The sequence below is a fragment of the Malaclemys terrapin genome, chromosome 3 (assembly GCF_027887155.1).
Source record: "Malaclemys terrapin pileata isolate rMalTer1 chromosome 3, rMalTer1.hap1, whole genome shotgun sequence".
NCBI classification, from domain to species: domain Eukaryota; kingdom Metazoa; phylum Chordata; order Testudines; family Emydidae; genus Malaclemys; species Malaclemys terrapin.
In genome coordinates, this window is record NC_071507.1 from 18,679,988 (window position 1) to 18,751,877 (window position 71,890).

The following is a 71,890-nucleotide window of genomic DNA, read 5'->3' on the forward strand; positions in this document are numbered from 1 at the left end:
CCCTAGACCCATAATGTTCTGCTCTCCTGTAGCCAGGCCCCTGGACTACCTGCCACTTGGCCCTGCCTAGAAGGCCAGGGCCTTAGAGACAACTAATCCCCTGATAATCCTTGCATAGAGAGGGACCTGAGAGTTAGGGAGCATTGCCTCCCTCCAAGATTGATAGGAAGGGATGACCACAAATTCCTACACTCCTCGTATGGAAGCAGGTCCATATTCCTAATCATTTTCATTACCCTTCTCTGCTCTCCCTCCATTTCTAATATATCTTTTTTGAGATGTGGTGACCAGAACTCCATGCAATATGCAAGATGTGTGCGTACCATGGATTTATATAGTGGCATTATGATATTTTCTTGTTTTATTATCTATCACTTTCCTAATGGTTCGTAACATTTTGTTAGCTTTATTGACTGATGCTGCACATTGAGCAGAGGTTTTCAGATAACTATCCAGGATGACACCAAGATTTTTCTTAAGTGGTAACAGTTAATTTCAACCCCATCATTTTATAGGTATAAATGAGATTTTTTCGCAATATGAATTATTTTGCACTTATCAACATTGAATTTCATCTGCCATTTTGTTACCCAGTCACCCAGTTTTATGAGTTCCCTTTATAACTCTTCACAGTCAGCTTTGGATTTAACTATCTTGAGTAACTTAGTATTGGCTGCAAACTCTGCCACCCTATAGTTCACCCCCTTTTCCAGATCACTTATGAATGTTGAACAGCACAGATCTTTGGGGCACCCTGCTGTTTACCCCTCTCCATTGTGAAAACTGACTGTTTATTCCTACCCTTTGTTTCTTATCTTTTAACCAGTTACTAGCCCATGAAAGGACCTTACTACTTATTCCATGAGTTTACTTTACTTAAGAGCCTTTGGTAATGGAGCTTGTCAAAGGCTTTCTGAAAGTCCAAGTGTATTATACCTACTGGATCACCCTTTTCCATAGGCTTGTTGACTCCCTCAAAGAATTCTAATAGACTGGTGAGGTGTGATTTCCCTTTACAGAAGTCATGTTGACTCTTCCCCAACATAACGTGTTTATCTGTGTGTCTGATAATTCTGTTCTACACTATGGTTTCAACCAATTTGCCTGGTACTGAAATAAAATTTACGAACCTGTAATTGCTGGGATTGCCTCCAGAGTTTTTTTATTTTTTTAAATCAGCATTTAGTTAGCTACCCTCCAGTCATCTGGTACAGAGGCTGATTTAAGTGACAGGTTAATGCCACAGTTAGTAGTTCTGCAATTTCATATTTTAGTTCCTTCAGAACTCTTGGGTGAATCTCATCTGGTCCCATTTAATTTATCAATTTGATCCAAAATCTCTTCTACTGACACCTCAGTGTGGGACAGCTCCTCAGTTTTGTTACCTAAAAAGAGTGGCCCATATGTGTGGATCTCCCCCATATCCTCTGCAGTGAAGACTGACACAAAAATGAATGTAGAGTCCCCATAATGGCCTTGTCTTCCTTGAGTGCTTCTTTAGCACCATGATCACCCAGTGGCCCCACCAACTTTTTACAGGCTTCCTACTTCTGATTTACTTTTAAAAAATTGTCAGTTTGGTGGGCCTTATCTAGTTGCTCTTCAAAATCTTTCTTGGCCTGCCTTATTATACTTTTACACTTGACTTCCCAGAGCTTATGGTCCTTTCTATTTTCCTCAGTAGGATTTAAATTTCGATTTTTAAAAGATGCTTTTTTGCCTCTAATTGCTTCCTTTACTCTGCTGTTTAACCACTTTTTTCCCTCTTACTGTTTTTTTTTTTAATTTGGGGTATACATTTAGTTTGAGCCTGTTATGGTGTTTGACAATAGTCTCCATGCAGTTTGCAGGCATTTCATGCTTTTGACTGTTCATTTTATTTTCCATCTAACTAGCTTCCTCATTTTCGTGTAGTTCCCTTTTTTGAAGTTACATGCTACCTTGGTGGGTTTCTTTTGCATTTCCCCCTCACCCCGATGTTAAATTTAATTACATTATAGTCACTATTACTGAGTGGTTCAGCTATATTAACCTTTTGGACCAGATCTGGTGCTCCAATCAGGACTAAATCAAGAGTTGCGTCTCCCCTGGTGGGTTCCAGGACAAGTTGCTCCAAGAAGCAGTCATAGGAGCAGCCATGCTAAATCCTTGACTTGCTTTCTGATGGCTGCATTCTTACTAAGACCAGGACTGATAACATACTTGAACATTTGGAAACAATCAGGCCTGTAGGGCCTGTCCTTCTAGGCCCTGTTGTATTAATTTAGATGAACTGTATGGGCCCAAAAGGTCAAAGGTGTTAACATGACTCTGTCACTGTCCAACATTAACCAGTGTTAAACAATGCTTGGGGCTTGATATACAGAGACCCTCAGCCTGCTTAGTACCATGGCAAACACTGGTCAAAAGCATATTAACCAGCACCTTCCTTCCTGCCTTCTCATCCAGGCTCAGAAGCAGCAGGGGCCAGGAAGAAACTGACATGGAGCCCATAGTCGTTCTTTGCTGAGCCATGAAGCATGAGGTGCTCTGCTGACTGGGGGGCAGGTTTCTCTCCTGCAGCTTGCAGCTGGGTTATTATGGGCTCAGGGAGGTGCGGGTGGACTCTACTTCTAGCAATGGCAGGGAGATGAAGGTTACTGAAGCAAGGCGGGAGTAAGCCTTGTGGTCGGAGTGTGTGTCTGAGGGAGGGGATCAGGAGGCATATTCTTGGGTATCTCAAGCTGCCAAGGCCCGAATGTGGGATGCCGTGCGTGACAAAGACTCAGAATGAACACAATAATATTCTTCATGAAGAAGGGATATTATTCATGCAGAATGAATTATTCATGCATGCTGTGGGATTCATCTCTTTAGCATCAGTAACTCTTTCTATAACCCCAGTTTCACGATTCTTCATATCTGAGGTGACTGATTTTCAGCATTAGAAGGGGCCCCAAGTTTGGGTGGGGTGTAGAAGACCTTGGGTCTGAAAAAGAAGGGTGTCCCTCAAAATGAAAAGACATTTAACAGGCGTGATCTCAGTGCAGAATGCTGATCTTTTGTGGCCTAAGGGTTAATTCTCTACTATAAGCAGCAGTTTTCTCTACAGGGACTACATTAATTTTCTTCTTTCCAGATCAGAAATAGAGGCAGGCATACAGAGTGTGTATGTGTGTGTAAGCTGAAATGTATTGCTGCCTGGTGGCTATTTATCCTGTACAAAATGAATTGGTGGTTTTTGTGATGAAGACTAGGGATATGTCTACACTACAATTAAAAACCCATACCAGCTGACTCAGGCTCAGGGGTGAGGGGCTGAGCTAAGGGGCTGTTTAATTGTGGTGTAGGCATTCAGGCTTGGGCTACAGGTGGAGGGGTCCCAAAGCTGAGGCTCCAGTTTTAAATAGACCCTTAGCCCGAGTCAGCTGGCACGGGCCAGCCAGGGGTATCTAATTACAATGTAGACATACCCACCCAGAACTCTAGAAACTGGACAGAAACCTCCAAAACACTCTGCCCCCCATCTACTGGTGTCCCTAGGACCAGACCCTGATGAGTTGGCCATTGACCTGGGACTTCTGAGGTTAATTCACAGTCAGGCTTCAGAGGTATCTCCTGCTGACACTCCCATCTGGGAACTGAACTTATTTAAGTTCCACACTTTAAAGAGGAGTGGATAAGTCCTTGCAGATGAAGAGGGAAGGGATGGTGCTGTCTGGCTGCCAACATAGAGAGTGTTGGGAGATTTAGTTGCTGCCCTGTTTGAGTGGCATTTTGTCTTTTGAGTAGAAACTGCATGGAAGGAACCCAGATCTTTCACAAGCTGTTCTTGCTGATGCATGCTGGGCAGTCTCTTGTAACAGAGACACTGTCTTTGAAAGTAGGTCTAATACTTAGATCTAAGTATTAGTGATTTCAGCTCTGTAGTGTGTAAAACTCTCAATTGAGTCTAAATTGTCTCTTTTATAATACCTTTGAGAGAAGAAGGGTCAAATAGTGTCTAGGACCCTTAAACAGGGACAGGGTCACACCACCCAAGTACTTGACCCCACACTCTCTCTCTACTCATTGGGCTGTGGAACCCATGTCCCCTGCCTAGCGAGTGCCGTTCAGTTGAGGGTGAGTCCCTCCATTGGGGTATGCCAGGTACAGTTCTGCTGCCCTAGGTTCACACAACAAGGATAACAACTCTTTATTACTCCTGCCTCAATAACAAGGAGATCCGGGATCCAACACCAGCCACAAGTGATCATTTGGGCAAGCAATCACATCATGCTGAACACCTAGGCAGGTTGGGTGTGTCCATGCAAACGAGATCAGCTCCTGAAGTCCTTTTCCACAGCTCACCACTAGATGTCAGGGGAGAGCTTATTCAGACTCTGTTTACACATATTTTCTAGACTTTTAATTATTTTTGTTGCTCTTTTGTGGATTTTCTCCAATTTGTCCACATCTTTTCCAAAGTGTGATAACTGGAATTGGATACAATACCTCATTTGATGCCTTATCTGTGCTGAGTAGAGTGGAAGAACTACTTCTCGTGGCTTCCTTACAACACTCCTCATAATATATCCCAGAATGATGTTTGCTTTTTTTGCAACAGTGTTACTTTTCTTCCTCATAGTTCGTTTGTGAGCCACTATAACCCCCAGTTCCTTTTCTGCAGTACTTCCTAGGTAGTGATTTCCCATTTTGTATTTGTGCAGCTGATTATTCCTTCTTAAGTGTAGTACTTGGCATTTGTCCTTATTGAATTTCATCTTATTTATTTCAGACCATTTCTCCAGTTTAAGATAATTTTGGATTCTAATCCTGTCCTCTAAAGCACTTGCAACCCCTCCCAGCTTGCTATCGTCCACAAACTTTGTAAGTGTACTCTCTGTCATTTATGAAGATATTGAATAGAACTGGACCCAGGACAGATCCGTGTAGGACCCCACTTGTTATGGCCTTCCAGCTTGGCCGTGAACCATTGATAACTACTCTGCTACAGTTTTCCAACCAGTTGTGCACCCATCTTGTAGTAGATTCGCCTAGGCTATATTTCCCTAGTTTGTTTATGAGAAGGTCATGTGAGACAGTATCAAAAGCATTTATAAAGTCAAGATATACCACATCTACTGCTTCCCCTATCCACAAGGCTTGTTACCCTGTCAGAGAAGGATATTAGATTGGTTTGACATGATTATTATTAATCGTTATTCATAATTGTCATTAATTATTGTCTCGTCCCCTCTCTCAATTTCCCACAACTGTGAAAATGTAAACTGATAAATATAAAAAAAATGCTTAAAAATAAACAATATGATCTGTTGAATATATATAGGTTTCAGAGTAGCAGCCGTGTTAGTCTGTATCCGCAAAAAGAAGAACAGGAGTACTTGTGGCACCTTAGAGACTAACAAATTTATTAGAGCATAAGCTTTCGTGGACTACAGCCCACTTCTTCGGATGCATATAGAATGGAACATATATTGAGGAGATATATATACACACATACAGAGAGCATAAACAGGTGGGAGTTGTAGGTGTCTTGTAGGAGGTGACTTCTGGGTACTCGTCTGGCTCTGTCAATCTGTTTTTTCACTTCAGCAGGTGGGTATTGTAGTTTTAAGAATGCTTGATAGAGATCTTGTAGGTGCTTGTCTCTATCCAAGGGATTGGAGCAAATGCGGTTATATCTAGAGTACCCAGAAGTCACCTCCTACAAGACAGGCCCAACAAAGAAAATAACAGAACACCACTAGCTGTCACCTTCAGCCCCCAACTAAAACCTCTCCAGCGCGTCATCAGAGATCTACAACCTATCCTGAAAGATGATCCTTTACTCTCACAGATCTTGGGAGACAGACCTGTCCTTGCTTACAGACAACCCCCCAACCTAAAGCAAATACTCACCAGCAACCACACATCACTGAACAAAACCACTAACCCAGGAACCTATCCTTGTAACAAACCCCGATGCCAACTCTGTCCACATATCTATTCAAGTGACATCATCATAGGACCTAATCACATCAGCCATACCATCAGGGGCTCGTTCACCTGCACATCTACCAATGTGATATATGCCATCATGTGCCAGCAATGCCCCTCTGCCATGTACATTGGCCAAACCGGACAGTCTCTACGCAAAAGAATTAATGGACACAAATCTGACATCAGGAATCAAAATACTCAAAAACCAGTGGGAGAACACTTTAACCTGTCTGGTCATTCAGTGACAGACCTGTGGGTGGCTATATTACAACAGAAAAACTTCAAAAACAGACTCCAACGAGAGACTGCTGAGCTAGAATTGATATGCAAACTAGACACAATCAACTCCGGTTTGAATAAGGACTGGGAATGGCTGAGCCATTACAAACATTGATTTTATCTCCCCTTGTAAGTATGCTCACACTTCTTATCAAACTGTCTGTACTGGGCTATCTTGATTATCACTTCAAAAGGTTTTTTTTTTTTCTCTTAATTAATTGGCCTCTCAGAGTTGGTAAGACAACTCCCACCTGTTTATGCTCTCTGTATGTGTGTATATATATCTCCTCAATATATGTTCCATTCTATATACATCCGAAGAAGTGGGCTGTAGTCCACGAAAGCTTATGCTCTAATAAATTTGTTAGTCTCTAAGGTGCCACAAGTACTCCTGTTCTTCTTTTTGTGAATATATATAAAAATTGAATTCTACTGAGCCTCCTTAGAATTTAGCCAAATTTTGTTGGATTCTCATAGGGACAGCAAAACACACATCTGTAACACAAAGGCTGCCTCCTCCCAGATTTCAAAACCCTGCTCCAAAGCATGGGGGCAGTGGATTATGTCAAAGAAAAGGTTACCAGAATTTTTTAATATGGCTAAAACAATGTATTTCCTCCCATCCATATTATTGGAAATGACTCAACTGTTTTGGCTGACGTTTTCATAAAAGCCTAAGCAAACTCAACCTGAGGCAGACAGCCACTATGGGAAATTTCAACCCAAACTGTTAAAATTTGGCAAGTTTTAAACAACTGTAAACAGGCTCTTGTAATGGGATCACATTATTCAGGTGATGCTGCCAGCCCCACCTATAAATACAATATTGTTACATAGACTTTTGCCAGAGGGCAAGTTTCAGGAGAGGCTTGTTGGATCTGTTTGATTGGGGGTGTTGCTGGTATATTTTAAAATTAGGGCTGTCAATTCATTGCAGTTAACTCAGGCGATTAACAAAACAAATTAACTTGTTTAAAAAAAATAATTGTGATTAATTGCAGTTTTCATTGCACTTTAATTGTAGAATACCAATTGAAAATTATTATAAATATTTTGGATGTTTTTCAACATTTTCAAAGATACTGATTTCAATTGCAACACAGAATACAAAATGTACAGTGCTCACTTTACATTATTATTATTTTTCATTACAAATCTTTGCACTGTAAAAAAGAAAAAAGAAATAGTATTTTTCAATTCATCTCATAGACGTACTGTAGTGCAATCTCTTTATCGTGACAGTGCAATTTACAAACATAGGGTTTTTTGTTACATAACTGCACTCAAAAACAAAACAATGTAAAACTTTAGAACCTACAAATCCACTCATTCCTAATTCTTGTTCAGCTAATCCCTAAGAGAAACAAGTTTGTTTACATGTATGGGAAATAATGCTGCCAGCTTAACTACAATATAGCCCCCAAAAACTGAGAATGTGACACTTTTGTGGTTGGTGTTGCCAGGTATTTATGTGCCAGATATGCTAAACATTTGTATGCCCCTTCGTGCTTCGGCCACCATTCCAGAGGACATGCTTCCACGTTGATGATGCTCGTTAAAAAAAAATGTGTTAATTAAATTTGTGACTGAACTTCTTGGGAGAATTGAATGTCTCCTGTTCTGTAGTTTTACCCGCATTCTGCCATACATTTCATTGGATGACCCAGCAGATATTGTGCAATTTAAGAACACTTTCATTGCAGATTTGACAAAATGTAAAGATTACCAATGTGAGATTTCTAAAGTTAGCTACAGCACTCAACCCAAGGTTTAAGAATTTGAAGTGCCTTCCAAAACCTGAGAGGGAAGAGGTGTGGAATATGCTGTCAGAAGTTTTAAAAGAGCAACACTCCGATGCAGAAACTACAGAACCCGAATAAGCAAAAAAGAAAATCAACCTTCTGTTGGTGGCATCTGACTCAGATGATAAAAATGAACATGCGTCAGTCTGCACTGCTTTGGATCATTAGCGAGCAGAATCTGTCGCCCTCAAGGAAGTGTGTTCTCTAGAATGGTGATCGAAGCAAATGCTATTTCGTTTGTTTATCTTTTTTACAGAGAACACATTTGTAATAAAAATAATAGAAAGTGAGCACTGTACACATTGTATTCTGTGTTGTAACTGAAATAAATATATTTGAAAATGTAGAAAACATCCAATAATATTTAAATAAATGGTATTCTATTATTGTTTAACAGCCTCAATGGTAGGTGCTGAGCACTCTTTGAAAATTTGGCCCTTAATGTTTTCAAAGTCCTCTACCTACCAAGGTGCAGAGTCTGGACTGAATTCACTCAATTAATGGAATTATCCACTTAGCCTATTAATGGAACAGCACGTACATCCTCCATATAAGCAGGTATAAATGGTCATAGCACCATTGACTTCAAGTTAAAACTTTAAAGTCTATGGAGCTATGACAATTTATACTAGCTAAGGATCTATCCCTGTGAGTAGTCCCATTGACTTTAAGTTCAGCAAATCATTTCAAACCGACCTAATTTCCTTCTTTGACAGGGTTACTGACCTAGAGTTTGGGGGGAAGCTATAGAAATGATATATCTTGATTTTAGTAAGGCTATTGACGTAGTCCCCCCTAAAGCAACCAGGGAAATGTGGTCTAGATGAAATGATAGAAGGGTTAGAAAACCTGAATTTGAAGAAAGGTTACAACAACTGGGCAGATTTTAATCTTGAGAAAAGAAGACTGAGGGGGAACCTGATAAGTTTTCAAATATTTTAAGGGTTGTTACAAAGAAGAGGGTGATCAGTTGTTCTTCATGTCCACTGAAGATAGGAAAAGAAGTAATCAGCTTAATCTGCAGCAAAGGAGATTTAGGTTAAATATTAAGAAAACCTTTCTAACTATAAGGATGATGATGATGATGGGCAATCACTCATTACTGAGTATGATTATCTTCCATGGGAGTTATGGGTCTTCAGGTGGCTAATAAGGCCAATCCTTGAACCACAAGTTCTGTTCCAATGAGGGCAGATGTTTTCAGGCTCAGCAGGAGGCTGTTGACCATGTCTAGAGACCAGTCTGTCCTTCCTCCTGCACCTCTTGTCCTCTTCGGCTTGTCGGCAAGCAGGTTCAAAATGCAGGGGACCAGCACGTAGGACTTCTCTGCATTTTAAGCGATCCTGGGCAAGTGTCTCCCAAGTATCAATGTCAATATTACATTTTTTGTAGGTTGTCCTTCAGCAAGTCCTTATAACGCTTCCGTTGTCCACCCATGTTACAGTAAGGATAGTTAAATACTGAAATAGGTTACCAAGGGAGATTGTGGAATCCCCATCATTGGAGACTTTTAAGGGAACAGATTAAACAAACACCTGTTAAGGAAGGTGTAAGCCCAGTCTCAGTGTGGGAGGATGGAATAGATGACCTCTTGAGGTCCCTTTCAGCCCTACATTTCTATGATTCTATGTGCATAAGTGTCCACAAGATCAGGGCCAAGATAGGATTCTAAAAACTGTCATGCTCATTGAAAGCCTCAGTGGGAGACATGAGCATTTACAGCACTAACGTTCTTCCCTAATTACAGTTTTACAGAGATTCTAGAAGATCAAAATCACTTAGCTTTGAATTGCATACCGTAGCGGCATTTCAACGTACTCCACAACAAGTCACTCAAATGCCGCTAACCAAATGCAACAAGCCTCTTCATGCATGTAAAAAATTGAGCCTCTTGTGCACAGATAACATTTTAGTTACAATAAGGATATAGTGATGCCTCATTTATATTCATGACATTGTCTTTCAGGGGAGCAGTCTTTGTTAGAAAGTTGTCTTTCTGCCATTTTGTGGGGTTCCAGAATCACTCAGCTTCACTTTGCATCCTGTCATTTTAAAGATGTATGACTATACGTACCTCAGCTGGTAAATCAGATTAGCTGCTTTGAAGTCAAAGAAATCAGGCTAATTTATACTAGCTGGGGGGTGGAGACTTTACAACTGTTGCTTCTTCTTCTGATATCTGTGTCGCTCCTTTGCCGAGTGGTAAGAGAAGTCCAGGGCCCTGCATGTTGGCTTCCCACTGAAAGAAAAATCACTCACATGTTTATACATATGCTCCAGTCCTGAATTGTGATGGTCAAGCAGTATGCAGGTAAATCCCTTCCTCTGGGACTTTCAGCTCAACACTAAAGCTTGGCTCCGTGGGAGCAACTCTGCCTCTAGAATTGACTCTAATCAGATCCCATGGCAAAGAACAAACTCTCCCATTGTGTATGTAGCTCCCTTGCTCCTGAAGATCCTTTTACACAACCATGCATGAACCTTGCAAAACCAACACCACAGCATGTCTTCCTGCACCCAAAAACCTGCACCCATGAAAAATCAAGACCACATAACTAATGAACAGTACTTTGCATTTCTGTAGTTACGTTCCATCCACCAAAGTCAAAGTGCTTAGTAGTATGATCAGGACTAGTGATAAGTCAGTGTGTTACCTGGAGTTATCTGAACCCAAAGCTATGGTAACTATTTTCCAGGTGGTGTCAGGAAATAAATCAGTGGGGGACACAGCACCTCCATCTTATAAATGATTGGTATACATACGAGTGCTTCCACCCAAAAAGTCCTTGTTTTTATTGAGTAGGATGCATACACCTAAAATAGTAATAGTCTTAGAGCAAAAATAGTTACCCAAAGTTTGAGGAGATGTTGAGGGATTCAGCAGCAGGATTCTGGTGGCCAGCCTTTCTCCTAGTTGCTGGGGAGTTTGATGCCAGTCTCCTAGCTTGCAGAAAATCCAAACTTCTTCAAAGTACACTCTCTAATCTTTTTATAGTTAACTTAAAACAAAGCATAACTCAAAGTAACTGCTAAGAGGCTGGGATTTCCCTAGCAACAGAAAAGAACTCATAATTTTTATTTATCAGCAAAGCAGCTTCCAGCAAGAAACTTACAAAACACAGATACTCAGACCAAGGTCAGTTTTCCACCCCTCGCCCTTCTCATGAATCTGTGCTTGTTAGTAACACGATTCAGCTGTTTTTTTTCTGTCTGCCTAAGCCAAGGCCAGATTTTTCCTGATTCTGTGGTGTCCTTGCTTCCAGTCAATGATGACTAAGTGCATTAGATAGCTGTGGGTTATGTCGCATAAGTAACAGTCAGCATAAGTAACAGTCAGCTTGGATTTGTCAAGAACAAATCATGTCAAACCAACCTAATAGCTTTCTTTGACAGGGAAACAAGCCTTATGGATAGGTGCCAGGGGGAAGCAGTAGATGTGGTCTATCTTGACTTTAGTAAGGCTTTTGATACTATCTCACCTGACCTTCTCATAAACAAACTAGGGAAATACAACCCAGGTGAACCTACTATAAGGTGGGTGCATAACTGGTTGGAAAAGCGTTCCTAGAGAGTAGTTATTAGTGGTTCACAGTCAAGCTGGAAGGACATATTGAGTGGGATCCCACAGGGATCAGGTCTGGATTTGGTTCTGTTCAATATCTTCATCAATGATTTAGATGATGGCATAGAGCAGTGGTTCTCAAACTAGGGCCGCTGCTTGTTCAGGGAAAGCCCCTGGCAGGCCGGGCCGCTTTGTGAACCTGCCGTGTTTGGCTGATTGCAGCTCCCAGTGGTCACGGTTTGCCACTCCAGGCCAATGGGGGCTGCGGGATGCGGCGGCGGCCAGTATGTTCCTCGGCCCGCACCGCTTCCTACAGCTCCCATTGGCCTGGAGTGGTGAACCGCCGCCACTGGGAACTGCGATTGGCCGAACCTGCAGATGCAGCAGGTAAACAAACCGGCTCAGCCCACCAGGGGCTTTCCCTGAACAAGCGGCAGCCCTAGTTTGAGAACCACTGGCATAGAGAGTACACTTATAAGGTTTGAGGACAATATAAAGCTGGGAGTGGTTGCAAGTGCTTTAGAGAATAGGATAAAAATTCAAAATGATCTGGACAAACCAGAGAAATGGTCTGAAGTAAAAAGGATGAAATTCAATAAGGACAAATACTAAGTACTCCATTTAGGAAGGAACAATCAATTGCATACATACAAAATGGGAAATGACTGCCTAGGAAGGAGTACAGCAGTCAGGAGGGCAGGGGTCATAGTGGATCACAAGCTAAATATGAGTGAATAGTGTAACACTTGCAAAAAAAGCAAATATTCTGGGATGTATTAACAGGGGTGTTGTAAGCAAGACTCAAGAAGTATTTATTCCACTCTACTCAGTGCTGACTAGGCTGCAAGTGGAGTATTGTGTCCAGTTCTGGGTGCCACATTTCAGGAAAGATGTGGACAAACTGGAGAAAGTCCAGAAAGGAGCAATAAAAATGATTAAAGGTCTAAAAAGCATGATCTATGAGGGAAGATTTAAAAAATCCTTTATCAGAGTTGTCTTGGATGCCCTAAATCATAACTTCAGAGAGGAAGCTGCAGAATTTGTGTATCTACTTCACCAGGAGCATTTTTTTCCCTTGTTAGGTTTTGAGTCATTCTGTAAAGCCAAAGTCAGTGCAGCTGTGTTGATTTACACCAGCTGAGGCTCTGGGCCTATTCTGTGTTGACATGAAGGGGCGGTAGGCTCTTCATTTCTACATTCATAAACTAGTCCACTGTTAGACAGGGATAGGGCAAGGCCATCAGGCCAAATTTCCCCAGATTTAAATGGCAAGCAGTGGAGCGGGAGACAGAATACAGTGATCTTATCTGCGCCCTCCCAGTCAGAGCCAACCCATTCACCCCTGCCTGCCCAGAGAAGGTCTGTGGAAGGTACTGCAGTCCAAGGGCCTCAGTAGCCTTCAGTGCCCCAGAAGCAGATGGGGAGAACATGAGTACCACAGAGGGCTGTTGAAGGGACCAGGAGGTTTATTTGCATGAGCCCTCCACCCCTTAATGCAGCTCGTATCACCCATTGGCCGAGTGTGAGTGGGGCCCTTTCCCTGATCCCTTGGTGCATTGTACTGTAGCTGAGTATGCCCAGGAGTGGTCAGCGCTGTGTTGAGCCAGAATATGTTATGGTAAAGGGATACTTTGCTGCCATGCACCCAGGATTCTGCCCTGGGAGCACTTCCAGTTATCTAAGGGCAATGTACTCCATGGCAAACTGGAGCTAAAGTTTCTGACCAGTCCCTGGATTCTCTGCCACTAGGGGTGGTAGGTTGAGAATTCCATGTCAGCTATTTAAATTGGAGGGGCTTATTGCATGCATTTTAATTCTGCCAGTACAACAGTGTCTCTATTAATTTGTATATTACATTTATTTCATGCTGCTCTCACACTTCCAATTTTCAGTACATTGTAGATTTTTGTACTGACAGAACTGCACCATATAAATAGTTTGGGGTGGGGTGGGGTTAAGATGGAGGTTTTAGTAGCATGAGGAGGGGACAGCTAAGGCTTTTGCCTCATGGAAGTTAAAGATTATGTGGGGCATGTTAGCTAGAGATTTCTTTTTTAAATGCTGACAGGGATATCGCCATCTAAAATGTAAGTTTCATGGTTAAGCCATTGAGATGAATAGGGCAGTTAGTAAGTCTCAGTGCTGTGGGTTGAGGCCCTCTGAAAACTCAGGGAGACACTGAATTAGTGATTTTTAGGTGTTTTTCACAACCCAAAGGACTAAAGATTTTTTAAAAAATTAATGAAAACTTTGGTTTTGTGGCATTGGGTAGGCAGATTCTGTGTTAAATTTCATTGCTGCAGACCCATGGAACACATGAGGTGTTGCCTAACGGTAGAAGTATAGATTAGTAGCCGAATATAGCTCAATATTCAGACTGTATATTATTGAGAAGTTGTCTTACAACTATCAATTTCCTAACAGAACTTCATTGGAAGAAAGTTTTTTTCATAGAATAGAATCATAGAATCATAGAATCATCTAGTCCAGGGGTTGGCAACGTTCGGCACGCGGCTCGCCAGGGTAAGCACCCTGGCGGGCCGGGCCAGTTTTATTTACCGCTGACGCGGCAGGTTCGGCCGATCGCGGCCCCCACTGGCCGCGGTTCGCCATTCCGGGCCAATGGGGGCAGTGAGAAGCCGCGGCCAACACATCGCTCGCCCGCGCCGCTTCTCGCTGCCCCCATTGGCCCGGGACGGCGAACCGCGGCCAGTGGGGGCTGCGATCGGCCGAACCTGCCGCGTCAGCAGGTAAATAAAACTAGCCCGGCCCACCAGGGTGCTTACCCTGGCGAGCCGCGTGCTGAACGTTGCTGACCCCTGATCTAGTCCAACACCCTGCTCAAAGCAGGACCAAGCCCCAAGTAAATCATTGCAGTCAGGGCTTCGTCAAGCCTGACCTTAAAAACCTCCAAGGAAGGAGATTCCACCACCTCCCTAGGTAACCCATTCCAGTGCTTCACCACCCTCCTAGTGAAAAAGTTTTTCCTAATATCCAACCTAAACCTCCCCCACAGAAACTTGAGACCATTACTCCTTGTTTTGTCATCTGCTACCACTGAGAACAGTCTAGATCCATCCTCTTTGGAACCCCCTTTCAGGTAGTTGAAAGCAGCTATCAAATCCCGCCTCTTTCTTCTCTTCTGCAGACTAAACAATCCCAGTTCCCTCAGCCTCTCCTCATAAGTCATGTGCTCCAGACCCCTAATCATTTTTGATGCCCTCCGCTGGACTCTTTCCAATTTTTCCACATCCTTCTTGTAGTGTGAGGCCCAAAACTGGACACAGTACTCCAGATAAGGCCTCACCAATGCCGAATAGAGGGGAATGATCACGTCCTTCGATCTGCTGGCAATGCCCCTACTTATACAATCCAAAATGCTATTAGCCTTCTTGGCAACAAGAGCACACTGTTACTCATATCCAGCTTCTCGTCCACTGTAACCCCTAGGTCCTTTTCTGCAGAACTGCTGTCTAGCCACTCAGTCCCTAGACTGTAGCAGTGCATGGGATTCTTCCATCCTAAGTGCAGGACTCTGCACTTGTCCTTGTTGAACCTCATCAGATTTCTTTTGACCCAATCCTTTAATTTGTCTAGGTCCCTCCGTATCCTATCCCTACCCTCCAGCGTATCTACCACGCCTCCTAGTTTAGTGTCATCTGCAAACTTGCTGAGAGTGCAGTCCACGCCATCCTCCAGATCATTAATGAAGATATTGAACAAAACTAGCCCCAGGACCGACCCTTGGGGCACTCCGCTTGATACCGGCTGCCAACTAGACATGGAGCCATTGATCACTACCCATTGAGCCCAACGATCTAGCCAGCTTTCTATCCACCTTATAGTCCATTCATCCAGGCCATACTTCTTTAATTTGCTGGCAAGAATACTGTGGGAGACCGTGTCAAAAGCTTTGCTAAAGTCAAGGAATAACATGTCCACTGCCTTCCCTTCATCCACAGAGCAAGTTATCTCATCATAGAAGACAATTAGGTTAGTCAGGCATGACTTGCCCTTGGTGAATCCATGTTGAATGTTCCTGATCACTTTCCTCTCCTCTAAGTGATTCAGAATTGATTCCTTGAGGACCTGCTCCATGATTTTTCCAGGGACTGAGGTGAGGCTGACTGGCCTGTAGTTCCCCGGATCCTCCTTCTTCCCTTTTTTAAAGATGGGCACTACATTAGCCTTTCATCCGGGACCTCCCCCGATCGCCATGAGTTTTCAAAGATAATGGCCAATGGCTCTGCAATCACATCTGCCAACTCCTTTGGCACCCTCGGATGCAGCGCATCCGGCCCCATGGACTTCTGCTCATCCAGCTTTTCTAAATAGTCCTGAACCACTTCTTTCTCCACAGAGGACTGGTCACCTCCTCCCCATACTGTGCTGCCCAGTGCAGTAGTCTAGGAGCTGATCTTGTTCATGAAGACAGAGGCAAAAAAAGGATTGAGTACATTAGCTTTTTCCACATCCTCTGTCACTAGGTTGCCTCCCTCATTCAGTAAGGGGCCCACACTTTCCTTGACTTTCTTCTTGTTGCTTACATACCTGAAGAAACCCTTCTTGTTACTCTTGCTAGCTGCAACTCCAAGTGTGATTTGGCCTTCCTGATTTCACTCCTGCATGCCTGAGCAATATTTTTATACTCCTCCCTGGTCATTTGTCCAATCTTCCACTTCTTGTAAGCTTCTTTATTGTGTTTAAGATCAGTAAGGATTTCATTGTTAAGCCAACCTGGTCGCCTGCCATATTTACTATTCTTTCTACACATCATGATGGTTTGTTCCTGCAACCTCAATAAGGATTCTTTAAAATACAGCCAGCTGTCCTGGACTCCTTTTCCCCTCATGTTATTCTCCCAGGGGATCCTGCCCATCAGTTCCCTGAGGGAGTCAAAGTCTGCTTTTCTGAAGTCCAGGGTCCGTATTTTGCTGCTCTCCTTTCTTCCTTGTGTCAGGATCCTGAACTCGACCATCTCATGGTCACTGCCTCCCAGGTTCCCATCCACTTTTGCTTCCCCTACTAATTCTTCCCTGTTTGTGAGCAGCAGGTCAAGAAGAACTCTGCCCCTAGTTGGTTCCTCCAGCACTTGCACCAGGAAATTGTCCCCTGCACTTTCCAAAAACCTCCTGGATTGTCTGTGCACCGCTGTATTGCTCTCCCAGCAGATATCAGGGTGATTGAAGTCCCCCATGAGAACCAGGGCCTGTGAGCTAGTAACTTCTGTTAGTTACCGGAAGAAAGCCTTGTCCACCTCATCCCCCTGGTCTGGTGGTCTATAGCAGACTCCCACCACGATATCACCCTTGTTGCTCTCACTTTTAAACTTAATCCAGAGACTCTCAGGTTTTTCTGCAGTTTCATACTGGAGCTCTGAGCAGTCATACTGCTCTCTTACATACAGTGCAACTCCTCCACCTTTGCTGCCCTGCCTGTCCTTCCTGAACAGTTTATATCCATCCATGACAGTAATCCAGTCATGTGATTTATCCCACCAGATCTCTGTTATTCCAATCACATCATAATTCCTTGACTGTGCCAGGACTTCCAGTTCTCCCTACTTGTTTCCTAGGCTTCTTGCATTTGTGTATAGGCACTTAAGATAACTCGCTGATCATCCTGCTTTCTCAATATGAGGCAGGAGTCCTCCCCTCTTGCGCTCTCCTGCTCGTGCTTCCTCCTGGCATCCTACTTCCCCACTTACCTCAGGGCTTTGGTCTCCTTCCCCCAGTGAACCTAGTTTAAAGTCCTCCTTACTAGGTTAGCCAGCCTGCTAGCGAAGATGCTCTTCCCTCTTTTCATTAAGTGGCGTCCGTCTCTGCCTAGCACTCCTTCTTCTTGGAATACCATCCCATGGTCAAATAATCCAAAGCCTTCTCTCCAACACTTTTTCCATGTCCCTTTTTAATTTGTCCTTAATTTAGGCTTGCCCAAATTATTTGTGTGACAGTCTGTACCCGTATGTTCACCCCTTTTACAGGACTATGATCAATTTTGTACAAACTATGTCTTATAAGGTATCATTTGAAACCTCATAAGTTGCTAATCATAATTGTCCTGGTGAGCTATGTGTTACAACATTGTATGTAAAGTTATAAGATTCTACTCTATGATATTTCTAAGGCATATTCCACATCTGGAGAGCAGTCACAAACCAGTTCTCTAGAGACAAAAGGCTACCAACGCCTCAGCCAGGCCTCAGCAAAATCAACAAAATCAAATGGACAGTAACCATTCTTTGGCAAGAAAAGATGTGAGGTGAAAATCTACATCTTAACAAAGAAAGAGCTGGCGGTTCCCGTCCACACATACTTTCAGTCTCCTGAACCTCAGCTGGAGATGATTCTCAAAGAAAAGAAAGACCTATAAGAAAGAAGAGCAGATGCCCCAACTGAGTCCTCATTTTCTCTCTACCCATGGCATCAACAACACTTGACGAACAAAGGAAGCAACATTGGACTGGGGGAGAGATCCTGACTGAGAGACATTCAACCAGTAAAATTTCTAAAACCTGTGGTAAAAGAGACTTTTTCTTTGAATTCAATTAACTTGTTAAGTTAGGCATTAGTTGCGTCTTACTTTTATTTTCTTATAATCAATTCTGACTTTCATGCCTCGTTACTTGTAGTCACTTAAAATCTATCTTTTGTAGTTAATAAGCTTGTTTTACTGTTTTATCTAAACTAGTGTGTTTGGATTGAAGTATTTGGGAAACTCCATTTGGGATAACAGGATTTGTTCATATCATTTTCTATTAATAAAATGACAGACTTTATGAGCTTGTATACTCTAGGAGAGAGCTCAGAACTACAAGACGTACATTTCTGGGGGAAAGTGTGGGACTGGGAATTTGCTGATGTTGCTCTGCAGTGTAATTCATAAGTGGTTGGCTATAGCACTCATACACTGTAACTGGGAATAATTTATATGTTGGAGGCTGTGTGTGAGCAGACCATGAGTGGTAGCTCTCACAGCGAAGCAGTGTAAAAGGCACCCCAGGTTGGAGAACTGAGGTGACAAAGCTGTTCATCAGTACAGATTGTACCTTGGGTAATGTCACAATATGGTGGTGACAAATTCTGTCTTCTGTTTATGAACTTCATATGGAATCTGTATCTGTACATACTACTAAGACAATCCTCGCTGCCTGGGTTCTAGCATGTGGAGTCAGAATTTCTCAGTAGTGACTAGTGATTTTTGGCACCCAACTTGAGACATTTTAAAGGGGCCTGATTTTCAGAACATGTTAAAACCAACCCTCTATGTCAGGTCCTTTCCAAAGATGTTTCAAGGTAGGTGCCTAAAATCACTAGTCACTTTTGAAAATCTTGGCCTTCATCTTCCCATACTCAACTTTAAAGTCAAAAGTAAAAGAAGCCAATTAGATGGCACATGCTCAGAAAAATATAGATTGTTTCCAAGTCCTTTATTAAAAAGGTCAAAAGTTGTGATTACAATTTACAGACATGATTTAAAAATTATTCACAAAGGGTTACAGGAACAACTAATATACCAGAGAGAGAACTTAACCCAGCAGAGATCGAAGGTGGGACAGTATAGTAATTTACCTGCTTTATTTATTGAAAGAAGAAATCTGAATCTACGTTCCCCTTTGCCTCTCAGCTGTAAACACTGGAAATTACATGTTTAGCACCTTAAGTCATGATCCTGCAACACTCATGCACAAGTGTGCACTGATGCACTTTACTTACAACTTGACTGTCCTTTTGCTGTTACATGTGTGAGCATTTGCAGGATCTGGGCCCTTCTTCAGAGATGAGTATTTCTGGCTGATATGAAAGTCTGGAGGTTTTAGTACAGTACAGTGATCACACCTCAAAAAATTCATTTCTTTTGAAAGATTCTACTGGTTTGAGCAATATTCCTGGTCTTAAAAAATTGAGACTACCACTGGAACTGATAATCTCGACGAACTCAGAGAACGTTAGGTGTGACCATTATATTTTGTTAGAGCAGTGTACGTGCTCTAAAGATATGTATCAGCAACATCAATAGATGTGCAATTATGCCTTTAAGACCACAGATTTATTGCTTTTTGGTATGTTTTGTTATGCTAATGGTTTTCATGGTATCTCTTGGTTTTTCAAAAATCACTTCAGAACTGGGGAACATAGCAAAACAATGACATTTTACCAAATTTCACAAAAGAGGAAACCCAGTCACAGCATATTTTACGACATTAACAGAAGAGGGAGACTCAGTATGTCTGAGTCTCCCAATATGAAAACGCAACTTCAACAGTGCAGTAGCCAATGTCCAAACATCCAGAACTTGCACTTCTGCTGTCTACCATGACAAGACGTAGACAAACATGGAGCATGTTTTAGGGACAACACAAATATAAATACAGAAATCATCACTAATATGAAGTTGGATCTGAATTTTACTAATGCAAGGTATTTCACCAAGGGTATTACATCCAGTGATACTGTTTAGTGGGTATTATCCACATCTTGTTGGCATCACAGTGTTTACTTTACCAAGGTGCCTGCAGAATTCCCTACTGCAAGGATGAAGAATACTGCAGATGCCATGATAAGTTTAAGTACTGTGAGTAGCAAGTGTCAAGGTTTAATGGCACCCACTGTATGTATAATTTAGCATGTTATTTGTACCACACGGGACAAAGCAACTGTATAGTATGCCTTTGTTAAGGCTTTGTGCTGGTTTAAAGGTAGATTTTTTTAAAAAAAGATTGTCCAGCAGTGTCCACTTTGCTCATCTTCAGTGGAACATCTCTTTGTTGATCCACATAAGACTGCGTGTCTCATTGGGTTTGCATTCATATTCGATGCTACCAAAGGCGTTTCCCCATTGGCAATGATTTCGTTTGTGGTAGTCATAGAATTTGACTTGCCAGACTGTCTCAAAAGTGCCGATGTCACTAAACTGCGAAGGACAGGGAATAAAGTTGTTAGTAAGCAGCTTAAATTTTCCCCCTCTTCCTCAATGCAATGTGCCCTCCAACTAAACTGCGCGTGTGAAACACTAATGTAAGGGTTATTCCCAAAGTAGCAAAATCAAAGATCTTTCAAGGTTGCCATAGTATCCTTCATGCAATGTTTAGTGCCTAAGCATAATTAGTAGTACATACAGGGCCTGATTCTCCCCTGCCTTGTCCCTCTGCCACTCATCTATACTTGTGCAAGGTGAGTGAAAGTGATACCATTCTGACCGGATACCATTTTATACCCACTTTCTGTAAGTGCAAGTAACTTCTGGGGGCAAGGCAGTGGAGAATCAGGCTTATAATGCTTTAAATGAGGATCCTGCAACACTTGGTGAGGTGATGAAAGCAGGTGATTATGCCAAATACATATTGTGTGAAATATATATTGCCAACATGAGATGTGGTTTTCCAGCATTGTGCAATGTACTGTGCTTGCCAGGAGATCTGAGGTTAGTGGGTTACCTGTGTACTTTGATCTGTACATAGAATTAACCATAATGAATTTCCTCCTTTTTGCTTTGCCTGCAGTCTCGAGTGTTACCTTATTTTTTCATTTGCGGTGCCATTCAATCTGTAGATTAATGCAAGTTATTACTATGCGAGCTATCTGTAGACTTTCCTTGGCTTCTATTCCACATTTTTATACCAAACAAGAGTGAGAGAGGCTCCCACTTACATTTTGCTATAATCACTGCTCATTGTGATGTGCTATTGAATCATAATTTAGGGACAAATGACAGAAGCTAGGAGATAGCAAAGTATATTCTAGCGGTTGCTTAGGAGATAGCGAAGTATGAGTGATTGGGTATGTTCCATTACAATGAAAGAGAATTGATTTCAAGTTGTATTGGACTTGGCGTTTGTTTATGAACTAACATTACTTTAAACAGGTTATTTAGAAATGAATGGGGCTACAGTAATAATAACTTGGAATTCCAACAGTAGGAAATATCTCATGTTTTCCCCCCAACCTCTTGCAAGACACCAGCAGAATACACTCGCATGAGAGGTACAAGGATTATCATTTTAATTGCACCTATGTAAATGTGGGAAATAATCCACTGACTTCAACTGAGGTCCTGCAGATTTTCACCAGCACAAATGACCTTGGAGGTTGTCTTTGAAATGTGGGTATGAGGGTTTGTACACGCCAGCTCTAGGTTCAACAGCGCATTATATTGGTGTATGTTCTATTTGCAGGAGACTAACCGCTGAAGTCAGTACTACTGCAATGGAATAAGTATTACTATGTTTTTAGTGTTCCTTTTAAAATATTCCTATTGCTCATTTTAATAATGACTCTTCTCCATGTGACGGTTTTCATTGCAATCATACATTCAGGAGCTGACCTTTGATCATCCACATACTGTATTCACCACTGGAAAGTCATCATGTAAATCCCTTTTCAGAATGACTCTTTCAGCCAGCCTGAAGAAGCAGAAGCTTCCGTGTCTACACCTGACCGATTACAGCTTATTTCCCGGTTGGGAGGGTTATTTTGCTTCTGCCTGCTGAGCAGTTAGTAAGCTGCCACTGCCTAACCTAAGGGACACATTTATTACCTCACCCACCTTGTTGCTGCGGAAGGGACACCTTTTCAAAAGAACTCTGCACCCAGCAATGCCCATTGGTAATTAGAATTTGTCATGACCATAATGGGAGCTACTGGGTTCTGAGTTCTTTTGACAATCGGACTTCAGTCATGGGTGTCGCCTTAATATCTGCACTATTACAGGAAGTCACAGAAAACAGTTACTGAGAATCTGAAGTTACTGTAGCAGCTCTCCCACACTCTCCCCAGTGGCTGTGTTCATTCCCAAGGAACGGACATGGTTTCAGCTACCCAGCCTGGGGGCCATTTGTAACCCAAAGCAGTAGAGGCTGAGAGTGCTGTGTAAGCACCGTGCTTAGCCCTGGGGAAAAGGACTGCCTCCTCCTGCTCAAGGAACCCCACTTACCAACCCAGGAATGGCATTGCTAGTGGAGGGAAGTGTCAGCCATCCTCATCTGAGAGGATAGTTAATCTGATGGAGAGCCTTGTGCAATGCACTAAAGGAGTTTGCATGTGTATTTGGGGGAGCAGAGAATGGTGGTGGGGGATGTCTGTGAACTTCCTTGGAGAAAAAAGTCAGTTGTAATACTGTTGATAGGATTAGATGGGATAGGCCAGGAAATAAGTGATGGGGGTATCGACTTCATAGCAACTGTATAGAAAAGCTGGACTGGAGAGATGTACAGGGAAAAGAATCCCTCCCCCCATCCCAAACCCTGCAGAACTACCCTGAATAGTCCTTATGATCTTAATGCAGCCCCACTGTGGGATTCCTGGGGAAGGATAGGATGATCTGTGGACGTTTTGGCCATGCTGTGCCCCAACCCAATGCGTAAGCACAGGCAGCACCATCTAGGTGGCTGAGCAATCGCTACATGGTTCCCCTAAAGTCCCATCACCCTGCAGAACTACCCCAGTTCCACCACCTAGGGACTCTCCAGGACTGCATGGTTAATAGTGGTAGCTAAAGTAAACTTAGAATCAGAAGGTCCTTTCCCTCTCTTGCAGGTATGTGCCATAGTTCTTTATGCAATCACCCATCCATGTGCTACAGGGCTCAGTAGTTAGTTATTCCCTCAATCCCTCTAGCTACCAACAATTAACAAGAGTTTAAGAAGTCACGTAACTGAAATTCGATATATTGTGCTCAAGAAATAACTTCTTGTTACCTGTTCTGAAAAAGGTTATCTTGGCTGATAAATTACTAGGAATTTTCTGGCTTTTACCCATTCAAATGCTAGTTTATGACTTGAGGCCCAGTCCTGCTCTCTTTATTCAAGCAAAACTGACTGCTTTCAATGAAAGTTTAGCTTGGAGTAAGGACTCTAGGATTAATCCCTTACAAGGTATCTTCCTTTCCTAGTGTGCATCAGAACATGACTTGTCTGCTGTAGAATTGGAAGAGCAGGGTAACCATCCACACAGGGATAAAAAAGGGTGGGGGTCGGAGGGTGGGAAAGAAATTAAAGCTGTATACAAGAAGGCCAATTTCTAAAACCTAGACATTTAAATTGGGCTCTATATACTGCTTAAGCACGCAAATGGACACAAACTAGTTTTCAGATTGGACTGTCTAAAGTTAAGTGCCTAAATCTCTTAAAGATCTACATACCTTTAAGCAACTAAATGCTAATTTAAACACCTAATTCCATGTTTAGATACCTATATTGAATACTTAGAAGCCTAAATACAGATTTAAGTACCCACATTTGAAAGACTGAGCTCTTTAGACCAAATCCTGAGAGGTGTTGAATAGCTGCTTACCAATTTCAAATCCTGTTGACTTCACAGTATCTCAGGATTTGATTCTAAAGCTGCTGTTTGAACAAATATTATTGCTTCATTTCAGTATCAAAAATCAGCCTTCAGAAGCCTGGGCCTCCTATCGGTTCATGTTAAAATATGTCCAAAGGAAAAATAAACTACTGGATTTTCAGGGCTCACAGACGTGCTGTGCTGTAGGAGTGAAAACTTCATGGCTAGCAGAATGGAGATACTTTATTCGGTGAAGTTTGATTCTTCGAAAGCATCATTTTCTCCACATTCTCTAAGGGGACACAGCAGAACACGACTGCAACACCTACTGATGGAATTTAGTGGACGTTGCCTTTGTAACTTGTACAGAAAATAATCTTGCATCTTAATCTTGAAAAGAAAATACATTCTCAGAATTCAGAAATGATGCTGGGCATTTGCTTTTCATGGGTAAATTCTCATATTAAGCAGGCAGTGGTATGTTGCAGTGATGAATATGGTACAAAGCACTTAAGGGCTAATGAAATTGCCCAGGAAAATAAAAGTGTATCTGCTATTACCTCTCATTATAAGGAGGTATCTCAAGTTAGGATATAGACCGCCGATGTTAATTACACATGTAGTTATGTGTAAACTATTTACAGTGGTGGCACGATTCTTAAATTACTCAATCTTTTTAGTATGTCACACTAGTAAATAAAAAAAAGTACTTGAAGTCTTAAAAATTTAAATGGGAATCTACTTAATTTAGTACAGTGCTCTGATAAGTGATTTCTTTGAGTGGGTATCTATATACCATAAATGGAAAGATTTTACTCTTTAGATGACTACATATATCAAATGAGTGTGTCTATATATAAATATAAATTCCTCTAAACAGATTTTCAAGGTAATCACAAATCAATATTTAAAACCACTTTGAAAACATTTCAATCATTATTGACATGAATTGACGGGGTGGAACCCCTGCGGATAGGGATTGCCATAGTAATGATAAGTGCAACAGAAAATGTAGCCTGAGCACACATCAGGATAGCAAGGGCAGAACTGCAGCTAGAAGTACAGAGAAGAGCAGAAATTTAACACTCTGCGCCAGATCCTCAGCTGGTGTTCATGGAGCTATGGGCAATTTCTTCCAGCTAAGGTTCTGCCCTCCCATCTTTATAGAGGTAAACAGTGAATACCAAGAAGACTCCACCACACAAACGTCTAGAAACCATATAGAACTTTTTCTGAAGAGACCTGTGGAAATCTACTGCTTCTCTGATCTTCCTACATTAAACTGACAATATACCTGCTCCCATCGTCATTATTTCACATTTAATTAACTCTTAAGGGTTCAGTCTTCTCATCCATCTGAGCAAGTAGTTGGAAATTTTACATTCCTTTGCAGTTTTCCTTTCAAACCAAGGTGAACTCAAAAAAGTCATGTGAAAGGTTTAATAAGCACTCAGTCAGGTTCTTTAGGAGGAAAAGCGTATGGATTTTTATTTACTGCACAAGCACTCCATTGATTCTGAGTTAGCTCAGGCTTCAGGAAACATCTAGTTCACACTGGGTGTGCGAAGAGGCTTAACAAAATCATTAGCATGCTCACTCCCATACTCATATTAATGGTAGTAGTAACTCGATATTCTTAAGGAATGAAGTTGGCTTCTGATTTGTAATAGTTTTAGCTTTCGCTTAATAGTCTATCAACTTTGAAGCGTGCTGCTTTACCCCAAATGCAGTGTAGAACAGAAGTGTCAGGATGCCTCAGTGGAATTTTTTCCTATGCACAATAAAATATTACAGCTAGGAAGCAACGTTGTTGGAAACCTATTGGTTGAATTCTGCTTTGCTGCTTACAACGTATGTACACTTTGCAGCCAGAGAAGGGAGTGCTTTGAAAGATTTAGAAGTGATCTATTCAGACAATTCCAAAGCCATGTATATGGTCTCCTGCCCCAAATTCTTCATCTGGAAATTGCTGGCTAGGTGAAAGGCCCCTTTGGGAACGGTGCCTAGCTAGGGAAGCTATGGAGCATTGTCAGATCCCCATAGATGTGTGAACAAGAATATTTAGCAATTAGGCTGGTCAGACCTCAAGGTTTCCCAAAATCTTTAAATGACATCTCTTCGTCCCCTGCCCCCAATTGCTTAGCAAATTTCAGTCTGAGCAAAAAAACCTGAGAGATGAAGCCTGAAATGGAAGTGTCTACCACATTCCATATCCTGCCATTATAACTGTTAATGGTGATTTTCCATTTGCACTACTGGGACTATAAAATGTTACTATGTGATCACAGCAAACTCTTCATATATGGTTTTTAGAAGTGTAACTTGTTTAATATGACTGTATCTGGTCTTGAAGCAATTACAACATGCATAATAGCACTCCTTTCCCTAGGCTTTTTATGTTACTGTCCTTGGATAATATTGGTGGGGCTGGTAACACCACCTATTATAAAGGGTGCCCAACACTTTCCATTATTAGACCCTGTGTTTAATTGCTCACAACTTTCCCAAACTTTAACAATTGCTTCATAGGAGTAGCAAAATATTTACTCTACAAGTCTGTATTTTATATACTAGCAAGATATTACTTGAAATATAAAGCCTCTCAAGGAATACATTATTTTGACTTAATTTGTTTATATCTAGGCGTCAAGTCCCACAGCCTTTAGACATGCAAAACGTAAGGGCAGCAGGATTGGGCCCAGAAGAGCAAAATAAAGCCCCCATCCTGCAGTCACATACAGCACATGCTTAATTTGATTTTTTTTTTTTTTGTAGTTCCATTGGCTTCAGAGGGAGAAATGCCATAAAGTTAAGCCAGTGCGTAAATGTTTTCAGCACTGGCACCTAAGAACCTGAGCACAAGGCGAGAACCCCATTGACCTCAGTAGGTGGAGGGGCTGGGTCCTCTCTGTGGATGTGAGAATTACTTAGAAGAATAAAATTGATTTTCCTTAAAAACAAGCGAGTATTTGTTATACCAGTGTCCACACGGAACATAGAGGGAAGGTGTGGCTATTTGAAACATGGTTTGTTAAGTTGGGGGCACTTTAACTCAGGAGCAGCTCAGTGAATTGAGCAATGCAGGGGGTCAGGTAAGGTCATCCCTTTGCAGTACTTCTCGGTGAGACTTGCAGGTTGCTGTGGCGAAAGTAACAGTGATTTCAGTGTGTGGTTCTGCTATGGCCTCTTTCACACTTTGCAAGGATATTATACGCAACATCTTAAAGTCTACACTTTAAAATAAACAATGACTGAGCTTTACGACAACGAGTCCTTTCTATGTTTTCCCATTTACCAGCTGCCAGAATCTCACCCTCCCCAGATCTGATTCAGTTCTTGACTCCATTATCTCCCTTGCCTCTGTACGCACTATAGTGTCCAGCATGTGCTGCCCATGCTCAGAGGGATGGTACCTGTATGTTGACCTGTAAAGGCTGTCTTTGCCCACTTTTGGTGTGAGGCACTCCTTCTGTATCGTAGATTCCTGTGTAACAGACGACCTGGGGATCTCTTGATTTCTCTTCCAGGGGGATGTTCACTCCTCCTATACCCATAGTCCTGAAATAGACAGGACTGAAGCAGTTTGAAACAACCCTTGACCCCAAAACAATTACAAACACAAACCCTGGACACTTGCTTTTATCACTCAAACTGATGAAATCAACATGAAGGTGGAGTGCTGTGGAAGCAGAGAAAGAATTGACAGGAAGGGGATGCAATGCATGACAGTTCGTTAGCAAGAGTCAGGCTAACTGTAACCCTAATAACGCGAGATTTGTAGAAGCGAGGAATGTGTGAGGCGAGTGGGAAAAAACTGTGTGAGAAGTTGTTGCGACCTTGTGTAGATAAGGTGTAGATAATATGGAATCTAGACTAAGAGTCTACATTAGCGAGCAAAACAAGATATCAGAATGACCTATGTATAAACAAAATGCAGCTGTTGCTCATTATTGTCTGTAACAAAAGGTATAAATGCTTGCTGTAATTGTTTACCTGTTGAGAGACCTGTTTAGCTCTCTCCCTCTACGCAATTGATAGAGAGATAATAAAGTATCTGATTTGCTGTACCCAAACAAAAAGTGAGAACTCTGTTATTCTCCGACAGTGCCCAGACACTGCACAGGCACAGTCTGGAAGGAGTGGGGTCACTCATGGGCTTTTACAGAGATTATATTCCATGCAGGAAAGCACAGAGACGCTTGTACCTGCTGTCTCTGCAGAGGCCTGTTTTAATAATAAGAATAAAAAAATTGTGCTGCTGACTCATTTTGGCTGATGGTGCCTGATTTGGCAGGCTGAGTAGTAACCCGGAGAAGAGACATGGAATATAATTCAAAGGTGAATTATTACAGCTGGGCGTTAGCCATTTTAATGGGCTTTTCAGCGTGAGGATCGCTTTTCCTGGATAGCTGTGCTTGTCCAGCCAGAGGCAGCGCCCAGCCCCCACCACACATCCCTTCTGCCTTCCCACTCCTCCACCATTGGCGAGCCAAAGGACTGTAGGGCTAGTAGAACCGCTTCTCCTTCCAGATCAAACACCGGGAAAACCCCAGGAGGGAGAAGTGGTGCAAGCCTAGGAGGCTTCTTAATTGGGCTGATGTCGAGGAAGCTGCCCCGTGAGGGTGGGGCTGGAATTCTCCTTCCCTATCTAAGGAAGGAAGATGTATCTCTTCGGAAAGAAAATACACACACACACACACACCCTTTGCAGCGATCCACTGTAATTACGCACACACACATGCACACACACATCCTTTGCAGCGATCCACTGTAATTACACACACACACACACACACACACACACACACACACACACACACACACACACACACAGAGCCTTTGCAGCGATCCACTGTAATTACAAAGGGAGGATGCTGAGGTTGCAGCCGGGGAGAGAAGCGCCCACCCAGACACAGGGCCCTCCAAGTAAAGGAGGGGACGACAATGGAAATCCTGCGCTGTCAGCTTGCCAGGAAAAAAATATCCGCCTTCTACAAATAGCCAGTGGGCAGGGGAGGGAGGGAGGCCGGGAGCAGCGACAGACCCGCAGTGCGGCGCACTTACGTGGCATGCACGACCCCCGGCTTCAGCACCACCTCGACCGTGTACTTGGCCCCTGTCAGGAATTTGATGGTCCTGTTCTGGTCGAACCGCTGCCCGTCCACCTTGAAATAGACCGGCCCGTCGTTCGGCTGGATTTTCAGGGAGACGTTGATTTTCACCAGCTTGGGGATCTCGCCCATGGTGTCCCAGCAGGGGCCGTGCGCTGCCCGGGACTGGAGCGAGCGAGCGGGGGATGGAGGGAGAGAGAGAGGAAGAGGGGAAAGCAGGAGGAAGAGGAGGGGCCGCGTCAGACCCGAGCCAGCCCAGCCCTTCCCAAAAGCAGCTGATGAATTTTTCTAATGGGGGGGGGGAGCATCTGCGCTGAGGCTCCCCCCACCGCCCCCCGCCCTTCCCTCCTCCCAGCCGGATCCCGGCGCCGCGCAACGGGGGCATTTGCAGCTGGTCACATTTCAGCCCGTTTCCAGGGAATTAAACCGGCCCTGATTGCACCCGCCGTAATCCACTTTTCCTGCGGGAGGGGCCAGGCCGCCCTCGCCCAGCGAGCAGCAGCCGGCGCGGCAGGAGATCGGGAATGGCACAGAGGGAGAGTGAAACCGGAGCGGAAATGGGGGAGCAAAGGGAACGGCTCCGCGCAGGGTTTGTGATTCCCTAAAGCAGAGCGGGCCTCCTCCAAACTGCAAAGCGTGCGAGCAGCTGATGCTCTCTGTCTTACATCCACACACAGAGGCTGCGTGTGCTCCGTTTCCCTAGTGCTGGAAAGGACTCCAGAGATGATCCATGCACCATATTAATGGCACCCACCTATCTCCAGCTTCCCTGGAGGACGGTGATTAACCCTGGGAAAACAATCTAGCCCAGACACAACAAGACCAGGTCACACACGACAAAGAGAACGGGGAGGGGTGAGGGAGGGCTTAAAGGGACTGGACTAATTCAGAGGAGGTCTTTTTACCCTTCGAAATCGGGCGGGAGCCCTTTTCAAGTGGGGGGAGCTAGTTTAATTGATGAGACTTTTAAATCTAGTTCCACTGCTACAGCATTAACTAAGTATTAGGTCTAGTACAAACTGCACTTCCTGACTAATTCCTACTCTGGTACAATCAACTGAGTATTGGGTACTTTATCTTATGAATATCTTATTAGGAGAGGAAAGATTCCAAAGTATGAATGCAGTGCTTCTGATCTTACTGCCCCGGCTAACTCCCTTATAGTTAGATTCCTCACTCACTTGGATGCTGGGGGATCTAGCTGTGTCCCATCAGTAGGTAAAGAGTCCCTCTTAAATCATCTGCAGGCAGAAAAGGGCATTTGAATGCTACAATAAAGCTAGTTTGGGGCTTGAAGGTGTTTATATGCATGTGTGTGTGTTTGTACAAGATAAAAAAAAGACTGGGTCATGATTTGTGCTTGGCATAGTTAATAATCTTGGGGATCCCAAATGAGGCCTAGGACTGGGGTAATAGTGGTTTCTACTTTCCACTTTCCAGACTGTTACTCGGTACCCAGCAAAGTGATGTCTAGCTATAGTTCAGTGCTGGCTATAGGGCAGTGGCTCTGCAGGGGGAGCTGGGACCTGCTTTCAGCACCATTGCAACGGACAGTTCCCGGCAGCAGGTCTGCACCTGGGAAAACTTGGCTGATTTTCACAAATTGTGTCCATGCAGCGATTTAGACGTTTTAACCCCTCTGGCTCTGGGCCCTGAAGTCCTAGTCTTTGCTCCACTAAAACTCCCCCTGAGTGAGAACGGATCAAAGACATCAAGGTTGGGCCTATGAAACAATTGTTATTTTGTCTCCTTAGACTGAAAACAAGCCAAACCGGGACTGCAAGCAAGACACAAGAAGGGTTTATTTGTGGTGTTGGTGTTTGGATAGCCCCCTTTCCTCTCCAGCTGGGTAATAGGTGTAACTTCAGGTGTTTGACAGTGCCTGCCCCTCTTTTAGAGATGTGACTTCATGTGGAGTTTGCATCACATGAGATGCAGCGTGGGAACAATGCACTCGGTCACCCATTCAGCAATGTAGATTCTGGCTGCAGAAAGCCAGGCCCAGCATCCGCTGCTATCCCCATCCACACTAAAACTTCCAGACCAATTTCCCGTGTGATGTGGATTCCTTTCATCTGATCTCCAGGGGACTAGGGGGAGCTAATCAGCAGGCAAGCCAGGCAGAACCAAGAACTTCCAGCAGCCACACAATACATTGTTGCATATGCATTTTTATTGAACTGAGAGATCTGTAGAAGTGTAAGGATAATCTATAGAAGTATAAGGATGATCAAATGCCACAACTCTTTCTCTCCAGTAGCAAAATGCAACACTGGAAGTTTGATGAAGGTAGTAGTGCTGCATGAGGCCCAACTCTTGGTATAGCCAATGGTGCCTCAAGAAGGTGCATTGTTACCATGGCAATTTACCAGGCCCAGGAGTCACTTGGCAAGGGCGTGACTGTGGTAACCACTGCTTGGTGAGGACATGGCAGGATTGTAGTAGCTAAGCCTGGGCTACAGGGAGTTTGCAGGGGGGTGGGGATGTGGCCTATGTGTTACCTGCACACATTAGGGCACCCCACCTTTTCCCAGTCTGTAGGGCTCCTCGAAAAGCACCTACCCTTACCCAGTCCATAGGGCTCAGGGTGTAACTAACCTGGTCAATTTAAGTACCCACACCCTTTCCCAATACGTAGGGCTCTGAGTGTAAACTGCTTCTGTAGGTCTGCAGGACCTTTTACCAGTGAAAGAACCTTACACAGTAATTTACTACATAACCTCTATTTATTAACCATCACCAGAAACAGACTGCACACGCTACACATACAGTGCTCACCACTCCCAATAAGACAGATGAATTTTTCTTGATGGCCAGTGAGGATCAGGTCCATCTGGAGGACTCCAGTTTCTGCACTGGCAGCTCTGATCTTTGAGGCTGTGTCCTGGAGTTGGTTCCCAAAGAACTTCCTTTTGGACCCCAGTTTATATAGTGAAACTTGAGTCCTTTTTAGTTATACCTTAACCAATTATTATACTAAAATTCTACTAACCAATCCTAACATAGTGTAACAAAATTCTCTAACCAATTATATCCCACTACCCTAATTAACTTACACCAAGTCAAACTAATTATACAGCAGACAAACAATTAAAGAACCAGACAGAGACCATACAGATAAACAATAGGGAAGTGGGGACCATAATGATAAAACAATAAATAAATGAGGTTTTCACAACCACAACTATTGATAAGTGATTTCTTGACAGACAGAATGCTATCAAACTAAGGTTTTTTTTAAACCATCTTAAGATCTGTTTCTTTATCTGGTGATAGTGGGTGCCATTGGGCGGGGTCTCTTTCTTGACAGCCTGATATTACATTGTTTTAATGTAATTTAGATGGAATGTGAGGATGTGACTTCCTGTTTCTCAGCTAATGGCCGCTGCTTGGCTGCTATTTTAATCTGGCTGCAGACAAAGGCCTTAGGCTTTAGGCCTTACAATATGTCTGCAGACAAAGGCCTTATCCTTACATATGCCCTGCACCTCCCCAGCCCTTCCCCCATGGCGTGGGCTGTGTGTGCCAGGAACTTCTGTCAAGCCCCAGGCCCAGCTCATGCACCGCTCCCTGCACTAGCCCAGCTAGCAGTGATGGTGGGAGCTTCAGCTCCTGGGATCACTTGCCACATCTTCACAATAAATAAGGCTATGCTATTAATAGCTATTCAGTTATACAGTGGGTGGGGTGGAAATAACTGTTTTGTAGTTTGGGCCTCATCTGTCAAAAAAGCCACCACTGGACTTTGGTGAACTGTGAGAGAACCTGCAACTGACTGTAGTGTGGGAGGCCTCACCCCCAAGCTGTCTGACACGACCGGTGAGTAGCCATTATACCGTAAAGCCTCCAGTGCTTTGTCTTAGCTCACATCTTTAAAGAGCCATAGGTAGATGGGCTTCCAATAAGGCACCATATGACTCTTGCACTGAACTGGAGTACAAGGTCAAGAGAGTCTTTCTGACTCATGCTCCAACAACCCATCAGAACAAGCACACCAAGCCAATCAGTCAGAAGGGCCCCTTGCTCAAAGCAGAATAGAGACAGATGGAAGAAGAGATGCTTGAAGACAAGATGCATGCTTGTGTGGTGGGGTATAAAAACATCACACTGGAACTGAAGGGGTTAGGAAGCAACTCTGGGCCCAGGTGACCCTGCCCATCCCCATCTGCAGAACATGCTCCAGCTGGAGGTGGAGCTTAAAAGGGAGCTAGACAACTCACAAGGGGCTGTGGTAGGGCAGGGCGAAGGGTCTACCCTAAGTGCTCTGGAAGAAGGATGCTGCAGAAGCCTTTCCCAGGGAACAGGCACCTGCCTGCTGAGCCCCAAGGGGCTGAAGGTTCAGTTACTCTCTGTTTTGTTACTACTTTGTCTCAAGATGTAAGATATTGGCAAGGTAGTGAGTGGTAGGAAGAGGGAGAGGGAGGCAGCCTTAAGGCACTCCCATGTGTGGCCATTGTTGCCTCTTACAGGGCCCTAGGCCAGAGCTTGGTGGAGTGGGAAGGCCTGGACTCCCCTACCAACCACCCTTATTATGAAAAGCATGAAAATCCTCACTTCCAAACTCCCTCTTGGGAAGCTAGGGGAGGGAAAAAACTCTGTAAACTCTGCAACTGGGACTGGACATAGGCAGGGGCCAAAAGACAGACTGAAGTTCCCCCTAGTTGTGAGGGTATAGGACCCAATATGTTCCTTGGGACTCTGTTACTCCACGGAGGGATAAGGCTAATTGGTGACCTGACCAGAGGATTGAGTCAACACCCACCAAAAGCCAGACCACCGCAGGGCGTGACAATGGCCAGTGAGAGACATTAGAGGTGGGAAAAGTAGCGACCTAGTGTTCTAACCACTAGGCAATGTTGCCAATGAGCACTGCCCATAACAGCTTGTGTGCCCCTTTCCACACTGTGCATGCTTCAAGAATTTAGGAAATAATTTTGTAATCCAGTACACTCCCAAGTCTACATAAAGGGCCAACTTCTTGCGCCGTTGAGGTCAATTGCAGAATTCCCATTGACTTCAGTGGCTCCAGGACTTAGCGCCAAATTTCTTTTGGGAAACTGTGTATAGATAAATACTTTAAAATTCTGTTAACACAAGACACATAGGAATTGTCATACCAGCTCAGGCCAATAGACTCTCTAGTGCAGTGGTCCCCTTTTTTGTCTGGGAGGTGCCAGATGACAAGCCACCATGGATCATGGGCGGCGGACAAGCATCTGCCAAAATGCTGCAGAGAAGTGGCAACATCAATAGGCGTCGCCGCCGAAATGCCGCTGAAAATCAGCGGCATTTCAGCAGCGATGCCTCTGGATGATGCTGCTTGTCAGTGGCATTTCGGCGGATGCTTCTCCGCTGGCCAGTACGCAGGTGCACATAGATGCCCCGGCAGGTGCCATGCAGGGCCGGCTTTAGGAAGTGTGGGGCCCGATTCGAACAGTTTTGACAGGGCCCCCACAGGGATGACTAAAAAAAAAAACCCGTAAAAAAAAACCACGTGGGGCTTGTACTCACCGGGCGGCGCTCCTAGACTTTGGTGGCGGTTCCTTCACTCACTCCGGGTCTTTGGCGGCACTGAAGGACCTGCCACCAAAGTGCCGCCAAAGTCCTGGAGCACCGCTGGGTGAGTAAAAATTTAAAAGGCGCCTCTAGCCAGGGAAGGGATTCTCTGCCACTTGCCCCCCACTCTGGGCGGCCCTGCCACTGGGTGCGGGGCCCTCTTAGGTGCGGGGCCCGATTCGGGGGAATTGGTGGAATTGGCCTAAAGCCGGCCCTGCCTGTGGCAGGACATTAGCACTGCAGGGGAGGGGTGGGTGTGGCAGTGACATCACAAAGGCCTTTTGCAGGACCTCAGCCTATTGGCCAAAGGTGTAGGGGAGGTGGTGACCTCACAGAGGGATGCTGACATCAGCCAGGCAGGACAGGGGCGCAGGGCCAGGGAAACCTCAGAGACCCCTGTGGCTTTGCTTCAGCAAGTCTCCTTCTCGAGATCTCTCTTTGAGGTCTGAGAGAGTATTAGGGGTCACGTACGTGAGCACCAGGAGGAACCTCTTTTGAGTTTTCTCCTTTCTTTTTCCTGATTTCACTAGAAAACTGACGTCCCTGTTTAGAAGGTAAGAGCCTCTGAGAGGTTTGGAACCTGTTCAGTCTGATGCATCTGGCGCCATCTGAATTTTAGGCATGGAAAACGCTACCTTAAGGTGGCCAAATTTTATTCCCCACCTGGGATTTTGTCCCTTAGAATCTCTGGGGACATTAAGGTTTGTCCTTTTTCTTTTACCTTTTCCTCCATCCCTCCCTCCTTTCTCTTCATCTCTTACTTCTTTTGTCTGTTCCCCTGTTCCCCTCCCACCACCAGGAGGGGTGTGTGTGTGTCGTGGGGGTTGCTCTACAACTCCCATTGTGGGAGGTCCACCGAAAAATGTGGGGCTGAAATAGTGCTCAGACAGTGATCCCCAGCTGTGACCTGGGCCATCCTTTGGGCTCTCTGGTGAGAACCCTCATCCTCCCGCCCCTCGGTCTCTACCCTGATTGGCTGAGCACGGTGTTATTGACAGGGAGGAGACTCAGGTCCCTGTTGTTTTCTTTTAAGACCAAGTAAATAGTCATAACCAGTCATATGTTCGACAAATTTTGCTGCTTCTCTGCAGTTCATTATTTTCTCTACCATTCCAGTTCTCCTAAAATACTTGCTGAATAATTACTATGAACCCTTGCTGGTCTGGAACTCACTTGAGAGCACTTTATTCAGGTCATTCAATGTCTGAAATTCAAGATCCGATGGTTAGTTTGAAAATCAGGGCTCTTGGGTCCTATTCCCAACTCTGCCACGGACTGGCTGTGTGACCTAAGACAAGTCAATTCTCCTTTCTCAGCCTTAGCTTCTCCCTCTTTCAAGTAGGGATAACAATCCGCTCCTACCTACCTCCCGACAGGTGGAGGATGGGGATCTATTGGAGAGCGTCACTAGGAGCAGTGCATAAGATGAGGTGTCCTATCATGTTTACTCAGATCAGATTATGACATAATAGAATGGCTGAAATAGTCTATTTTATTTGTATTTTATTATGTTGCAATTGTTAAGAGCAGCAACTACTTAGCTCAGACTGAAACATCTTATCTAATTTTTGAGATCTAAGTGTCTCCTCTTTGTGTGCGACGAGACAAACACGTACTCCTGTTCTTTTTGTGACACAGAAGATGCTTTTGTTTTGCAACAAAATATTTTTGCAAAGAATTTTCATGCCACTTGATATGATTTCAAGAAAGAAACTGGTTTAGTTTGAATGGGATTTTCGGACAGAAACGGTTTCAATGAAATTTCCCCACCATCTCGATTCCTGGGCTCTATCCCTGTCTTTGGGAGGTTTGCTGTCTGTTAGAACAGGAGTCTGATTTGGATAGGGATAGAGACCTCTTTAATGTTTTTAATGAAGTAAATACTAATGGGAATTGTGTGATCATGGGAGACTTTAACTTCCCAGACATAGACTGGAGGACAAGTGCTAGTAATATAATAGGGCTCAGATTTTCCTAGATGTGATAGCTGATGGATTCCTTCACCAAGTAATTGAAGAACCAACAAGAGGGGATGCCATTTTAGATTTGGTGTGGGTAGTGAGGATCTCTTAGAAGAAATGGTTGTAGGGGACAGCCTTGGTTTGAGCGATCATGAGCTAATTCAGTTTAAACTAAATGGAAGGGTAAACAAAAATAGATCTGTGACTAGGGTTTTTGATTTCAAAAGGGCTAACTTTAAAAAATTAAGGAAATTAGATAGGGAAGTGGATTGGACTGAAGGACTTGTGGATCTAAAGGTGGAGAAGGCCTGGAATTACTTCAAGTCAAAGTTGCAGAAACTATCAGAAGCCTGCATCCCAAGAAAGGGGGGAAAATTCATAGGCAGGAGTTGTAGACCAAGTTGGATGAGCAAGCATTTCAGAGAGATGATTAAGAAAAAGCAGAAAGCCTACAAGGAGTGGAAGATGGGAGTGATCAGCAAGGAAAGCTACCTTACTGAGGTCAGAACATGTAGGGATAAAGTGAGAAAGGCCGAAAGCCATGTAGAGTTGGACCTTGCAAAGGGAATTCAAACCAATAGTAAAAGGTTTTATAGCCATATAAATCAGAAGAAAATAAAGAAAGAAGAAGTGGGACCACTAAACACTGAGGATGGAGTGGAGGTTAAGGATAATCTAGGCATGGCCCAATGTCTAAACAAATACTTTGCCTCAGTCTTTCAGGGGCTAATGAGAAGCTTAGGGATAATGGTAGGATGACAAATGGGAATGAGGATATGGAGGTAGATATTACCACATCTGAGTTAGAAGTCAAACTCGAACAGCTTAATGGGACTAAATCGGGGGGTCCAGATAATCTTCATCCAAGAATATTAAAAGAACTGGCACATGAAATTGCAAACCCATTAGCAAGAATTTTTAATGAATCTGTAAACTCAGGGGTTGTACCGTATGACTGGAGAACTGCTAACATAGTTCCTAGCTTTAAGAAAGGGGAAAAACGTGATCCGGGTAACTACAGGCCTGTTAGTTTGACATCTGTAGTATGCAAGGTCTCAGAAAATGTTTTGAAGGAGAAAGTAGTTAAGGACATTGAGGTCAATGGTAATTGGGACAAAATACAACATGGCTTTACAAAAGGTAGATTGTGCCAAACCAACCTGATCTCCTTCTTTGAGAAGGTAACAGATTTTTTAGACAAAGGAAATGCAGTGGATCTAATTTCAGTAAGGCATTTGATACGGTTCCACATGGGGAATTATTAGCTAAATTGGAAAAGATGAGGATCAATACGAAAATTGAAAGGTGGATAAGGAACTGGTTAAAGGGGAGACTACAACGGGTCGTACTGAAAGATGAACTGTCAGGCTGGAGGGAGGTTACTAGTGGAGTTCTTATATTATGGGAACAAGTAAATAACTTTTCCTTATTCACTTTCTCCACATCACTCATGATTTCATATACCTCTATCATATCCCCCCATAGTCTCCTCTTTTCCAAGCTGAAAAGTCCTAGCCTCTTTAATCTCTCCTCATATGGGACCCCTTCCAAACCTCTAATCATTTTAATTGCCCTTCTCTGAACCTTTTCTAATGCCAGTATATCTTTTTTGAGATGAGGAGACCACATCTGTACACAGTATTCAAGATGTGGGTGTACCATGGATTTATATAAGGGCAATAAGATATTCTCCGTCTCATTCTCTATCCCCTTTTTAATGATTCCTAACATCCTGTTTGCTTTTTTGACTGCCGCTGCACACTGCGTGGAAGTCTTCAGAGAACTATCCACGATGACTCCAAGATCTTTTTCCTGATTCGCTGTAGCTAAATTAGCCCCCATCATATTGTATGTATAGTTGGGGTCATTTTTCCCAATGTGCATTACTTTACGTTGTCCACATTAAATTTCATTTGCCATTTTGTTGCCCAATCACTTAGTTTTGTGAGAGCTTTTTGAAGTTCTTCACAGTCTGCTTTGGTCTTAACTATCTTGAGCACTATCTTGGATACAGAAGCTGATTTAAAGGACAAGTTACAAACCATAATTAGTAGTTCCGCAATTTCACATCTGAGTTCTTTCAGAACTCTTGGGTGAATGCCATCTGGTCCCAGTGACTTATCAGTTAATTCCAAAACCTCCTCTAGTAACACCGCAATCTGTGACAATTCATGAGATTTGTCACCTACAAATACTGGCTGAGGTTTGGGAATGGCTGGAAGGTGAAAAGAGACAAATTCCTATGACAAATAAGGCACAAATATTCAACAGCGAGGATGATTGACCACAGGAAGAAGCTACCAAGGAAAGTGGTGGATTCTCCATCTCTTGATGTCATTTAATAAAGACTAGATGCCTTTCTGGAATGTGTTTACCCCAACAGTAGCTATTGTGGTAGACAGGAGGCCTGTGATATGCAGGGGGTCAGATTAGATGCTCTAACTGTCTCTTCTGCCCATAAAGTCTACTCATTTCTGAGAAACCGAGTGTAGTATTGGGAGCAGCTTGTGATGTTTTACTGTCTAGCTGGCTTGCTTCCTAGAATGAACACTCATTGAGTGGGGTGATCCACAGGGAGTAGCTCAAACCTCCAAAGTGTCTGGCCTGCGGCAGAACATTAGCACTGCAGGGGAGGGGTGGGTGTGGCAGTGACATCACAAAGGCCTTTTGCAGGACTTCAGCCTATTGGTCAAAGGTGCTGGGGAGGTGGTGACCTCACAGAGAGATGCTGACATCAGCCAGGCAGGACAGGGGCGCAGGGCCAGGGAAACCTCAGAGTCCCCTGTAGCTTTGCTTCAGCAAGTCTCCTTCTCAAGGTCTCTCTCTTTGAGGACTGAGAGAGTATTTAGGTTCACGTATATGAGCACCAGGAGGAACCTCTTTTGAGTTTTCTCTTTTGTTTTTCCTGATTTTACTAGAAAACAGACATCCCTGTTTAGAAGGTAAGAGCCTCCGAGAGGTTTGGAACCTGTTCAGTCTTATGCATCTGGCGCCAGCTGAATTCTAGGCATGGAAAACACTAGCTTAAGGTGGTCGAATTTTATTCCCCACCTGGGATTTTGTCCCTTAGAATCACTGGGGACATTAGGGTTTGTCCTTTTTGTTTTACCTTTTCCTCCATCCCTCCCTCCTTTCTCTTCATCTCTTACATCTTCTGTCCTTTCCTCTGTTCCCCTCCCACCACCAGGAGGACTCTGTGTGTGTGTCGTGGGGGGTGCTCTGCAATGGGAACAGGGACAATTCTCCAACTTTGGGCAGTCGAGAGCCTCGGTGAGATAAGGGGCGTTAAAGCCCTTTGTGAAGGAGAAAGGGGAGTTTCACGGTGTTGAGCACCAAGGAATTCTAAACTTTGCTAAAACATCTAGTCTGCAGAAACCAGAAATGGTCGGGGCCACATTGTAACCATTGTCTTTTTTAAAGCCCATTGAGGGATGTGAGTCCCACCTTTTTAGGTATCTGGGGTGCTGGGAGGAGAGAAGAGGTGCCTGTCTCCATTTTATGGCCTCAACAAACTAAGTGCTGTGCCCCAGTTCTCGTCAGAGATCCCTGAAAAAGAACGTCTTCCCATCCATTAACATACCTGGAAAGATACTGGAACTCCTTATTAAACAATCAGTTTGTCAGCACCTGCAGGACAATTTGGTTCTTAGGACTAGTGAGCATGGACTTGTCAAGAACAAATCATTCCAAACCAATCCTAGCTCCTTCTCTGGCAGGGTTACGGGCCTAGTGGAGGTGGGTAAACAGTAGATGTGATCCATCTTGGTGTTAATAAGGACATTCTCACAAACAAACTAGGGAGATGTGGTCTAGATGCAATTAGTATAATATGTGTGCACAGATGCTTGCAAGCCCGTACTCCAACAGCCCAGAACCAAACAGCAGGAAGCAGATCATGCAATGAACTCCTGCCAGTGCATGTAGATTGCATTACATGCACCCCTGTGCGGGAGGAGGAGCTGCTCTGGCTGGGGCAGGGATGGGGAGGGACCAAACAGGCTGGTTAGTCAGAGGCTGCCTTGACCCCAGACTCACACCCGCTCCCCGCTCGGTTCCAGGATGGCCAGGCTCCTGAGGATGTTCAGGAAGAAGGCTCTGCAGGTGGCCCCAGAGCCTGAGGGAAGCAGCTGCCATCTTCCCCAGGAGCACAGCGGCTCCTCCGTCCCCACTGGCGGGGAAGGAGCTCCCGGCCAGGCCAGGAGGTGGGAGTGCCCAGCCTTCTGGTGGAGAAAACCCGCTCCCAGCGCAGGCGCCGAGGTGGGAGAGGCCAGGTCGAAATGGAGCTGGGCCAGGCTGCGGCTGGGCAGGCAGGACCCAGCGCAGGAGGGGAGCCGGGCAGGGTGACTCTGGGGCATGTTGTGTGGGCAGCAGCGGCCCCAGGAGCCCAGCCCTGATTCCCAGCAGGAGGCATCGCCCTGCCCGGTCACTGAGGACCTTCCAGCCTCCCCAGGGCAGGAGGTGGAGGATCCCTGTCCCACCACCAGCAGCTCAGCCCGCTCCCCATGGGACAGCAGCAGTGCCTGGGACTCAGGCAGCAGCGAGGCCGATGGGCGCCGCTGCTTTGTTCTAGGTGAGGAGTCAGGCTGGGCTCAGAGAGAGGTGAGGGCGGGGCTGTGAACACCCTGGGCCCAGGCCCTCGATCAGTGCTATGGGGGCGGGTCCCCAGCCCAGGGGTCTGGCTTGAGCCACATGAACCCCACTAACACTAGATGCTGCCACTTTGGTCCTTGGTGCTCCAGTTGGGGGGAGGCACCTCCCAGGGAGTCCAGGACAGCGTGGGGGGGTCTCTTTGCTATGGGCTCCTGAAGGAGTTGGGGGCTGAAGGCATCACTGAGAGGGGGGAGTGTGGGGCCCGATCTGCCCTGGGTCCCGGAGGTGGGAAGGGGACACATTGCCCCATCGTGCCCCTGTCCTTCCCCCGCGTGGCAGCAGGCGTCACCCTGTCCCCTTCTCTCCCTGGTGCAGGGACCGCCAGGGACTCAGGGGACGAGGAGGAGGAATGGGTGGACGTGGCCACAGAGGAGGCTGCTCTCAATAACAGCCGAGAGCAGCTCCAAGGCGGAGAAAAGGTACAAACGTACCCCAGCTGTGCTGGAACCGAGACTGTCCTGCCCCTTCCCAGCACCTGACCCCCTGCAGAGGGTCTTGTCCCTGATGATCCACCAGCCCTAATGGGGACCTTTCTCCTCCATGATCTGGGACCCCAGAGGTGGGGGTGTCTGTCACACACCAGCCGGGTCTCCTCCCCCCACAGGCACTGTCCCAGTTCCTGACCCTGCTTGTGGTGGAGTGGTGGGTGATTTGGACAATGGGCGGGTCCCCACTATCCCCCATTCAGGCCTGAGTCCTGCAGCTGCTGTGTGGGGACAGGGAGGTCCCTGGCTAACTGGCTCTCTCTCCCCTAACCCCACTCCTGGTGGGTGCAGGAGGAGGCCCAGCAGCTCGTGTTCCTGCACGCCATCCACCCCGCGTCTCGCTGCACAGCAGAGAGGGCAGGACACATTGGAGCCGCACTGCTGCAAGGCGGCTGTGGCAGAGAGGATTGTGGTGAGCGAGACACGGTGCCGAGCAGCTGGAGGAAAGACAGAGACATGGGAGGGGCAGGGGTCTCCCCAGGCCAATGGATGGGGGATTGTTGGTGCTGGAGGGGCAGCAGAGGGCAGGGATTGCTGGGGCTGAAGACTGGGGAGAAGAGACGGGAGAAACTCGGAGAGTGGTCACTATTGGGCAGGAATCGGAGGAGCGGGGGGCAGGTGGGGGGATCCTGCTGGCTGTGTGGGGCCCTGGCTGTGTAATCTCCTCACTGAGAAGTGTCAGTGTAGCCCGAATCTCCGTTGGATCTCACAGGAGCTCATTGAGGAGCTGCCTGATAACTCTCCACCCGGCGCCGTCCTCGCTAACTCCCTGATTGCTGTGGGCAACCTCAGGTACCGAGACCCTCCCGCCCGGTTCCCCTAACCCCAGTGCTGCTCAGGCCCAGGGCTGGGAGTCACTGCCCCTCCCACTCCCAGGTCACCGCCCAAGGGTGGCTCCTCTGGCAGAGGTGGGGGGAAGGTTCACTCTCTCCTGGCTGGGCTGTTCTTTTCACTCCAGTAACATTGCAACGGCTTTGGGGAGAGGCTCACACCCAGGATCAGATACAGGAGGGGCAGCAGGGTCCAGGGAAAAGGTGCTATTCCTGTCCTGCCACTGTCTGTCTGACAAACCTTGGCCTTGTCATTCCCTGGCTCGGTGCCTCAGTTTCCATTCTCGCCAGCCTGTGCCTATTTCCCTGCAGTTTCACCTGCATGTTGGTGCCAGTCGCACTGCACAGTCTAATGCCGGCTCCTCTCTCTTGCCAGCACCATGACACCTGCCCTGGAGCCAGAGCTGGAGACCCACCTCCTCCGAGCTGCCCTGCACGCCGTCTTCACCCTGGGCATGGAGAAGGACACCACCCAAGTGCAGGTAGATCAGCTAAAGTCATGGATTGAAGAGCCAGCTGTCATCCTGCCATGAATCCTTGCTAATTGCCTGCAGTGGGATGTGAATGAGAGAGGCCAGGATATGTGTTTGGGGTCTCACCAGTGCTTCCCAGAGACCCCACTTCCCATCCTGTGGCAGATGTAGCCCCAGTTTCCCTAACTCTGACCCATGGCTCTCCCTTGCTTTCAGGATCTGCCTAGGGTCTTGCCAGACCTCCTGGACGCCATGCTGGGGAACCTGCTGGCAGAGTCCCCAGACACCGACAGGCTCCAGTACATCTTGGAGGTGAGCCCGATGAGAGGGGTGGGGGCAATTTTACCTTCACTCTTAGATCCATTTTCCAGTCTGTCCTCCTAGCTGAGCCCCCAGTGGGCATCCTTGGTCAGGGCAGTCAGTGCAATGCAGGGTCAGGCCCTTCCTCCTTAAAGGACAGAGGAAGGAGCTGGGACTTCAAGCCAGAGCTCTGCCTGGTTGTGTTGAGCACTAACCACAGGGCCCCTGGCTGGCTTGGGGAGTGAGAGTCTGAACCCCTCCTGGGAGATCCAGAAGAGAGTCCTCAGAGAAGAGTCACAGGCTCCTTCCTAGAGAAACAGGAGGGCCCCAGAGAATCAGCCCGTCTCTCCGACGGGCCCTGAGATTTCTGAGGGGATTGTTCAGGAATCAGGAGTGCAGGGAGGATGGGACCAGCCCCGACACTGAACATTGTTCCAGTCTAGAGAGACAATGACAAGTTGTGACCTGCAGGATTCAAGAATCGTCCTGCGGGCAACAATCCCCTTCCAAAGCTCTGCAATCAATGAATCAGATATTCCACCCTGCGCACAATGTCTCAGCCCCCTGGGGATGGGTGTGTGTCTGTGTCTCATTTCCACAATACGTGCACCTGCCCATTGATCCTGATCTGCCTCCTTTCCCCACAGCACATTAACTACTGGATCGTGTCCAGGGTGCCGCGAGAGAGAGCCAGGGCCGTTAAGAGCAGCACGGTCCTGCTCAGATTCACCATCACCCTCCCTGAGTTTGACATAAGTGACCTCTGACCCCAGCTTCCTGACTCCAGGCGTAGGTGATCTGGCTCCGACGGGCTGTAGGATCTGCTGCTGCAGGGGCTGTGGGTTAGGAGTGTTCCTCTTGGGGAGGCAGAGTCAGAGCAGAGAGTGAGCCTGGCTTGAGTCAAGTTCTTCTTGTCTTAGTTAAGTGGTGACTCTGGGCTTTTAAGGGGACTGTGCTCCAGGTTCATGCCTCCCTGTCATCCTGGAGCAGCTGGGGAAGCAAGTCCTCATGGAGGGCCCTGCCCACAGCCCTGTGCTCCAGGCTTCCTTGGGGGCAGAGGAAATTAAGGGTCTGGCTCTAGCATCTACTGCAGAGGGGCTGAGGGGAAGGAGAGTCCTGGCCCGGGGGGGACTGGGAGCTGACAGGAAAATGCTGATGGAGTCCCCTCTCCCTCTCCCGTCCATTAGAACTCAGCGGAATTCCCCAGGATGGGTCACCACATGGCACAGCTGGCTCTGTTCGTCGGTGACCCAGACGAGGACATCAGCCGGCAGGCCAGGGAGGGGGTTTACGGGCTCTACCAGCTGCTGCTGCACCAGAGGGGTAAGGAACCCAGCTGGGAAATGGCACCCGATAGAAGAGTGAGACTGGGACCCCAGCCAAGTTCTCTCAGACTGACCCCGGCTGGAGGATGAGTCTCTCTATCTCTTTCTGTGTTCCACACCACGCCCTGCAATTCTGTTGGGCCGGGCACGCAGCGAGGACTCTGCCCACTGTGCAGCCACCAATGGGATTGGAAGGACACAAGCCCTGCAACCAGAAGGACAAATGTGTGTGTGTCTCTCTCCCTGTCACCTACTCCCTCCTGGGGGAAACCCAGCAGCTGATGGGGGACAAGGTGAGCAGCTGCATTAGACTCAGGAGATTGGGGCGGGGCCCAGGCCTCATTCCCATCCTGTGGCCATTCGCTGGCATGGCACAAGTTGCCTGGTGGGGAATGAAAGGGAGAGCAGGTGCTCCTGGGAAGGGAGATGAATTCACCTCCATGAGCAGGAGCGAGCCAGCTTGTCCCCGGAGCAGCTCCACCCAGCTCTTTAGCCAGGCTAATTAATGACAAGCTTTGCCTCATCCCAGACTTATGTTCTTAGGACAGGGTGCTATTGCTCTTGGGAAGGGCAGGAGAGTCCCCCAAGTGCCCTCTGCGAGACTCTCCTGTCCCACAGGGCCGCACCCAATTCCTAGTGGTCTGGTGTCTGTGTCACCCGAGCCACCACCCAGAGTTGCTCCCATCATTGGCAGCCTGGGAGGCCAAGGACTGACGGGTGATGGCGTCTGACCAGGCAGGGCTGAGGCACATGGGAAGGGGACGCTTGTCCTGCTGCTGGCAAGGCTGGACCCGTTCTGGAGAGAACAGGAGGATTCAGTCAGCAGTAGGGTTACCATGTCTAATAAATAAAAAAAGAGGACCCTCCACGGGCCCTGGCCCCACCCATTTCCCTTCCCCCTAGCCCCGCCCCAACTCCACCCCTTCCCCCACCCTAACTCCACCCCCTCCTCCCTCCCACTCCCAGCCAGGGGGAAAGGGCTGCCCCAGCGCTACCGGCTTCACGGTTTGCCGGGCAGCCCCCAGACCCTGCGCCCCCGGCCGGCGCTTCCCCTGAGCCGCCGGAGCAGAGCAGCTGGAACCGGGAAGGGAAGTGCCTGGCCCATGGCTCGGGGTCCGGAGGCAGCGGGGGCTGCCCGAAGCCGGTAGCACTGGCTCAGGCAGTTCGGCTCTTCAAGTCTGAGAGGGAAGGAGCGGAGCAGAGCAGCCGCGGGAGGGGAAGTGCCCGGCCGGCATTTTCCCGGACATGTTTGGCTTTTCGGCAATTCCCGCTGGACGGGGGTTTTATTGCCGAAAAGCAGGACATGTCCGGGAAAAACCGGACGTATGGTAACCCTAGTCAGCAGGGGCTGCTGATCCGTCCCATTCACCAGGGCTGCCATCCTGCGGCTTCAGCATTAGTGGCTGGGGTGACTTGGGGAAAGGTCTCAACCTCCCCACATCCCACTTCACTGCTGCCAGAATCCCTCCTGCCCCCCCGCTACAGTCCCCTCCCTACCCAACCTGGGTGGGGCTGGAGGAGAGGGGTCGGAGAACTTGAGCTGTGGATTGGAGGTGGAACAGCTGTCAGGGGCACTGAGGGGGACGTGGCAGGAGCTCCCCGTACAAGGAGGGGGGTTGCCACTGGACGTCACTAGGAAGGACAACAAGATTCCATCCTGGGGGTCAGGAGGGGAAATCCATCCCTCAGAGGTGGGCAGGGGCTGGGTGGAAATGCTGCTGGTTCCAGGGGCCGTTAATCCCCCCTGATTCCTCTGAGGCATCTGAGTCTCAGACAGGTTCTCGTTCCCTTGCAGCAGGAGGACGTCATGGCCAATGTGATGCGCCAGCTCCGTGTCATGCGGCACTTGCGCCAGGTGCCCGAGGCGCTGCAGGGCCTGTCCCTCTGAGGCCACCAGCAACTCCCGCTCTCTGCTGCAGGTACTGCTCTGGCTCTCTGTAAATGGGGAGCTAGTGGAAGGGGAAATGGAGCCCCCTGGCATTCACAGAAACCCTCTCCCCTCTCTGTGGAGCAGGGTCCTTTCCTCTGCCCCCAAATTCCTTCATCTGGGACAGGAGCTCTTTCCCTCACACCCATTCCCCTCCCCCCTTTCCTTGATCTACCCCCATCCCATTCCCCCTGCGCCCAGGCAGAGCTCTGCCTGCCCCATATGGTGCAGAAAGGCCTGTGATATGCAGGGGGTTAGATTAGATGCTCTAACTGTCTCTTCTGCCCATAAAGTCTACTCATTTCTGAGAAACTGACTGCAGCATTGGGAGCAGCCTCTGCTGTTTTACTGTCTAGCCGGCTTGCTTCCTAGAATGAACACTCATTGAACGGGGTGATCCACAGAGAGTAGCTCAAACCTCCAAAGTGTCTGCCCTGTGGCAGGACATTAGCACTGCAGGGGAGGGGTGGGTGTGACAGTGACATCACAAAGGCCTTTTGCAGGACCTCAGCCTATTGGTCAAAGGTGCTGGGGAGGTGGTGACCTCACAGAGAGATGCTGACATCAGCCAGGCAGGACAGGGGCTCAGGGCCAGGGAAACCTCAGAGACCCCTGTGGCTTTGCTTCAGCAAGTCTCCTTCTCGAGGTCTCTCTTTGAGGACTGAGAGAGTATTAGGGGTCACGTACGTGAGCGCCAGGAGGAACCTCTTTTGAGTTTTCTCCTTTCTTTTTCCTGATTTTACTAGAAAACAGACGTCCCTGTTTAGAAGGTAAGAGCCTCCGAGAGGTTTGGAACCTGTTCAGTCTGATCCATCTGTTCCACAAGTCCTTCAGTCCAATCCACTTCCCTAACTAATTTCCTTAATTTTTTAAAGTTAGCCCTTTTGAAAAAAAAAAACCCTAGTCACAGATCTATTTTTGTTTACCCTTCCATTTAGTTTAAACTGAATTAGCTCATGATCGCTCAAACCAAGGCTGTCCCCTACAACCATTTCTTCTAAGAGATCCTCACTACTCACCAAAACCAAATCTAAAATGGCATCCCCTCTTGTTGGTTCAGCAACTACTTGGTGAAGGAATCCATCAGCTATCACATCTAGGAAAATCTGAGCCCTATTATATTAATAGCACTTGTCCTCCAGTCTATATCTGTTAAAGTCTCCCATGATCACACAATTCCCATTAGTATTTACTTCATTAAAAACATTGAAGAGGTCTCTATCCCTATCCAAATCAGACTCCTGTTCTAACAGACAGCAACCCCCCCCCTCCTGAAAGGCAGAGATAGAGCCCAGGAATCGAGATGGTGGGGAAATTTCATTGAAACCGTTTCTGACCGAAAATCCTATTCAAACTAAACCAGTTTGTTTCTTGAAATCATAACAAGTGGCAATGAAAATTCTTTGTCATAATGTGTTAAATTGTCTCGTCGCACTCAAAGAGGAGACACTTAGATCTCAAAAATTAGATAAGATGCTTCAGTCTGAGCTAAGTAGTTGCTGCTCTTAACAATTGCAAAATAATACAATACAAATAAAATAAACTATTTCAGCCATTCTATTATGTCCTAATCTGATCTGAGTAAACATGATAGGACACCTCATCTTATGCACTGCTCCTAGTGACACTCTCCAATAGACCCAGCAGTCCTTATTTCCAGGCCCCTTCACTAACCACTGCTGCACACTCCCTCCCACAGCCGGCAATTACAACCAGGCCCCCATGTCCACTCCCCCTGCTTTGAGAGGGAGTGTGCTCCGCTGGAGTGATTGGAGCAGGGAACTGGGAGTCAGGACTCCTGGGTTCCATTGCTGGTTTCCTATTGACCTGTGGGACTTGGGGTAAGTTGCTGCCCCCTCTAGTCTCTGTCCCCAGCAGTCAAATGGGGATTTCATACTTTCCCACTATTGGAAAGTGCTGGGAGAATCCCCCAGCAAAAGCTGCTCTGACAGTGCTAAGCAGCATCTGTTTGCTTGTGAGAATGTCCTATGGGACTGTGTCAAAAGCCTTATTAACACCAAGATAGATCACATCTACTGTTTACCCACCTCCACCAGGCCCCTAACCCTGCCAAAGAAGGAGCTAGGATTGGTCTGGAATGATTTGTTCTTGACAAGTCCATGCTCACTAGTCCTAAGAACCAAATTGTCCTGCAGGTGCTGACAAACTGATTGTTTAATAAGCAGAGGCTGCTCCCAATGCTACACTCAGAAATGAGTAGACTTTATGGGCAGCAGAGACCGTTAGAGCATCTAATCTGACCCCCTGCATATCACAGGCCTCCTGTCTACCACAATAGCTACTTTTGGGGCAAACACATTCCAGAAAGGCATCTAGTCTTTATTAAATGACATCAAGAGATGGAGAATCCACCACTTTCCATGGTAGCTTCTTCCTGTGGTCAATCATCCTCGCTGTTGAATATTTGTGCCTTATTTGTCATAGGAATTTGTCTCTTTTCACCTTCCAGCCATTGGGTCTTGTTCTGCCTTTCTCTGCTCGATTAAAGAGCCCTTTAATACCCAATATTTTCTCTCCATTAAGGCATTTCAACACTTCAGTGAAGTCACCTTTCAATCTTCTTTTGATAAGCTAAACAGGTTGAGCTCTTTCAATAGCTCACTAGAAGGCATTTTTCTCCAGCCCTCAGAACATTTGGTGGCTCTTTGCTGCCCCAGCTCCAATTTCTAGGACCATCTTTTTCAAAGGAGGACACCAACACTGGAGGCAGTATTCCAATAGCAGTCTCACTGCTGCTGTGTCACCTCCCTATCCTACTCACGGCTCTGCTCCTTCGTCTAATGATGGCTTTAGCCCTGTTCACCACAGCATCACACTGGGAGCTCATGTTGAGTGGCTTCTCCACTATGGCCCCTAAATCCTTTTCAGAGTCACTGCTTTCCTGGATACACATCCCCATTCTGGAGGTGTGGCCGGCATGCCTTGTGGCTACGTATGGGACCTTGCATTGGGCTCTGCTCAAACTTGTTTTCTTTGAATGGGTCCAGCTGGCCGAATGAGCCAGATCGCTGTATATCACTGCCCTCTCGCCATCAGGAATTACCACTCTGCCTGTATTTTGTCACCCCCCAATCTTATCCGCAGTGATTGTATGTTTTCTCCCAATTCATTGATAACAATTATTTTAAAAAATTAGTCCTTGATAGCTTCTTCAGACCCTTAGTACCCAGGACCTGCTCCCCACAGCACAGTGAGAAAGGCTGTCCAGCCCTGCTGGTACATACCGGATAACAAACACACTTTAGGAGCTGTGTTGTCCATAGGCTCTGAACAACATGTGGGGGTCAGCAGCTTACAAATGCACGACAGACCTGTAGTGTAGACAGGTCCCAACTGTGTCTCGGTTCCCCACCCTGCTCTAAGTTTAGTCACAGCCGCCATGTCTTTTCCGCCATGTCCCTTAACCCCACTTCACTGCAGAAGAGAGATTTTCTGGTAGCCAGCTGGCTCTCCTGCATGTGGATGTCGTTCCAAAAGACGTGTTCTGGCTCAGTCCCATGCTATGGTTGGCTGAAGGAACCACTTGGTCACATTCTAGGCCCTGAGTTATACAGGAGGGGCGACTAGATGCACATAATGGTCCTTTCTGACCTGAACCTCTATCAATCGCTACATTTTCTGCTGCTAGGAAGAGAACTCTGAACCTATTTTCTCTCATTCACTTTCAGTCGGAATAATTTCAATCCAGGCCAAAGGATTTCCTCTTCCATTGTGTCTTCAGCACCTTTGCGAAAAACCAGTTACTGTTACCCACAGGTTTCCAGTTTCAACCTGTCCCAGGGTGAGATGGCCAGGAAAGGGGTTGGAGCTCAACTGCACCTGGCCCAGGTGATGCAGCTCCCTAGGGGGATGGGAATAAGTGTGGGGGTCACGTGACAAGACGCAGCCTGTGACTAGGACCCAGGCCTGCTGAGAGATAGAAGGGCAGCCTGTGCTCAGCCAGGAGAGAGACCCCAAGGGAAGCAGGCATGGGAGGGGCTTGGAGAGTCCTTTAAAGGTCAGGGACAAGCTGGGAAGGGGCCAGGCTGAGCACTAAGGACAAGGCCCTAGGAGGGAAAGACAGGGCAGTTTAGGAGATGGGGCAGATAGTCCAGTTGGTTTCGGCTCCCAGGACCAGACACCCAGAGGTGAAGGTGATTGTCGGGGCTTCTGTCCTTCTTCCCCAGTGTAGATTTCATAGTGGAGAAGACTGATGCCGTAAGGGGGAAGTGAGTTACCCCAAGGTCACCCAGTGAGTTTATATCACGAATGCATACTCGGAAGGATCCAATAGAAACATGGATTTTCCAGTCTCTTCTTTCTAGGAGTCCCCAGGGCTAAGGTAAAACCCCTGCTGCCCCTCCCCATTCTGCTTACCTCCAAGATGTGCTGGAGTTTGTCTGTGCTGGGGGGGTGCTGTCAGCAGGATTGAGAGCTCGTCATCCATGTTCTCTGGGCAGGCCTTGCTCAGAGCCTGGCAGCGGAGGGAGACCAGGGGTCAGGATTATGGAACCTGTTGTGACACCTGCCAGGATGACAGCAGGCCCTGTAGTCCTTGCCCAAAGCAACTCTCTGCAGAGGGCCTGGTGCACAGCAGTGTAGGGAACAGCCAAGCTGCTAGGGATGGGAGCTGGGCTTCCTGGCAGAGTCCAGCACCCAAAGCCCAGCATCTGCAAGAAAGGGATTCCCTACAGAGGGGCAACATCATCTCCCACACACAGGGAGTCTCCCCCTGACACTTGATTCATCCTATGGCCTGTTCCCATCTCTGCCCACCACACTCCCAACTCAGCAGCTCCAGCTACCGAAGGGAGCACGAACCAGAGGCCTTCCTGCTCCTGGGACAGAGGAGTAGGTTGATGATCTACCTGGATGTGAGCGTTGGCCTTCCCCATGCCCAGGGTCTAGACTCCATTCAGGGCAGCGCACAGGAACTGCGATTCCTATTCTGGATCTAGTGGCAGCTTCAGTTTGCTGGCAGGAGACTGTACATGAGACCTTGCAGTTGCGGGGGTGACACAGGCACTAACATGTGCATGGGAGTTTGAGCAACAGGGCAGAGGCCTGTGTGGGGCAAGGAGGGCAGGGATTTGGGAAGCAAGAGCAGAGGATCAAACCCTTTCTTAATGTGGGTTGGGATGATCCCCATTTCAAAGATAGAGAAAGTGAGGCACCAGGTGGGAGAGTGACCTGGCCAGGATCACGTTACCGCTCAGTGGCAGGACTGCAAACAACCCGTTCCCTGATCTCCTCACTGGACGCTGCTGCCCCTCCTGTATGACCCCTCCAGCCATCCTCGCCCACAGGCCATCCCCACCACTCTCCAATACCAGGCTGTTTCCACAATGGAAGCAGGCTTGTAACAGAGTTCACTCACCGATAGGTGCCCCTTCCTTCAAGGCCTGGGGTCACAGATTTCTTGGGCTAGCACGCCCGCCAGCAGGTTTTTGGCTGGGAACTCAGCCCTTCGGCCAGGCGACCATCTTTTAGTCCCACTCCTTCCTGGGTCGCGCTCATCCCAAACGAAAAGTCAAAAAATGTCTTTAACTGAAACAAGATCCTCTGTCCCTTGGGGGCTTTTCCTCAGCCTGACTTTGGCTCGGCCTGCCCTTGCTGGCCTTGGTAGCCCTTTCTATGACCCTGTACATCCCCTTCCTTAGAGACCGTGGGAGAACCAGTCCTACCTTGGATTCTAGGTTCTGCCCCAAGGCCCTGTACTGAACAGCTAGGCCTGCTCCTGTACCTTTGTTGCGGTTTCCCCTGGTTTCCCCTCAGCTGGAGCTCACTCTGTAATCCATTTGGCCTAGCTCCAGGCTTTATAGCCCACAGGCCAAGCCCCCCGTTATATACCCTCCTCCTTAGAACCTGGCCCACGCGGGGGCAAGTTCTATTCTTCTCCAAGCTTCATCCCTCCTCATCTCATCGCTGTCACCGGCTGCGCGCTTGTACAGCCTGTGCTCAGTGTCTGCAGCTCCACTGCCAGCTCGCTCGGGGCAAACCTTCTCTTCTGCAGTATCCCGACGCTCTTCCTGCAGCCACTCAGTCTCATGAACAGCTGCTTGCAGAGCCTCTTCTGAAGCCTTTAGCGTCTTCTGTTGCCTTTTTGCTACTGCCGCTGCATATGCCAAAACCTTTTCGGTCAGGGTCTGAGAACCCACCATGGACTGCTCCACCCTTGTGTTTGTCCCTCCTTCAGTCTGCTTCATCTCTGGGCCAATCATTTTGTCCTTCATCTCCCTGCAGCACCCGACAGGGTGTGTTGGTGGAGGGTCTGCAAGGTCCATGGCCACCCGAGCCACCTCCACCTTGCCTGCCTCATGGGGGTTTGTGTCAGAGGACACCTTCTCCTTTCTTTCTAACTTCTTAGGGCCCTGGCCCCTCGTTCAGCCACTCAGCAATTTCCTAAGCAGGCCATGTCTTTTGATATGGCCTGCTTCTCTGCCCCCAAAACAAAGAACTCTTGCTCCCATCTTGGCATTAGGCCACGCTTGTACACTTTCTCATGCCCTTCTCCCTGGGCTAACCTTCTCAGCACAGCCCAGGCATGCTCTCCTTCTCTGCTCTTTTTGTCCATGGGCATAGCAGACCCTGGGTTGATTTCTCTTTGCAGGATCTCTCACAGGTATTGCTGCTGCTGCGTCTGTAGCTCCACCTGCACTTCCTTCTGCGTCTGTTGGTCTTCTAGGAGCTGCTGGAGAAACCCCTAGATCTGCTTTGGCTGCTTAGCCAGTCCCTGGAACTGAAGTGGGAAATCCAGCGACCAGCTTGGTCCCTTGATACACCTGCTTGGGGGAGGGATAGCTCAGTGGTTTGAGCATTGGCCTGCTAAACCCGGGGTTGTAAGCTCAATCCTTGAGGGGGCCATTTAGGGATCAGGGCAAAAAACTGTCTGGGGATTGGTCCTGCTTTCAGCAGGGGGTTGGACTAGATGACCTCCGGAGGTCCCTTCCAACCCTGATATTCTATGATTCCTTCAGCAACCAAGACTTCCCTCACGGATCACAGGGGGAACTCAATCCTGCCAACTATGCCAATCATAAATGAATCTACTCATCGTTAGGTGCCCCCCGGCAGCCAGGCATGGCATCACAGCCCTCTCGCTGGGCTAGCGTCCCCCATCCATGGTCGCTCCAGCACCTCGGCAGTTTCTCTGCCTGGTAACTCCGCCCAGGTCACCACCTTTAGTCCACCCTTCTGGGGCCCAGCTTGCCTCACACTAAAAGTCCAAAGAGGTCTTTCCACAGACAGAAGTCCTTCTGCCATCGCTGGGGCACTTGCTCAGCCTGTAGCCCCCTTGCTGGGCTTGGGAACCCTCTCCAGGTGCGTGTACGCCACCTCCTCTGGGGCCGGTAGGGGAACCCAGTCCCACCCTGACATTGATAGCAGCTCAGGGCCCTGGACCCAACAGCTAGGTCTGCACCTTTCTCTTTGCTGCACTTTTCCAACCTCTCTTCTCAAGTTCCCCTCCAGGCTTTCCTTGCTGCTCTGAACTTCCTACCTCGTTCTCAATCCTGTTGCTACCCCAGCTGGGCTGTATCACCACTGAAGTCTGGCTCTTTAGGGGGGCGGATATGGTGCCTCTCAGTTCGGGCTCATTCTGTAATCAGCTTTCTGTGAGTGCCAGGGGGCTCCATTTCTCCTTCCACTAGCTCCCCATTTACAGAGAGCCAGAGCAGTACCTGCAGCAGGGAGCAGGAGTTGCTGGTGGCCTCAGAGGCACAGGCCCTGCAGCGCCTCGGGCACCTGGAGCAAGTGCCGCATGATACGGAGCTGGCGCATCACATTGGCCGTGATGTCCTCCTGCTGCAAGGGAACGAGAACCTGTCTGAGACTCAGACACCTCCGAGGAATCAGGGGGGATTAACGGCCCCTGGAACCAGCAGCATTTCCACCCAGCCCCTGCCCACCTCTGAGGGATGGATTCCCCCTCCTGACCCCCAGGATGGAGTCTTGTTGTCCTTCCTAGTGACCTCCAGTGGCAACCCCCCTCCTTGTATGGGGAGCTCCTGCCACCTCCCCCTCAGTGCCCCTGACAGCTGTTCCACCTCCAATCCACAGCTCAAGTTCTCCGACCCCTCTCCTCCAGCCCCACCCAGGTTGGGTAGGGAGGGGACTGAGCGGGGGGGGGGAGGAGGGATTCTGGCAGCAGTGAAGTGGGATGTGGGGAGGTTGAGACCTTTCCCCAAGTCACCCCAGCCACTAATGCTGAAGCCGCAGGATGGCAGCCCTGGTGAATGGGACGGATCGGCAGCCCCTGCTGACTGAATCCTCCTGTTCTCTCCAGCAGGGCTGGCTTTAGGAAGGGCGGGGCCCAATTCGAACATTTTTGGCGGGGCCCCAGCAGGGATGACTAACAAAAAAAATAATGGAAAAAAAAGCCTTTCATTTCTTCCATGTATTATTTACTTTCCATAACTATATAAATAATAAAATTATATATTATGTACATTGCATCATATATGCTGTTGATCGGTTATTAATGAGCTCCGTTTCACGTGTGTGGGTCCCCACCATTCCCTGGGGGTGTGCTAGGGTGACCAGATGTCCTGATTTTATAGGGACAGTCCCGATTTTTGGGTCTTTTTCTTATAGGATCCTATTTATCCCCCACCCCCTGTCCCGATTTTTCACACTTGCTGTCTGGTCACCCTAGTGGTGTGCACATGTGTGGGTCCCAGCTGCTCCCTGCCCCCCTCATTGAAGCAGGTGTGCAGGGTTACTGCCCTGGGAACTGCAGGGCACCAGTGGACATGGGGCTGGCTGGAGGCAGGGCAGGGGCTCACTGGAGGTAGGGTCTGGCTGCAGGCAGGGCAAGGGGTGCGGGGCTGGCTGGAGACAGGGGTGTGTGAGGCTGGCTGGCTTTGGGCAGGGCCGCAGGGGGGTGCAGCAGGGGTTGCCTGGAGACAGGGCAGGGGGTGCGGCAGAGGCTGGCTGTGGGCAGGGGGTGCAGGGCTGGCTGCAGGCAGGGCAGGGGGGCGGGGCTGGTGCGGGCAGAACAGGGGGCGGGGCTGGAGGTAGGGCAGGGGTGCAGCAGGGGCTGGCTGCGGACAGGGGGTGCAGGGCTGGCTGGAGACGGGGCTGGCTGCGGGCAGGGGGTGCGGGGCTGGTGCGGGGACGGGGTGCAGCAGAGGCAGCTGGAGCCCCGGCCCTTTAAATAGCCCCCGAGTCCTCCGCTATCCCAGGGCTCTGGGGGCTATTTAAAGGGCCCAGGGCTCCCCTGCTTCTACCGCCCCGGCCCTTTAAATAGCCACGGGAGCCCTGGGGAAGCAGCGGGGCTCCAGCGGCTATTTAAAGGGCCGGGGCGGTAGAGGCAGCGGGAGTCCCGGACTTTTTAAATAGCTCCCAGAGCCCCGCAGCCCTACCCCAGGGCTCCAGCAGTGGGGGTCTGGTAGCAATTTAAAGGGCCTGGGGCTCCGGCCCCTGCTGGGAGCCCTAGGTCCTTTAAATTGCCCCCTGGGGAAGCCGGGCCACCCTGGTACAGCGCACTGGCTCTTGCCAGTACACCGTACCGGGGCTTGGGCCCGGGGCCCGATTCAGGGGAATTGGTTGAATTGGCCTAAAGCCGGCCCTGGTGGGGGTATGGCCACAGAGCCGCAGGGAGGGGAACCCTGAGGTGTGGGGGCTGGGTGGGTACTGGGAGTTCCTCCTGAAGGGACGGGGGTTGGCCAAGGTCACTCAGCCCCGGGGTGTGAGAGGGGGACTGGCTGAGGGCACTCAGAGCCCCAGGAAGTGGGGGGGGGCTGAGGGGAGGGACTGGCCAGGGGCACTCAGAGCTCGGGGGAGGGGCTGTTCGGGGGGGCGGGGGGGCACTCACAGCCCCAGGAGGTGGGTGGGGGAGGGGCACACAGGATTTCAGGAATTTCCTGGCAGTGAAGAGCTGCTGGCGGCAGGGAGGAGCCAGCCGTGACAATCCCCACTTGGGATCCCTGGCTGGGCTAGTGGCTATGGGGGCCCGTGGCCAAGCTGCAGCGGAAGGTGACCTGAAGGAAATGCCTCGGCCTCGGCCTCCTGCTAGGAAGGGCCTGGGCCAGACAATGACCCACCGCGCAGTGTCCCAGCTCCCTGCCCCACACCATGGCACCTGCGGGCACCGCATTGGGGACCACTATTTCCAACAGTGGCCAGTATCAGATGATTCAGAGAAAGACACAAGAAACCCTGAAACTAGCAGATGAGCATAATCTGCTTCTATGAAGGTCTCCTCCTAATCACTAATACTTAGAGATTGCCTGAAGCAGAAGGTTTTATATCCCTTCCAATTTTTTGGTTAGCATTTACAGTCTCAGTAGCTCCCCTCTCTCGGGTTGTCCTTCAAGGGTTGGCACTGCTTGGTCCTTGGTCCAGGAGCTGGCAGCAAGGCAGAGGCATCTGACTTCTTCCCTGGCTCTGGCCCAACTGAGCTAGAGGCCTTGCCTCTTATATTTCCTGTTATGCCCCTCTGCTTCCAGCGTGTGTGTGTGTGTGGGGGGGGGGATTGGGACTGGTCTGGCTCCACCCACCAGGGGGTGGAGAGTGATTCCTCCCTATCAGCCTTGGAGTGAGGCCACTCCACCTCACTACAGTACATTAATGGCATAGCTCATGAGTAACAGCCGTGAAAATTTTTCAGCTAATTCACCTATTTTAGCACTAAAATATATCCTCTTTCTATTTTTAAGGCTTGCCTGCTCACATTCCAGTGCAATGTAGCACCAGGCAAAAAGAAGATCAAATGAACTGTGTCCCTTTGTGTGTCTAATTTATTTAGCAAAGTGTTTTCATTGTAGTGTCCTTGGAGAACAACAAGAAAGGGTATTGCTGAACACCTGAACAGATACAATGAAGATCTTACAGTCACATGTGACCACCATACAATACACTTCTGCATCACATAATGTCATGTACAGTTCTAGGTGTGTGTTCTGAGTTTCCATAGAGAAGAGATGAATGGGGCAACTCACACCTCTCAGAGCTTATTGCCACATTCAATTGCACTAGCAGCACTGCAGTCGACAAATGACTGTCACAGACAGCAAGAGCTCCAACACGGGGAAGTTGTTACATGGTGAAACAATGGCATCTCACAATGGACAGTTAGAGGACTATAGAGCAAGATAAAAAGGGGGAAAGGGTGGTTTATCCTAAGTATAATGTGGTAAGAGGGCACAGATATTCCTATGGATATTAAGGAAGGTCTTGGTGAAAAAGCATTTTAAGAGTGTGGGATTTCCAAAAGTGCTCAGCGTTGGCCTAACTCAGCCCCCTTTTGAGTCAATGTAAATCTCCCATTATGTCAATGGGAGAGGTTTAGCCAACACTGAATAATCTTGGAAATGCCATTCTAACTATATGAAATGCATCTTTTTTTTCAGGTAGGGGATTAGAGTAATATGATAACTCAGTTATTACGATCAAATCTTCTGCTATATCCCCACTCCAATATTTTATAGCTCTACAGAAAAGAGACCCAGGGAGAACACTCTTTCCTGTCTCATTTGCCCATTGTAATATGAGTCTCTGTTTTCAGAGTTCTCTGCATGGGATTTCATGCATTTTGAGGATTGCAGAAAGTTTTGGTTGTAGCGAGTTACACTCTTGTGGGATTAAATGTAATTAGGGTAAAAAAAATACAGTAACCTTCTGTTAGAGAGCTGGAAAGAGTGTGACCTCAAAATGGGGTATCTAATAATGGCTGCCCTCAGGAATCAATTATAACTGTCTCTAGAACTGGCCATATCATGTTGTGGTAAATTGTGTGAAATGGACAGCATTGATTGGAACTGGTTTCCTTACTAAACGATAGGTCAGATCTATAAGTTAAGCCTGAGGACAGTTTTTCATGTTATTTCTGTATGAATGAGCATCGCCTATAGCCGTAGTTAGGGCTGTGATTTTTGTCCTGTCCTTTTAGGAAAAGTCATGGGGAAATATGGCAAAAGTCATGGGAATGTATTAAGAAAATATAGAATGGGCATGTTTAACAGCCAACATATTTATTTTTTCCATTTTGATTATAAAATGAAAAGTGCCAGTGATGTTAGAGCCATTTTAATTTAGAAGTTGCCTTATTATCTTGCTAATCTACCTATTTTATCTTGGAAAACTCCCAATCCTTTATGGAATTAAAGCTGTCACAGAGTCCACACATCCAGTTCTGCTCAGTCTACTGATTGTTCTTCATCTGTAGATCAGAGTTTCATTTTGCCTTTCTCAAGGCGCTCTGCGAAGTTAATGTGGCTGTTACCATCCCAGCATTCACTCACAAGAATTACCCAAATGTCAAATGTTATGGCTGTTCGTGTTATAAACAGGACAACAATCTGGCCCACACCCATTAATTAACAACCTGCTCTACATATCCTAACAAAGCAAAATATCTGCAGAAACAGGGATCCTATGGTTCTTATCACCAGTAGAAGAGGCACAGTATGCATGAATACCACCCTTTTGGGCCTCTTTTAGGCATAATAGGCTAATACATATGCAAATACTGGCCAAAAGCGGCTGAGAAGTGTGTAAGAGGGGAGAGAAGTCTTCATGGTATCCCATTGGAATCCATAAAACCCCTCCTGGTGAATGCTGTGCGGATGTGCTCATCAAGTTATGGGGGAGGTGTGGCTGGGCAGGACCAAAGAAGACCCATTCTATGCAGCATCAGCACACAGCAAACTCACAGGGAGATACTCATGTGACACATGGATGTGGTCCATATTAGCTCCCATGGGATCCCACTCTGCACCCTGATGGAGTGAGGAGTTTGGCCCAGATGCGGCAGGAAGACCATAGCCTTGTAGCACTTGTGCATCTTTTAATACCCTGAGATATCTGTATTTAGAGGGCCATGCCACACTCCCAACATAGCCCTGTAAGCTTGGCTTCTCCCTGACCTCATGATGCAGCAAAAACGCCAGTAGTCTCCAAACACCTGACTCCCCTGTATCTTTGCCTTCCCCAGCCAGGAGCATTTCAATTTTATCACACATATAGTTATGTATTTCTGGAGAGCCCAGTACTTGTTCCAGTCAATGCATCAGTCCTGTGGCATACAGCTGCAAGAAGTAAAAATAGCGATCATGCAGGGGGCCCAGAACGAAACAGCCGTATTAATACACTGTCTGCCCTGCAGCTCAAACTACTGAAAATTCCAAGGCGATAGTCAGCGACGTGGCTAATACCGATAATAACCATTTTTCTTATCTTAATTTTTTTTTAAGGATTTGGGAAAGCGTTTTGTTTTTATTTGAACCAGTGAAGGCAGCGCCAAAATCCCGTGCTTTCAAAAAATAGCACTATATGAAATGCTGAGTTAGCACCTGACACTGGGCTGGTTAACGCTGTACATTCCTTTGAGGTCTTTCGCTTCTGCTTTTAGACAGTGAGGTGGCTGTTTCATTGTAATATTACTTGTTTCTTTTATTTAACACCCAGGCAAACAATGTATTGACATTTTTTCTGTCTACACAGTAACTTGAATAAATAGTGTTTGATGGGTAACTCCCCTTAAGTGTAGTTTGATTTGCCTGAGCGCTGTAGGCATCTAATAGAGCACCCCAGCTGTGTTGCTGAACGGACGAGGTATATCTTCATGCCAATGGTACTTGCGGCAGGTGTGGTGGAGGGCTGCAGTGAAAGAGTTAATGTTGGCAGTGCTGTTGGTGCAACATCAGAGATTACATGCAGCTTTCTTGGGTATAAGGCATTAATGCAGAGAATCTAATGCTGGGTTATAGGGTGGTGGCAGAAATGTAATAGCCCATGTTGGAGTATGTACCTCATCAGGCCCTGTAGGAGTTAATGTGGGCCTGAGAGGCCCATTTACATTCCTGGTAGCACCTGTGTGTGTGTGAGAGACAGAGAGAGAGAGAGAGAGAGAGCAAGTACCAGACTTACCTGATCATGACTCATGAGGCCCAGCTGGGCGGGAGCAGTCTGGTTAGTATAAAGCCAGGAAGTTGAGAGCAGAAGAGGGCTCCAGAGAGGGAATCTGCCTTCACTCTCTAGGAACAGAGAGGTGGGTAGGAGGAAACCCAAAGGAAGAATAAGCCATGGGATCCTAGCCCTGAAAGAAGGATCAACCCAGAGAAGTTATGGGGCAGAAAGGCTGGCTAGGAAGAAGTCCAGGGAAACAGCAGCAGGGAGGGGTTCCTGATATAGAAGAAGGGCTGGAGAGGGGAACTGATGAGAGGGCATGGTAGACCAGGCAGCCTGGAGGAACTAGTGCACTGGGTAACGGAACAACAGAAGGAGTAACCAAAAATTCTTCAAGAGTTTCAGCAGACCCAGCTACAAAATAAACAGTCCTTGTTATCCTGACAGCCAGCAGTTTTGGTCAGCAAGGTGGTTGGAGGGGACACAATTTTGGGGCAGAGGTTCTAAGTCATCAGATTGGGCCGCGAGGTGGCTGAGGCCAGGTGACTGAGGAAATAGGGAAATCATGCACTCTATTATGCTTGAGCAACTGCTCCAAAGTCTCCCTGGGGGCACTTGGGTTTGGGTGTGGCGACACCAACATGTTATGTTAGAAGCAGCCAAAGGCATTCCAGGCACTCCTCCTGCAGATCCTAGAGAACCAAAAGAGGCAGTGGGAGACAGTTATATCTGCAGGTGCAACTGGCAAGGCTGGAAGAGCGGCAGCAATATTTGCTTGGGATTCTGCAGAAAGAAATCATCAGAGGTCACAGGACAGGGTGAGGAAAGGAGGTTCAGGGGCCAGGAGGCCTGAGGGTGTTATGCCCGTGGGAGGGGACACCTGAAGACAGCATGTCCCTATATGCATTGCAACACGTAGGCTTGCCCTGGGGGACAGAACAGGGGAAAATCAGCCCATTGTCAAAACGTGGATGGGAGGGTCCCTCTCTTGCTAGCAGGGAAGTAGGACATTGAAAAAGGTATTGCCTCACAGGGAGGTGAACCACAGCCAGAGAAAGGGCAACAACCTCAGCAATGAGGACAAATGGAGCAGGTGTCCTGTGGAACAAGTACAGTGGCTGCAGGAAAAGCCAAAATGGCAGCAAGTTGGGGATGGTCAGACCCTTGCCTCCACTGGTATTAATCATGACACATGGGAGCCATTTTCCTTTAGGGAATGGAAGGAATGCCTGGAAACCCAAATGCCCAGAAAGGGCAGGACCAAGGTGGGTGAGGTGTCAAGGAATAGATCAAGAAGCCAAAGGGAGGCTAGAGAAAAAAGAAATGGGATATAGTTGATGGGAGACAAGCCAAGAACTCAAAGACCTGGGAGAAGACCCTAAGGTAGTGGGGAAAGAAAAGGATGCAAAAATAGAACAGGATTTATTGGTGAAAGAAGGCATAAGGGGATGTAAACAGGATAAGGGCTAGAGAAGCCCAGGATCTCAAGGAGGTGAGATCTCTTCCCACTCTTGCCTTATACCTAGGGAGAAGGTAAAAGCCTTAGAATGTGGGGGGACAAGGACTGGTATAGTACATTGTAAATAAAGTGCACAGTGCTGATCCTATGCAGGAGTACGTGAGGACTGTTTGTAGAGAGGAATCAGGTGAAAGAGGCCCATCTTGTGACAGCACCACATCTGAAAACACAGGTTTATCACATGCTCATGTGTTTGCAAGATTGGGCCCTGAAGTGGCATTAGGAATATAGTCTTCCGATTAAATCCTCCAGTAACTAGCCTTCGGCAGGTTTGCTTTTGCAGGTGCAGGAGATCACATTATGAGCTGGTTTGAGCCTGTAGCTTCAACCCTATGTAGGGGAGCTGAGCCACCTGATGAGGAGCTTTGCGACCCTGAATCACGATCGCTTGCCTGCTCCTCTCTTACTGGGTGTGGGGATGGGGAGAGCAGTGTAAGTTACTGAAGTCTTTTCATGATATGGCTTACTTCCCCCTCTGCTGCCTGGCGTGTAGGGTGGGGGAGTCATGGCTGCACCTGTTCTCTGCCCCCATGTTTGCAGCCCTGCTTCCCCCCATGCCCAGAGCTGCAATCCAGGCAGCCCCAACACAGTGTCCCCTTACATCTCTATCTGGCCACCTTAGGGCTGGGGACAATCTAGTTCTCCATGAACAGTTTAACTAGTCAGCCAATTTCTTCCTATGGGGAAAAAAATCACTTGTTTGAAGTGCTGTTGCCTGTGTGGTAATGGGATATAAATAGACCCAAACTGCTCCCTCTGGAGCAGCAGACCTAGAAAGCAACACTGGAAGAGGAAAAGAAGTATTTATGAGCTTCTGGGGGTGAACTACAACCAATGCAGAGAAAAGGAATGGAAAGCAATTGGGCACTTCCTCCTAATATTAGATGAATGCAATGTTATGCTTAAACAGTTTAAGTTATTTTTTGTTTTGGGTCATGAAAGTCTGAATCCCAGACTTACCGGGACCCCGGTTAATGTCGCAATATCAATAACTGTGACGGTGGCAGGGTTTCCCTGGTGATTATATCTCCCTTCAAGTGTCTAAGGGTTTGTTGAGCAATTAGTAAGAGGTTGAAACTGCTTGGTTTAGTGGTTACAGCAGAACACAAATGCAGTAATCCACTGCAAAACTCTTCTGCTGTTCATTAAAAATCCTTTACACATATCAGGAAACAAATACTAAGCTCACGAGCAGCCTGAAGAGGAATTGTTTCTAGAAATACAGCAACATTCTGGGCTTTTAGTCATGACTCACCCAGTCCTGAGTCCTGGTCTACATTTACATATTAGATCGCTCTGACTACATTGCTCAGGGCTATGAAAAATGTCATGCCCTGTGTGACCTACTTACGTCCTCCTAACCCCCACTGTAGACCCAGCTAGGTCAGGGGAGAATTATTGTGTTAACCTAGCGACTCTCTCTTGGGGAGGTGGATTAAGTACGTTGATGGAAAATCCCCTTCTGTTCATGTAGGAAGCATCTACTCGACACGGCAATAGTGGCAGGGGTGTAGCTATGCTGCTGTAGCCACTGTTGTGTAGATGTACCCTGAGTCAACAGGAGTAGACACTGAGAACTGAACTGCCCCCTCCTGGGAGAGAACTGGTGGGAAGGCTGTTTGTGGGGAGGAACATGTTGGTAGATTCCCCTCTCCGAGTTCCGCATAAATGGTTCCATGGGGGAGAAGATGTTTGTCTCTCCAACTCCCAGTGCTCCAAGCTGTTGGTCCAGTCCTCCAACACCAGAACCTGCAGGAAACACAGCCATGTGGGAGGAACGCAACCCTCTGACTGTATGGCAACTCTTGGTCCCTGCGGCTTGGCTGTGGGACTCCAAGGCAGCTGCACTGACAGTACTCCCTTGTCTGCTGCTGCTCCTATAAGCCCTCTTCCTCCCCATAAAAAGGGTTGCTCTGCATAACACCAGCCCTGCACTGGCCTGTTCCCATTCAGCAGAGGTTTTCCATTTCCCACCCTCTCAACCTGCATGAACCCTGGGCAGGGGTGTGACGTTATCCGATTAAAATATGGCCATATAGATCATTGCTGCAACCACTGTTATATATTTGCAGCAAATATTGTGCAAAGGTTATTGAGTGAGGTGTCTGTGAAAAGGTTATGATTGATTATGCTATCTGTATGCATATATCATTTTTGTATGTGACATTATAAGTATTGGAATATCCACCAGCCTTATGGGGATTGTCTGCCCCACTCTTTGCAGTTCACCCTAATTGAGTGACCACAGCCATCCCCCAGTGGGACACCGGTCACAGCCAGATATGCCATGTAAGATATCTGCAAAAATGTTATAATTTGCTAGCTATGATAGTCCTGTTTATATGTTTGTATCACCTTTGTATTATGAGTTATAGATATGTATGAATGTCTTATTTCAAACTTGTGCTATGCTTCTGGGTGACACCCCCAGACAGTTTGGCATCAGCACTGCCTAGCCCGCTTGATGGCACATTAAGGACCGTCAGCTATACAACTGACCCATTGAGAGAAGGCAGATACACCTTATGACGCAGCAAGGCATGCAGGCACATGCCCGTGGATAGAACTCTAATGCCTTTTCTTCACTTGCAAGTTTAGAGCGCATTAAATCAGCCCCCGGCGCCCTAACTCCTGAGGTGTCCACACTGGCAAGGCACGTAGAGCGCCCGGACTCCACGGCTGGAGCGCTCCTGCTAATCCACCTCCACAAGAAACATAAAGCTTGCTGCGCCCCAGCTGGAGCGCCGTGGTGCCAGTGAGGACGCCTTGGTCTATTAATGTTCTCTGATCAGCCTCCAGAAGTGTCCCACAATGCCTGTTCTAGCCACTCTGGTCATCACTTTGAACTCTACTGCCCTGCCCTCAGGTGACAAACCGTCAGACCCACCCTTTAAATTCTCTGGGAATTTTGAAATTTCCCTTCCTATTTGCTCATCCAGGTGTGGAGTGCTCTCAGCGAATCTTTCCAGGTGACCATGCCTCCATGCGCCAGTATAGAGCAATGATGAGGTGCTGGACCTCATCAGTGTTTGGGGGGAGGAAGCTGTCCAGTCCCAGCTGCGCTCCAGCCCTAGGAATTATGATACCTATGGGCAGATATCAAGGGCCATGATGGAAAGGGGCCATGACTGGACGCAGTGCAGTGCAGGGTTAAAGTGAAGGAGCTGCGCAATGCCTACCGCAAAGCGCGGGAGGCAAACCGCCGCTCCAGTGCTGCCCCCACAACCTGCCGTTTCTACAAAGAGCTGGACATGATACTTGGGGGCAACCCCACCTCCACTCCGAAGACCACCATGGACACTTCAGAAGCCGTAGCAACACAGAGTTCAACAAGGCAGGAGGAGGAAAGTGGGAGCGAGGGTGCTGAGGAGGAGGGTGGCCCAGAGCCAGAGGACGGCCCAGCATCCCTAGATGCATGCAGCCAGGAGCTGTTTTCAAGCCAAGAGGAAGGTAGGCAGTCGCAGCGGATGGTGCTTGGGGAAGAACAAACAGCAAAGGAGGTGCCCGGTAAGTGGCTTTTATTTTGGGAAGGTAGTTGTTTGGTATGGGCTCTTGGGGCGAGGAGGATTAGGGCTGCGTGCATGCCTAGATGCAGAATAGGGCGTTGATGTGCTCTCTCACATCGCGGTAATCGGCCTCAGTGATCTCTTCAAAGATCTCATGAAGAAGCTGGGCAATCCGCTTGTGCAGGTTCCTTGGCAGAGCTACTGTGCTCCTTGTCCCACTAAGGCTAACATGTCCATGCCACTGTGCCGTGAGGGGTGGGGGGACCATTGCTGCACACAGGCAAGCGGCATAAGGGCCAGGGCAGAAGCTGCATTGTAGTAGAAGACCCTCCCTTGCTTCCCAGGTCAGCCTCAGCAGCAAGATACCTTCCAGGACTAACTCATCCTGTGGAAAATGTGGGGACAGTGTTCCATATAGGGCCCCCCTGCCGCTGTTGGCTCTCCCCCAGGCACAAAACCATCCCCAGAGGACACTATGGCCCTGAAACAATCAGCCCCCGTGCCCCTGTGCTTACTCACCATTTTGGGGCTCCTGTGCGTTATGTGCGCTCGTTTTGAGACCGGAACTTTCTGCTATTGTGTACACTGTACTGGTCTTTAAGTACGGGGGAATCATTGCTCTGTCTAGTGTGAACAATGCTGCCTCTGTTAAGTGTTGCAGTTTGGCTTTACAGATGCAACCTTGAGATCCCAGCTGTCCTTGTTATCAATGGCCAAAAGACTACAAAGAATCAGAAAGTGTACCAAAGAGGACCTGCTGCATGAAATCATGCAGCAGTCCCTTACTGAAAATCAAAAAGTACAGGAGCAGCGGGAGTAGGGTGACCAGATCACCAAAGACAAATATCGGGACGCGGGGGGGGGGGGGGGGTGACGTGGGGGGGGCGTGGCGGGGGGGGGCCAAAAAAAAAAAAAACCCTTCCTCCGCAAGCGCTGGAGGGAGGCCCGGGAGACTCAGGGGAAGCGCGGGGCCGGGGTGAGTAACTTTCCGGCCTGGCCCCGAGCAGGCAGGACTCAGTTGGGTGGTAGGGCGAGGAGGGGGGCGACCCGCGGGGCCAGGCGGCGGCTGTTGTTGTCCCCCCGGGCAGCGGGACTCGGGAGCAGCCGCTGCTGCAGCTCCCACTGCCGCGAGGGGAGGAAGCGGCCATGGCGCTCCGCGGCTGCGGCGCCTCCGAACCCCCCGAGCCGGGGCCTGCTGCAGGGACCCAGCAGCGCGCACTCTGGGCCCAGCCCCTGGCCAGTCGCATCTGGGCTCTGCCCAGCTGCTGCTATCCCGCGGCGGCCCCGGGGCGGAGGCATCGGCAGCCCAGCTCCGTTCGTTCCCCTGCGGGACGGGGGGGCTGGGGCCTGCTGCCCCCACTCCGGGGCCGCCGCGGGATAGCACCAGCTGGGCAGCAGCCCAGACGCGACTGGCCAGGGGCTGGGCCCAGCGTGGGCGCTGCTGGGTCCCTGCAGCAGGCCCTGGCTCGGGGGGTTCGGAGGCGCCGCAGCCGCGGAGCGGAGCGCCATGGCCGCTTCCTCCCCCCGCGGCAGTGGGAGCTGCAGCAGTGGCTGCTCCCGAGTCCCGCTGCCCGGGGGGGAGAACAGCCGCCGCCTGGCCCCGCGGGCCGCCCCCCTCCTCTCCCTACCACCCAACTGAGTCCTGCCTGCTCGGGGCCAGGCCGGACTGTTACTCACCCCGGCCCCGCGCTTCCCCTGAGTCTCCCGGGCCTCCCTCCAGCGCTTGCGGAGGAAGGGGGAATGGTGAGCCCGGGAAAGAGGCGGGGATTCGGGGAGGGAGCCAATCGGGGGAGGAGGGGGCGGAGTCGGGGGTGCGAGCACTTCCGGGCTCTAGGCTCCGGGGCATTTCCTTGTTTGTCCAGTGTCCCGACCGCATGTCGGTCGGGACGCGGGACAAACAAGGAAATATCGGGACGGTCCCGATAAAATCGGGACGTCTGGTCACCCTAAGCGGGAGACTGATAGGAGGCTCCGCCAGCAGAATGCAGATTGCTGACACCAAAGCCCGGAGCATCTCATAAGCATTATGGAGCGCCAAGTGGACTCGATACAGGCACTCGGACCAGATCGGCGCCTCCCCTCCCACCCCCCCGCAGCTCTTGTCTCAAAAATCTTTCCCTTGTGCCCCCATGTCATCACGAACCCACTTCCCCCAACATCTGGTTTCTTACCGTCACCAGCTGCCTCCAACCCCTGTAGCTTCACTACCCAGCCCTGCAAACTATGACCCTTACCCACTGCACTCAACCCCCATCACCATGCATTTTAGCCAGCCTGAAGTGCAGCACTCATTGTGCGGCACTCCAGACAGGAAGGCTGAATATGATAACAAGACATATGAAAATCTGTGATTGTCCCATTCCCCACCCCACCCCCTTCCCTCCTCCCACACAGCACAGATGTGTCATGCCCTTTCTGTTTCCACAGCAGTTGTGTTTCTTTTCAATAAATGAATTTTTTGGCTTTGAAAACATTCTTTATTGCATTAAGTAAAAGATACTGTAGCCCAGGACACGGCAAGTCAGTGCATCATACGTAGCAAACACAGATGCCTACTAGCATTGGAGCCACTGCACTTCACTCCCTTGCAGGGCACCGGACATTACTGGTGGCTTTCAGCCTCAAATTGCTCCCTCAAGGCATCCCTAATCCTTACAGCCCCGAGCTGGGCCCCTCTAATAGCCCTGCTCTCTAGCTGTTCAAATTCAGCCTCCAGGTGTTGAACCTTCATGGTCTATGCCTGAGTGAAGCTTTCATCCTTCCCTGCACAAATGTTATGGAGGGTACAGAACGAGGCTATAACTGTGGGGATGTTGTCATCGGCCAGGTCCAGCTTCCCATACAGACAGTGCCAGCGGCCCTTTAAATGGCCAAAAGCACACTCCACAGTCATTCTGCACAGACTCAGTCTGTTGTTGAAATGTTCCTTGCTGCTATCAAGGCTCCCTGTGTAGATTTTCATGAGCCATGGCATTAAAGGGTAGGCGGGGTCTCCAAGGATCACAATGGGCATTTTGACTTCCCCTATGGTGATCTTCTGGTCTGGAAAGAAAGCCCCGGCTTGCAGCTTCCTGAACAGGCCAGTGATCTGAAAGATGCATGCATCATGCACCTTTCCAGACCAGCCTGCATTAATGTCCATGAAATGCCCACGGTGATCCACAAGTGCCTGGAGAGCCATAGAGAAATACCCCTTCCTATTTATGTACTTGGAGGCTAGGTGGGCAGGTGCCAGAATTGGAATATGCGTCCCATCTATCACCATCTATCACCCCTCTGCAGTTAGGGAAACTTTCCCACTCTGAATTGGTTAGTGATTGATTGGTAGTTGTCTGGAGTTGCCAGCTTCCAGATTGCAATAGGTACCCACTTCTCCACCGTCAGGGCAGCTCTCAAACTCGTGTCCTTGCGCCGCAGGGTGGGGGCGAGCTCAGCACACAGTCCCATGAATGTGGCTTTCCTCATCCGAAAGTTCTGTAGCCACTGCTCGTCATCCCAGACTTGCATGACGATGTGATCCCACCACTCAGTGCTTGTTTCCTGAGCCCAAAAGCAGCGTTCCACTTGTGATGAGTTGAATCACAGAAACCCCCTGGGAGCTGCTACCTGTTGTGCCAAGACTACTTCTGCCCCTGCTTTCCTGCACTGGCAGCTTAGGACTTCCGTGCCCTGCCCAGTTTGAGTCAGACCCGCTAGCCTGCTGCAAACCCAGACCCAGGGCTGAACCACGTCCCCTAACAGCTGTAGGCTTACCTGAAAGCAGCTTACAGAAGTGTTCTTGTCTTTAACACTCAGATGCCAAACTGCCAGTGGGGTCTAAACCCAAATAAATCCGTTTTACTCATAAATTATTCGCCCTCTATAACACTCATAGAGAGATATGCACAGCTGTTTGCCCCCCTTCCCCACAAGTATTAATACATACTCTGAGCTAATTAATAAGTAAAAAGTGTTTTTATTAAACACAGAAAGTAGGATTTATGTGGTTTCAAGTAGTAACAGACAGAACAAAATGAATTACCAAGTAAAATAAAATAAAACACGCAAGTCTATGTCTAATACAGTAAGAAACTGAATACAGATAAGTTCTCCCCCAGAGAGATATTTCAGTAAGTCTCTTTCACAGACTGGACATCTTCCTAGTCTGGGCACAGTCCTTTCCTCTGGTACAGCCCTTGTTCCAGCTCAGGTGGTAGCTAGGGGATTTCTCATGACTGCAGCCTCCTTTGTTCTGTTCCACCCATTTATATATCTTTTGCATAAGGTGGGAATCCTTTGTCCCTCTGGGTTCTCCCCCCCCCCCCAATGGAAAAGCACTGGGTTAAAGATGGATTCCAGTTCAGGTGACATGATCACATGTTACTGTAAGACTTCATTACCCACTTGCCAGCACACACGTATACAGGAAGATTTACAGGTAAAACAGAGCCATCTGCAGTCAATTGTCCTGGTAAATGGGAGTCATCAAGATTCCAAACCACCATTAATGGCCCACACGTTGCATAATTACAATAGGCCCTCAGAGTTATATTTCATATTTCTAGTTTCAGATACAAGAGTAGTACTTTTATACAAATAGGATGATCACACTCAGTAGATTATAAGCTTTGTAATGATACCTTACAAGAGACCTTTTGCATGAAGCACATACCAGTTACATTAGCATATTTTCATAAAATCATATAGAGTGCAACGTCACACCACTGTGGTAAGCATGTCTGCGAACGCCACAAGCAATCTCGTGCCATATGCGTTATGCGAGTCGATATCATTGTTGGACTCCTCACTGTCAGTTTGTAGCTTAAGGAGTAACTTGACTGCAATTCGTGACGTGCTGACGAGACCCATCAGCACATTCCTCACAAGTTCAGGATCCATTCCCACAGACCGAAAGGGAAGACAGAGTGCGCAGTACAAAAATTATTGACAGATGGCACCAAATGTGGATGGAAGCACAGGGATTGCTGGGATTCGAAACAATCCATCATGAGGCATTGAGACAGGACCAGAATGCCCCGCACCCCCCACCCCTTCCCATAAGCCACAGTGCCAGAATGGGAAGAGGCGCTCTGTAGGATAGCTGCCCATAATGCACCGCTCCCAATGCCGCTGCAAGTGCCACAAATGTGTCCACGCCACTGCGCTTGCAGCTGAAAGTGTGAACACACGGCAGCGCTTTCCCTGCTGTGGTCTCCAAAGCGCTCTACATCTGCAAGTGTAGCCGTGCTCTAAGGCTTCCAATCCATGTGCTGGGCAGCTTGTGTTTGAAACAAAGGAAGCACCGACCACATGGCAAAAGACTATAAAAGGCAACTGCATCGTCTCCATTTGGTCTTCAGTCCTGCTTCTTACCTCTGGAGGAAGGAACCTCGCTACAAACTGAAGTTCTGAACAATGGACTGAATGACCTATCCAAGCTGTGGATGTACTCCAGAGACTTGACTTAAGCCAGCAGTTTATTCCATCACTGCTACAAGCCTGAACCAAGAACTTTGCCATTACTGTATGTAATGATTTTTTTAATGAATCCTTCAAAAGACCACCCTTATCTAAAATACACATTTTAATTTTAATTACTATTGTAAAACAAAACTTGCTTCCAAAGTCTTCCTGTCCTTTCTGTCCATCCCTTTCTCCCCTCCCCTAGCCCCTCACCCCCCCCCCCACCATTGAAGAGAGCCCTTAAAGGAACAACACCCCTTTCCTTTCAGATATCTGGACAAAGAGTTTCCTTTTTTTACTTCTGACTATCTGATGAACTAGTTTTAAGAGAACACTCCAGCAAAATCAGTACCTAGCAAGATATAAAATCCTTTGTTATGCCTAAAATCTTTGGAAACATATTTTTTAAAGTTGGTGAAATTTCATAAACATGTCTATTGTTATGGAGATCACACAAAGTAAATTAGTGTTCCCTTTTTCTAAAAGCAATGAACATACTAAGCCTCTGTGACTGATTAATTTAAAATAATGTCTTTGTTTCAGTGAGTTAAATATGTAGTAATCTGGAATAATTACTCTATGAAGGTTTAAGAGTACATTTAAAATGTAAAATCAGCTTAGAAATACTGATTAAGAAAATGTAAAACAGAGAAGAGCTGCATCATGTATTCCATAATATTTAATGTTGTATTCAGCAAGACAGCTGACTCGTCCTTACCAGAAAGTTTTTGCAAATAAATCTCTGACAAACTTCAGGGCATATCAAAAAACCTGTGACTGACGTTTTTTATTCCCAAATTTAGTGCTTTTAATTAGGTACCTTCTGCATGTCCAGTCTTCACCATCTGGCATGCAGTGGAAAACATGCTCCAGGAATCAATCAGGACACGGAGCCTGCAATGTCTGCTCTGCAAAAATCCTGGACATTTCCTCTTATTTAAAAAATCCGTCCAGACCAAGGGTGGGGATCAAAACAGAGGAAATGTCTGGGAAAAACTGGACGTATGGTAACCCTAGCCAAAGCCAAAGTCCACTCCAGTTCTGCCTCCTTCACTATTTTTAAGAGGGGAGC

At 47.7% G+C, this 71,890-nt stretch overlaps 1 protein-coding gene across 1 annotated transcript; it reads right to left on the reverse strand.

Moving 5' to 3' along the window:
- Positions 1–19,945: 19,945 nt before the first annotated feature.
- Positions 19,946–29,298, reverse strand: CNRIP1 (cannabinoid receptor interacting protein 1). Its single transcript, XM_054024392.1, has 3 exons — positions 28,950–29,298; positions 27,299–27,443; positions 19,946–20,517 (listed from the first exon to the last, which is right to left on the reverse strand). Exons 1-3 carry the CDS (start codon positions 29,126–29,128, stop codon positions 20,353–20,355), a joined length of 489 nt encoding a protein of 162 aa, XP_053880367.1. The 5' UTR covers positions 29,129–29,298; the 3' UTR covers positions 19,946–20,352.
- Between the last annotated feature and the right edge of the window lie 42,592 nt (positions 29,299–71,890).

Excerpts from the sequence above, each read along its gene's own strand:
- CNRIP1 (XM_054024392.1), bottom strand. The coding sequence starts at position 29,128 with ATGGGCGAGATCCCCAAGCTGGTGAAAATCAACGTCTCCCTGAAAATC. Across the intron at positions 27,444-28,949 it reads CCGGGGGTCGTGCATGCCAC|GACTATGGGTATAGGAGGAG; the intron begins GTAAGTGCGCCG and ends TGTCTATTTCAG. Across the intron at positions 20,518-27,298 it reads CTTTACAGGTCAACATACAG|TTTAGTGACATCGGCACTTT; the intron begins GTACCATCCCTC and ends TGTCCTTCGCAG.